The sequence below is a fragment of the Pleurodeles waltl genome, chromosome 8, assembly GCF_031143425.1.
Source record: "Pleurodeles waltl isolate 20211129_DDA chromosome 8, aPleWal1.hap1.20221129, whole genome shotgun sequence".
Lineage (NCBI taxonomy): Eukaryota > Metazoa > Chordata > Amphibia > Caudata > Salamandridae > Pleurodeles > Pleurodeles waltl.
In genome coordinates this window covers 775,273,915-775,346,003 of record NC_090447.1, presented here as the reverse complement: position 1 = coordinate 775,346,003, position 72,089 = coordinate 775,273,915, and positions in this window count along the sequence as shown.

Sequence of the window (72,089 nt, the reverse complement as noted above, 5' to 3'; positions counted from 1 at the left end):
ATCAACTGCCCAGTTGTATGTTTGCTGTTCTGAAGAGCTGAACTAATATATGATTGAAACTTAATCTGCTAAATTGCTTAAGTCAGCTTACCTAATGCTCATTTTCTCCAAGAAAAATTATGTATTATTTTTAGAAAACATGAAGCTGGTAAAACAGTCTTATGGCAAATACTAAAACTCACAGAAAGAAAGACAGCACAGGGAACAGGAGCTCAGGGGTTCTTGGCTCATATGCATAAGACACACAGCACTGGTCAAGAGCATCACAATCTTCCCTAAAAGACTTGGAACAGGAGTGGTACTACATGAACAGTGCAAGTTTCATTTAAAGACATGGAACAGGTGTGGTACTGCAATACCAGCCAGTATAAACTTCCTTCACAGAGATGGAAAAAATGGGGTACTCCTGGGTCAGTACAATCTGCATTCAAAGATGTGGAAAAAGTGTGACACCCAGGACTAGTACAAGGTTCCTTCAAAAATATAGAACACGTGTGGTAGTGCAGGGCTAGCCAGTGTAAGCTTCCTTCAAATAAAAGGAAAAAGTGTGGTCTCGTATAGCCACTGCAAGCCTTTTTTCAAAGGCATGGAACAAATGTAGACCAGGCAGCACCACTTAATCAACCCGTTAGATACAATGAACAAGCAGCATTTATGATTTGGTACAAGTGTAAGGAACAACACAGGTGTATGAGTGCAAGCTTGACTCACACACAAAATGAGATTTGCACACACAAAACAGGTACAGCACCAGGCAGAAGTACATGTGTCTCTCACACCCACAGAAAACATACCAATCTGATTAGAAATAATGAGCCATATTTACATGAAATGATGCATCAAGGCGTTGAGGCACTGATGCATCAAAATAATGTGTGCTTTGGTACGACAGAATCCCACGCCATGGATGCGTCACATTTACCATACAGCTCACCATGGCGTAAGGACCCGGGTTGCATAAAAAAAGACACATCCCCGTGCATCAGCTCATAAGGAGATCTGACACTTCTGCTGCAAAAATGAGGCATGGTGGATTTGGAGCACGTAAAGTAAAGCAAATCGGCCTTGCATCACTCTTAAATGCAGAATGCATTAAAAAACACAAAACTAGACACATCGTGGCAGAAAATATCGCACACTCAACAGAAGTCAGCCGTGGAGCAGGAAGTAGAAAGTGGAAGCAAGCACAACAACCCCAGCACTAGCCAGGATGTCTGGACAGACTCCTGGGGAAGAGGAAATCTAAATTCAGTGAGGAGGAGAATGGCATCGTGTTCACTGAGGTGACAGAGCACCAACATCAGTTATTTGCACTCTCTAAATTGTGACTAGAGAGGAAAGGGGTCATTTGGCAGTCTGTAGTAGAGAAGGTCAACAGTGTGGGATGAGCAAAGAGGGCCATCACGGATGTCAAAAAATGCTGTCATGACTACAAGCCCAAGACGAAGGAGAAAGTGCCCAAAACCCTGAATGCAGAGTGAAAGAGGGTTCCCAGTCCCCCAGGAGGACCTAGATGCCTTGGAGGAGTGGGTGGCAGCTGTCATCCCAGATGAGTTGGTGGCTGGAGTACCAGCACACGACAGTACTGCACATGCGGAACAACCAGAGCCACACTGTAATTATCAACATGGGTAATGTGGGTTAAAACATCACGTTGTGCAGTGCAGCTAGCTAAGTCCCAGCACTCCACTTCGTTGTGTGCAGGTAAAGGGCAAGAATTTTCCTCAGGCCCTGTTAAATGGCACCAAACTGTCAGTCACATTGCCAAGTTACATGTTGCACAACTCACTCCTGCTCTGTCATCTTACCCATTCCATGTATGAAGTGCAGCACCACTCCAGGTCCTCTTTTGGATACTTCCACATGTAGTGGAATGTGCAACATGAATCACCAGAACTACAAGTCCCACAATACACAGTAAAAAACATGGACTGGAAGAACACATCATGCATGGACACCGCCCAACCTCATGGTGACAATGCAGGATACTCTGCACCATGAGGCCACTATGTCTTACTTGGCATCATGCACATATATCTGGAATGTGCAGCCATGGAATGAAATGGGCTTGTCAGAGGAGGTACGGCTCACTTGAGAGGGGGTCAGGTGTGGGTATCTGATGTATCAACACAGGAACTTGACAAGAGCCATGTGAAAATAAACTTGCATGATACTACATAGCATGCAGCTGTCCCGATGTGTGAGTTGAGACCACACAGGTGTCAGCTGGCATGGTAGGGACCACCAGAACTCATACCATGTACTAAATCTGACTTGGTCAGGGTGAATACAAGTGATGCACACCAGAGGGGCTTGTGTGTTGAATCCTAAGATGGTGTGTGGCCATGGTGGGCCCCTGAATGTGCAGTGCACTGTAAGTGCTAGCTGAGTGGACAGTGGATAGTGCACAGCAAGGAGGTCACAATGGATATGTGTCCTGCAAAGTAGCCTAACAATTACACATTCACTGCTGTTCCTGACAGTGTCACAGTTGTGTTGCAGCTGGGAAGGGAGGACAAAGAAGACCCCATTTGGGTACAAGATCCTAAATGTGATGTGGACCTGGATGAAGATGTAGCATGTGGCAGGAGGGAGCCAGAAGGGAAATTGACTCACCATGCCACATATGTCATAGTTGTAGGATGTGAAACAGAGATCTGTCAAAGTACATGGAATAACAGTCTGCCACTACAAAGGGTAGAAGTCAGTGATGTTGGGAGACTGAGGTGGATGTGCACAATTATGTTGCAAATCTGGTAGGTAGATGTCACCAATTCATGCACTACTACCATGTGGGGCACGATGTGACCCATGGCCTTCATTAATAGCCAGTCACGTTAGTCCTTTAGATATGGTCACACCAATTGTTGGTATTGTAGGCACATGGGAGTCTATGTATAATATGGGTTCTCTTACTGTGTAGCATCACGTTGAGTCCCTGGCAACAAATGAGGAGTGGCAGAGGAGGCATGTATATGTACAAGTGAGTGTACCTTAGTCAAAGGATGTGTCAAACTATGTAGATACCCAAATGTGGCAATTATCAACTGTGGTGAGTGTCAGTGTTAGCAACCTACCTAGTGTGACTAGGCCCATCCCTTCAGAGTTGGCACACAGTACCTACTGGCCACAACTATTAAGCCAATTGTGTATGCAATGATTCACATGAGTATACACAAAAAGGAAATCCATGGTATGTACATGTCCTCTCACATTCCTGCAGTATAGCAAGATTTGTTGGTGTGGAGAGGTGTGCAAGAATTGTTTTACCAAATCAACCCCTGACCACATGAACACACAATGCGCATGCACAACAGCATAATAAAGCAGAGTACCATAGTGTACAGTGTGAAAGCGAGATGGCAGCATCATAACTAAGGGCCATGGATATCCCAACTGACGTATTACAATCCAATGATATCCTATGCCAATTGAAACACAGGAGATGGGATATCTGTCATGTTTGACTGAGTTAGCTGTCCGCCATACCCCACATCAGATCCTAATTCATGACCAGACACACATCACCTACACAGGAGACGGGGGATGAATACTGGCCAGAGGGAATTATTGCACTATGGGGATTAGCTGCAATCTCCACAGTAGTGGTAGCAATATGCCCAAACGCATTCAGTACAGTCAGCATGAAAAATAATTATAATCACCATGGTAGATGTGGACCTGACCTCTTATCCTGCTTGCATGAATGGTCGGCCCAGCTAGCACTATGTTGCAATATGTGTTATGACAGAAAAGGCAGCCTTGTCACACAGTGTTAGTGTGACCAATGCAGAGATACTGCCATCTGAAAGGCTATTTCACTGGAACTTGGACACTATACCTCTGTGTAACATACATTATATGCATTAATGTCAATTGGAAGTCAAATAGGAGCAAATCTGGATGTCAATCACATTTTTCATGTCAACATCTAACATAGCACACCAGGAACACTTCTCTATATTATTGCAGAGGTGGTCCTTATACCTCCAAACCAGCAGCATGTCTGGGATGACAACCTTGCTGAGGATGACAACCTGCCAACCCTAGACCAAGGCACCATCCGGCAAATCCTGGCCTCCATTAACACCATCTCTGGTTGTGGGAAGGGTTAACAGTGTTGTGGGGTCTCCTAAGGATCTACCCATCACCCAACAAACACCACCTGCCAGCCCACTGCCAGCCCTGGACTCCAATGACCCATAAGTTGAATTCCAAGATCATATGGTAGGAGTCCAGTGGGAGATATTAGATGTGTTGCGGGTGGGGATGGAGACCATGGTGGGCACCCTAGAGTCAGTCTGCAGATGCCCCAATCCCAATAAGGACACCTCAGTGGCAACAAGAGGATCCTACCCTCCACTCTTTGGCCTCCAACAGTCCCTGGCTGACATCTCTGGTGTAATGAGGCAGAGGCATGAACAATTGCCCTGCCAAAGAGGCAACAGAGAGGTTGCCAACCAGCTGGGAGCTATCCCCAGCATCCTGGAGTCCATGGAGCAGAAGGAGGACACATACATATAAAAAATGGGTGCCTACCACTGTGACATTAGTGCTGTGCTGGGAAACCTGCGGGCCTCACTTTTTAGAAAAGAGAAAGAGCCAGGGGATCCACATCTTCCAGCCCTGATGTTTGTGTGCCCCTAGCGTGTCTGCCACTTACAACACCTCCTTACAGTAAGCACTGCATGCATCAGAGGAGGAAGATGTGGACTTCACAGCTTCCCACAGACTGCCTTGTAGCATTTCTCTGTGCCAAATGGACAATTTCTCCTTTGAACAGTGCTGATGACCATGCCAGTGGACTTTCTAACTGGTACTGTCCTCAGTTTGCTGTCCCACCTGTTGATCTCAGACATTTGTGGACTTGTGATGTGCCCTATCATCCCTATTGGCAATTTGCTCCTTCTCTTCCTCACTGAAAACACTACTCCCCTCCACTTGTCCCATGCAATGTATCCCCCATGGACTCTATCTGGACATCTGATGGCTCGCTCACAATGCTGTGTTTTGCTGCAAAGAATGCCACTTGCCCTTTGCTCCTTGGGTCACGTGTGTATAAATTAACTTACAAGAAGCAGCGTGTAGTATGTCTGTTCATGATTGGATGTAGTAGACCATTCTGGATGTGCTGCCCCTAAAGACACAGGGGGTCATTCTGACCTCGGCGGTAAAAGGCCCTTACCGCCGGTCAGAAGTCCGCCATTCTACCGCCGCGGCCGCGGTAAACCGCCACGGTCATTCTGACCACCAACTGTGAAACCGCCAAAAATCCGACATCCAAGGAAGGCCGCCTCATCAGCGGGCCGCGGAAAACTGGAGATGACCAAACCTCCAGCGTCACGCCAACACAAACACGCCCATGCCATTCTGACCCACGAATCCACGCGGCGGTCTTTCAACCGCGGTATTCCATTGGCGGTACACACCGCCGCGCTCAAAATACACACACAGCTCCAAAACACAGCCACATTGGACATTTTGAAATACGCACACCTGAGACACATACAAACAACACACCCACACATCCAATCAACTATAAAACACACACCCACATCACCCACAAACCCCCACTAGTTGGAAATCGGAGCGAAGGCGAGAGCGAGAGAGATAGAGATAGAGCGAGCGAGCACAGCAATAGAAAACCCCAACACACACAGGAACCCAACTTCATCACCCACACCACATCTACGCACACATCACCACATATCACCACGCACATCACCACAAACACCACCCCACACCTCATCCACACCACCCCATGGCACCCCAAAGACACCCAAGGTTTTCGAACCAAGAACTCCGGGTCATGGTGGAGGAAATCATGAGGGTTGAGCCCCAGCTCTTCGGCACACAGGTGCAGCACACCACCATAGCAAGGAAGGCTGAGCTATGGCAAAGGATCATAGACAGGGTCAACGCTGTGGGACAGCATCCCAGAAATCGGGAAGATATCAGAAAGCGATGGAAAGACCTACGGGGGAAGGTGCGCTCGATGATCTCCAGGCACAACATCGCTGTGCAGAAGACTGGCGGTGGACCCCCACCCACTCCACCCCAATTCACAGCATGGGAGCAAGAGGTGGTAAACATCCTGCATCCTGATGGCCTCGCTGGAGTACACGGAGGAATGGACTCTGGTAAGTCGAATCTCAACTACTTCACCCCCCCCCAACCACCAGCATGCCAACCCCCCCCTCACCCCCAATCTCAACCCCCCAGCACACAACCTCCCTGCCAATGTTTCACCAGCACAACCCACCCTAAACAACACCAACCCCTGAATGCCAACACAAACCATAGACAGCCACCACCAAAGCATGACCATTGCACATACCCATACACCCCCCCCCCCAACCCTCACAACACCTCCCACAAGGGAATGCCAGCACTGGGGGACAAGGGCACTCAAAATGCACGCCATGGCACACACAGAAACAATAACCATACTCCTTTACCCCTGCAGGGCCCGAACGCCAACACACCGCCACGGAGGGTCCAGATTTGTCCAATCCACCCCCAGAACAGGCCCCCAGCGAGGACAGCAGCTCTGTCGACCTAGAACCTGATGACCAGCCCGGACCATCGGGGACCTCTGGACAGTCGGTTCCCCACACACAAACACAGGCCACAGCAGACCCAAACCCCTCTGGGAACACCAGCACAGCTCCCACCCAGCGGGCCCATGCCTCTGTCTCGCGGACGCGTCAATCAGCGGTGTGTCCGCCACTACAGGGCACCCAGGCTGACCCAACACCCCAACAACAACAGGGACCTGGGGGCAGTGGTAGTGGGCACACCGTCCAGGGGACAGAGGCCCGGGGAAACAGGGCAACTGGGAGGGCTGCTGTGCGACAGGGGGGGGAGGACAGGCCCAGGGATCCGACTCTCCAAGAGGCCCTCACCACCATCATGGGAGCATATCATCACTCCCAGGAGACGATGGCGACGGTACTGGCCAGGTTCACCGAGATCCAGGCACAGCAGGAGGAACGGTACATGGGGTTCAGCAATGAACTCCGGAACATCGCTACCGCTATGGGGACCATAGTCCAGGCCCTGAACCGGATAGAAACCACATTGCGGGACCATGTGGCACCGCAAAGGGCCCCTGTCACTAGCCAGGAACAGCCTACCACCTCCGCCGGCGCTAGTGGTCAGGAGGCCCCCACAGAACGACGGGCCACCAGAACCCCACCTCCTGCTGAAGAACAACCACCCCGCAAGAGGAACCTGAGATCTCAAAGGAAGACAGAGTAGGATGCCAAGCCCCCCGCCAGCCTAATATCCCCCCGGATGTCATTCCACTGTCCCACAGTGTCACCCTGTCCAACCTTGAACTGCCCCTGCTCCATCCTTCCACAGGCATATGGACAATGCACCTGTGCGACCGAGAACTGGACTCTGCCATGGACATAACTCCACCCTCACCCATCACCGTTTTAATATCATGTACCAATATATAGCACTAAAAATAAATCACTCATTGCACAGAAATCATTCTGGAGTCAGACTGTATTATTTACAAATGTATAACACATTACTTATCAATAATGTTCTGTTATTTATGTGTGGACAACATACCGATGTCAATAAGCATTAGTCCATGGGCTAACCAAGCAGAAGTCATGCAGTGGGTCATACAGCACTGAAAAGGGAAGTGAAAATCAAACTTCAGTTTAAAAGAACTGGGGGGAAATACACAAAGTAAAGATGCAGGGGGCTTTCAGTAAATGTTAAATGGCGTGGGTGATTCCTACCTGTGTGCTACTGAAAATACTGTTGGATAACTCTGTCCCTGTTGTCTGGGTCGTCCTCTTCGTCTTCCTCCTCTTCACTCTCCGCAGGCTCCACAGCTGCTTCAACACCACCATCTGGACCATCCTCCTGCAGGAAGGGCACCTGACGTCGCAATGCCAGATTGTGAAGCATACAGCAGGCCACGATGATCTGGCACACCTTCTTTGGTGAGTACATCAGGGATCCCCCTGTCATATGCAGGCACCTAGACCTGGCCTTCAGGAGGCCAAAGGTTCTTTCAATGATCCTCCTAGTTCGCCCATGGGCCTCATTGTACCGTTCCTCTGCCCTGGTCTGGGGATTCCTCACTGGGGTCAATAGCCAAGGCAGGTTGGGGTAACCAGAGTCACCAATTAGCCACACACGTTGTCTCTGTAGCTGTTCCATCACATAAGGGATGCTGCTATTTCGCATCACATACGCGTCATGCACTGACCCAGGGAACATGGCATTCACATGGGAGATGTACTGGTCAGCCAAACAGACCACCTGGACGTTCATCGAATGGTAACTTTTCCTGTTTCTGTACACCTGCTCATCGTCTTTTGGGGGTACTAAAGCCACATGGGTCCCATCAATGGCACCAATTATGTTGGGGATATGTCCAAGGGCATAAAAATCACCCTTCACAGTGGCCAAATCAACCTCCTCAGGGAATACAATGTAGCGCCGCATGTGTTTCGTCAGGGCAGACAATACTCTAGACAAGATTTTTGAAAACATAGGCTGAGACATTCCAGATGACATGGCCACTGTTGTCTGGAATGAGCCACTTGCCAAAAAATGGAGGACTGACAGAACCTGCACTAGAGGGGGAATTCCTGTGGGTTGGCGGATGGGGGACATCAGGGCTGGCTCCAGCTGGGCACACAGTTCATGTATAGTGGCTCGGTCAAGTCGGTATCGTAGTATGATGTGGCGTTCTTCCATTGTCGACAGGTCCACCAGCGGTCGGTACACTCGAGGATTCATCCTTCTCCTTGCAAGTCCCAGCGGACGGTGCCTAGGAAGGACAACATGGCGCAGAGAGTCAAGCAAATCACAGGTACGTTCACCACTGCATGCATAGCACACAATTATCTATGTATTGAAAGGCGTGTATGTGTGGCAATGCAAGGCCTAGGCCTGTGTGACGCAGTACAAATTATGCCATGTGGGCCCTTGAAATGGCGGCTGCCTGACCTGTGAAGTGGGACAATGGGATGTGAGGTCAATGCGCTGGCGTGGCACACCGTGGCGGTAGGCGGTCGAAGACCGCTATACGAAGCCGCATTGGCTAACATTGAGGCCTATGGGTTTCAGGAGCCAATGACGAGGAGCGCCGGCGGTCGTGGTACGCACCGCCGCGGGCATGACCGCCATTTTCTATCTGCTTAATCACTCGAGACCTGATCATCCACAGGAGAGGACCTATACTGCAAGTGCTGCTGTGAACTCGGTCTGAAAGAGACAATGGCTGCTGCGACTGGGGAAAGGGCCCCTGCCTTCACGTCTGAGGAGTTGGAGAAACTTGTGGATGGGGTCCTCCCCCAGTATGCGGTACTCTACGGTCCTCCAGACCAACAGGTAAGTACACTGGGTGCACATTGAATGGGCTATGCCTGTGTGGAGTGGGGTGGATGCTAAGTTGGTGGGGTGGGGGGCGAATGAGGAGTGCAAGGTACGACAGATGAGAGCATGTGCCATATGGCAAGGTTGGGGAGGGGGGGCCAATCGCATCTAACATGCAGAAAAATGATGATTTTTCCTTCCCACCCTGTACATGTCAAATAGGTCAGCGCCCATCAGAAAGTGGACATTTGGCGTGCCATCGCCAAGGAAGTCCGGGCCCTGGGGGTCCACGTCAGACGGGGCACCCACTGCCGCAAGAGGTGGGAGGACATCCGCTGCGGGACCAGGAAGACCGCCGAGTCACTGCTAGGAATGGCCTCCCAACCTAGGAGGGGTGCCAGTCGTACCCTGACCCCCCTGATGTCCCGGATCCTGGCGGTGGCCTACCCTGATTTGGATGGGCGCTTCAGGACATCACAGCAGACACAAGGGGGTGAGTATCAGCACATTCTGCTATCTCTCTGCGCAGTGGAGGCGTCTGGGTGGGGGAGGAGGGTTGGGGGTGACATTAGGCCAGGGCGCTTTCTGTAGTGTAGTCCTCTCCTTTAGGCATGGCCCTGTGCTCCCGGCCCCCACCTCTGTAGGGTGACAAGTACAGCTATCGATGGTCCAGCATCACACATGTGCGCCTTTGTCGTCTCTAGACCTGTTGTCCTAGTCCGAAGTACTGAGTAGTGTACCCCGAATGCGCGGCTTAGTGCATGAGGCTCCTGTGTCTGTCCTCTCCGCCAACGGTGTTGACATTGCATGCACTCAACCTGGTCTTCGTTTTTCTCCCCCCACCCTTCTTCTTCGTCTTCTTGTGCATCTGTGCATTAGCATCATCAGGCGGAGGAGATTTGGCATCGGAGCACGAGGGAGCTGCAAGTCACAAGGCCCCGGTGGGACCAGGAACAGACACAGAGGGCACCAGTGATCCGGAGGGCGAGGGGAGCACCACAATGGGGACCGGTGGTGACACCAGCGACAGCGACACGTCCTCGGATGGGAGCTCCCTAGCGGTGGCGGCAACATCCGGCCCCCCGCCTCTACAGGTACAGCCGCCACCCAGCGCACCAGCCCCGCCCTCCCAGCAGCCCCTCAGCCTACGCTCCGTGCCCGCTCGCCCAGGAAGGCGGGCGTCTCCTTCGCCCCAGGCACCTCAGCCCCTGCCCCTGTTACCCCTGCTGCCCTCAGTGAGGAGGTCATTGACCTCCTCAGGACCATCATTGTTGGGCAGACTACCCTTTTGAATGCCATCCAGGGGGTAGAAAGGGAGGTGCATCGGAGCAATGCCTACCTGGAGGGCATTCATTCGGGTCAGGCTGTCCATCAACGATCGTTCAATGCTCTGGCCTCAGCACTGACGGCAGCCATTGTCCCTGTTTCCAGCCTCCCTCTTCTGACTGCCTCCAGCCTGTCTCTGTCTCCTGTTCCTCAGCCTATCCCATCCACACCATCAGACCAGCCTGCACACACCTCAACACCCAAGGGCAGCTCATCCAGGCACAAGCACCACAGAACCCACAAGCATTCACGCAAGCAACACCCAGATGCAGACATTCCAACAGTCACTACCACCTCTGTGTCCCCCTCCTCCTCGTCTCCCTCCTCCCTCCCTGTGACGTCTACACTCACACCTGCATGCACACCACCATCAGCCAGTGCTTCCATCACCAGCACACCCTCCAGTCCAGTCTGCACACGTGCAGTCACCACCCCCACTACCATTTACACGTCCCCTGTGTCTTCTCCCACTGTGTCTGTCACCCCCTCTTCCAAGACACACAAACGCAGGCAGACACCCACCCAACAGCCATCCACCTCACGACAGCCTCCAGCACAAGCACCTGCACCCAAAGACAGCACACCTGACTCTCCTACAACCACATCCTCTTCCTCCACTTCCATCACCACTTCTCCTACCTTTTACCTTGGTCCTAAGAAAGTTTTCCTTGCTAATCTTGACCTCTTTCCCTCCACTGACCCACCCCCTCCATCTGCAAAGAGTCCCAAGAGCACCTCAGCCACCACCAGCCCAGCTTCGATTGTCACTGTGGTGCATGGGTTCTGGAGCCCACCCTTTGCCAGCAGTGACACTTCAATCAGCAGCAAGGGGACAGCCAGCCCCCCACCAGGCAAGAAGACCAGGAAGCTAAAGGGCCGCCGTGAGAGGACTGACACGGCTGCCCCCAAGGAGCAAGGTTCGCCCACTTCACCAGCCACAACATCTAGGGGAGGCAAGGGCCCGAGAGCCCCATCTAAGGAACGTAAGGGCAGCAGGGCGGAGAAGTCAGGCAGCAGGAGCGCGGAGCAGGTGGGCCCCACATGCCACATCCCAGCTGGAAAGGAGGACACCAAAGGGCCCAGGACTCCGTCCCCGAAGGGTCCAGAAGCATCACGGTCGGAGGGCGACTGAGCAGGGAGTCCAGGCCAGGTCTGGCTCCCTTGACCTACTGGACGAGCACCGCTGAACAGGGCCCCGCCGTGGAGGAGAGCACCGCTGAACAGGGCCCCGCCGTGCAGAAGAGCACCGCTGAACAGGGCCCCGCCGTGGAGGAGAGCACCGCTGAACAGGGCCCCGCCGTGCAGAAGAGCACCGCTGAACAGGGCCCCGCCGTGCAGAAGAGCACCGCTGAACAGGGCCCCGCCGTGGAGGAGAGCACCGCTGAACAGGGCCCCGCCATGCAGAAGAGCACCGCTGAACAGGGCCCCGCCGTGCAGAAGAGCACTGCTGAACAGGGCCCCGCCGTGGAGAAGAGCACCGCTGAACAGGGCCCCGCCGTGCAGAAGAGCACCGCTGAACAGGGCCCCGCCGTGCAGAAGAGCACCGCTGAACAGGGCCCCGCCGTCTCAAGCACCGCTCCGCTGGGCCCCGCCGTCTCAAGCACCGCTCCGCTGGGCCCTTCCTGTCAAGTACCGCTGAACAGGGCCCCGCCGTCTCAAGCACCGCTCCGCTGGGCCCTTCATCTCAAGCACCGCTCCGCTGGGCCCCGCCGTCTCAAGCACCGCTCCGCTGGGCCCTTCCTGTCAAGCACCGCTCCGCTGGGCCCTTCCTGTCAAGCACCGCTCCGCTGGGCCCTTCATCTCAAGCACCGCTCCGCTGGGCCCCGCCGTCTCAAGCACCGCTCCGCTGGGCCCCGCCGTCTCAAGCACCGCTCCGCTGGGCCCCCGCCGTCTCAAGCACCGCTCCGCTGGGCCCTTCCTGTCAAGCACCGCTCCGCTGGGCCCTTCATCTCAAGCACCGCTCCGCTGGGCCCCACCGTCTCAAGCACCGCTCCGCTGGGCCCTTCATCTCAAGCACCGCTCCGCTGGGCCCCGCCGTCTCAAGCACCGCTCCGCTGGACCCCGCCGTCTCAAGCACCGCTCCGCTGGGCCCCGCCGTCTCAAGCACCGCTCCGCTGGGCCCTTCATCTCAAGCACCGCTCCACTGGGCCCTTCCTCTCAAGCACCGCTCCGCTGGGCCCCGCCGTCTCAAGCACCGCTCCGCTGGGCCCCGCCGTCTCAAGCACCGCTCCGCTCGGCCCTTCCTGTCAAGCACCGCTCCGCTGGGCCCCGCCGTCTCAAGCACCGCTCCGCTGGGCCCTTCCTGTCAAGCACCGCTCCGCTGGGCCCGCCGTCTCAAGCACCGCTCCGCTGGGCCCTTCCTGTCAAGCACCGCTCCGCTGGGCCCCGCTGTCTCAAGCACCGCTCCGCTGGGCCCCGCCGTCTCAAGCACCGCTCCGCTGGGCCCTTCCTGTCAAGCACCGCTCCGCTGGGCCCCCCGTCTCAAGCACCGCTCCGCTGGGCCCTTCCTGTCAAGCACCGCTCCGCTGGGCCCCGCCGTCTCAAGCACCGCTCCGCTGGGCCCTTCCTGTCAAGCACCGCTCCGCTGGGCCCCGCCGTCTCAAGCACCGCTCCGCTGGGCCCCGCCGTCTCAAGCACCACTGGCACAATGACAGTGCCAGATCTGTCTCGAGCTACTGTTCACGGTTCACTGTGCCCACCATGCCTCCTCCTTGACCGGTGGAGACTGTTATCCACCTGATGGACTGTGGCTTTGCACTCCCCAGGATGGCCGAGTGGGCAAGCCACCCACTGTAGAGACTTGAGAGACTGTGGCTTTGCACTCCCCAGGATGGCCGAGTGGGCAAGCCATCCACTGTAGAGACTTGAGAGTCTGTGGCTTTGCACTCCCCAGGATGGCCGAGTGGGCAAGCCACCCACTGTAGAGACTTGAGAGACTGTGGCTTTGCACTCCCCAGGATGGCACAGTGGGCATGGTGGCCCCTTCGTGGATCTGGTGTCGTGGACTCATGTGGCGGTGGTGCCCCCCCCTTCCCTTCCCCCTGAGGTGCCTGTAGTTTTTTCAGCAGATGCCCCCGCAGTGTTCTCTCCAGAGGACTCAGGTCTCCTGTGTGGGCTTTGCCCTTGTGTTGATACACTTTGGCCCACGGACACTTCGAATATCGTTAGATGTGCAGGACTTATTGCCTCGGTTTATCGTATGCACTGGATATTGAATTGGTATTTTTGAATTGTTGTTGCTATTTGACCGTGACTTATCAGTGGTTTTTATTTCCCATAAATTTCGAGTCACAATTTAATTATGTCCTTGCTTTTTTTACGGGGGTTTGGGTGGTTTCACTGCGACTTGTTGCTCTGCATTGGTGTGTACATGGTTTGGGGGGGTGGGTGTATCGCGTATGTGTGTGCACGTAACCTTTCCTCCTCCCCCTGCAGTACTCACCGTTGTCGTCTGCGCCGGCGTTCGTACTCGTGGTAGATGAGCAGGTAGACGAGAGCAGGTAGGATGTTTAATTCGGGTTCCATGCTGTCCTCCTTCCTCGTGGAGTGCGTAGAGGTGCGCGTTTTCCCGTTCGTAGTCTGTTTCCACCGTGTTTTTATCGGCGGTGCTCCCGCCCCGGAAAAGGTGGCGGATTGGCCAGTCATAATAGTGGGGGCGGTACATTGTCTGCCGCCTGTCTGTTGCCGGTGACCGCCGCGCTGTTTGTCGGTCCCGCCGTGGCGGTCGGAGTGTTAATGTGGCGGCCTGTGTTGGCGGTTCCCGCCAGGGTCAGAATTCCATTTTTTGGACCGCCGGCCTGTTGGCGGGTTGGCCGCCGCTTTATCACCGACCGCCAGGGTTAGAATCACTCCCACAATCTATGTTCGAAATGGAATGGTGTTCAATGGACCAATGGCAAATGCTGCACTGGCCAAGGGCAAAAGTATTTGTGAAACTTATGTGCATCTGAACTAGCAAGTAGTCCCCCAAAGGTACATGCATGATATGCAACAATGAGGAAACAGTCAATGGTAAGGGTGAATAAAGTCACAGCACACGCAGGTCCAACCTCCATGGGTAGCATCCAACAAACATACTGTTATGAAAAGAAAACAGTGCTTAGAGGATTGTGTAAGAGGATGATATCAGTGTGTAAACAAAAATATTCTTGATTAGTGACAATGCTTTGGCATCACCATCCCTCCAATGCATGTTGCATGACACAGTGCAACAGTAAATGAATACCTGTTTCAGTCTGTGTATCTATTCACAGCAAGAGTCCCACTTACTGTGCTCAACTCTGTTTGTAGATCCCTTAAGTGATTCCATGCAAAACTTGACAGATTCCTCTCATAGCTTTGTTGTGTCACCCGAGTTTTGCTTTTTGGAGAGACCAGTTAAATATAAGACGGAAGGGTTATGGGATTTGAAAGCCATGTGAAGGATGCCTGCAGATATTTTCACCACAGAAATTATTGTGGAGTCGTTTGTGAATGGATGTTGAAATCAGAGAACTGAGTGTCTTTCTCACCGGGATCTTGAAAATCCATCTACACCTGCGATGTGTACCAACGGGAAGGATAGTAGTATTGATAAATCTTATGGCATTATATATATAAAATTCTGAAAAGGAACTGCCCTGATGAAGGCGGCCTCATAAATTAGAAGGTCACTGCCGAAACGCGCGTAGGCTTGGTTCCTACTGTTTGTTTAGATGGACTATGAATATATGGCACCAAAATCTTCCTCTCTATGGGATTAAGTAAGATGGAGACACAATCAGGATTTGTACATTTGAATGACATCATTGTGACCATCAATAAGTTTTCAAAAGAAGAAAATTGTAGATATTATTTTGCATTCAGATATATTTATAAAATTTAGAGTAATGTATCTTTTTCTGTTAATTGTCATGGTTTGATTATTTTCACTGTCTTGTCTTTTGTGGCACCTTGTTTTTGTGTATCAATTTTGTTGTATATGTGTTTGTATTTATTTAGCTTTTTTGTATTAGCACTTGTCCTTTTTTCCCGTGTATATATTTGTATTATTGTATAAATTTAGATATTTGTGTTTGTTTATGGATGAACATACATTTATAATAAATATCATTTTTTGAATTTATGTCATCGTTCTTTGTTGAGTTTATTGTTTTGGATAGTATTTAATATTGGTTGTAGCTAATTTTTCCTCTTCTTGTATTCAAGTTCCTTTCATAGGTTTTTCAACTAGCCTCACATGTCTACAAACACTGCTAGCAAATCCTACTGCATGTACTTACACAGCCTAAGCAGATCTGATAACTCCAACACAGTAAATCATGAAGTAGACTTCAAGATTGATATTTACTATAAAGAGAAAAGGTTTCTTAACATGAATTAGCTAAACTACACAAACTAACTTATCTAACCTGTTAGAAATGGGGTCTCTGGTGTGCAGTCAGTTTGCATTCTGTCCAAACAGGGACCCTCTCTCTAGTCAGACCCCCTTGGTAGCTTGGCACAAGCAGTCAGGCTTATCTCAAAGGCAATGTGTAAAGTATTTGTACCAAAACACACAATAATACAGTGAAAACACTACAAAATGGATGCCACACCAGTTTAGAAAAATAGCCAATATTTAGATAAATCAAACAAGACCAAAATGACAAAAATGCAACATACACAGGTAAAGTTATACATTTTTAAAATAATAGAATCTTACTCCATAGAAAACAATGGAAATGTAATTCTTACACAAAGTACCTGTTTTCCGTCAAAAATAAAGCTGCAAGGGTGAGCGTGCATTGGAAAAGTCAGTGATGCGTTGGTTCCTTACTCGCAAGTGAGGGCATGCGTCATTTATTTTCTGGTTGGTAGGTGATGCGCAATTTTTCTCTTCCGCAAGACAGTGATGCGTCAATTTCCAGACGGGCACCTCGGGTCCAGGCAGGTTCATGTTGATTTTGACATCCAGCGTTGTTGTGTGTGAAATCTGGTTGAACGAGGACAAGAATCTGCGCTGCGTGGGGTTTGCGCCGATTTCAGCAGCCGCAAGCGGGTGTTGCGTCATTTCTCCAGCCATGTTGCAGGTGATTCATTGATTTCCCAGCAGCGATGCAGGTGGTGCATCAATTTCAACCGCGATGCAGATCGCGCATCGTTTTAACAGCTGCGTTGCAGGTGATGCATTGAAATTTTCTGCGCACGGCTCTTGTGCGTGGATTTCCACCTTGGTTCTACCAGCTTCACCTTTCAAGGGGTCAGGGACTGGAAAGGGCACCACTTTGCAGGGTAGGAGTCTCAGTAGAGTGTCCAGGTGCTGGCAGAAGATGTCTTTGATGACCCTGAGACTTCAAAATAAAAGGCAAGCTCAGTTCAAGGCCTTAGAGGCACTTCACAATCAGGAATATACCACATAGTCCAGTCTTTGTCCTCTTTCAGGCAGAAGCAGCAACTACAGGCCAACCCAGTCAAGCACAGTCACAGGCACAGGAGCAGTACTCCTGTTCTAGCTCTTCGGCTCTTCTCCTTGGCAGAGGTTCCTCTTGGTCCCAGAAGTAATCTAAAAATCTGGGGTTTTGGGTCCACTACATACACCCCCTTCTGCCTTTGAAGTAGGCAAACTTCAAAGGAAAGTCTTTGTTGTTCACAAGATCCTGCCTTGCCCAGGCCTGGCCCCAGACACACACCAGGAGGTTGGAAACTGCATTGTGTAAGGGCAGGCACTGCCCATTCAGGTGTAAGTGTCAGCTCCTTTCTCCACTCTAGCTCAGATGACCCATCAGGATGTGCAGGATACACCCCAGCTCCCTTTGTGTCACTTTTTAGAGGAGATTCACAAACAGCCCACCAGTCAGTCTGACCCCGACAGGGAATACACAAGCAGGCAGAGTCACAGAATGGCTTAAGCAAGAAAATGCCCACTTTCTAAAAGTGCCATTTTCAAACTGACAATCTAAAAACCAACTTTACCAAAAGATATATTTTTAAATTGTGAGTTTAGAGACCCCAAACTCCAAATTTTTGTCTGCGCTCAATGGGAAACTAAACGTAAAAGATATTTAAACGCAGTCCCCATGTTAACCTATGAGAGAGAGAGATAGGTCTTGCAACAGTGAAAACCTAATTTGCCAGTATTTCACTGTTAGGACATGTAAAACACATCAGTACATGTCCCACCTTTAACATACACTGCACCTTGCCGATAGTGCTACCTAGGGCCAACCTTAGGGGCACCTCACATGTATAAAAATGGACGTTTGGGCCTGGCAAGTGGGTACATTTGCCAGGTCGAATTGGCAGTGTAAAACTGCACACACAGACACTGCAGTGGCAGGTCAGAGCCATGTTTATAGGGCTACTCAAGTGGTTGGCACAATCAGTGCTGCAGGCCCACTAGTAGCATTTGATTTACAGGCCCTAAGCACCTCTAGTACACTTTACTAGGGGCTTACTAGTAAATCAAATATGTCAATCATGGCAAAGCCAATTTCACATGCAATTTACACAGGGAACACTTGTACTTTAGCACCGGTCAGCAGTGGTAAAGTGCCCAGCGTACCAAAACCAGCAGAAACAAAGTCAAGAACACAGTCAAAACATAGGAAGCTGAGGTTAAAAAGACAGGGGAGACTGTGCCAAGGATGCCAGGTCTACCATAACCTCAACTGCACTTAAACTAAATTATGCTTCTTATACAGCACTACCTTATCCTAAAACTATCTAAAACTATCTTATCTTAACTTATCTTACTCTGCACATATAACATGACATGTTAAACATCAAATCCCCACCCTCAATACATATATTCGCACAAAAACCAACATAAACTACACCTATACACAAACTACCTAAACATATAAACATAAACCAAATATTTTTTTTTGTATTTTGCATTTTTATACTTTTTAATTAAAACACATACCCTAAACATCATCCCCCACCCACTAAATAACCTACCCACCCACATGCCCAAGTAAGAACCAACCCCACCTAAAATTGTAAAATTACTATACCTAACCTAACCTATGCCTACACTAACTATACCTAAAATATGCTATAAAACAGTCTAATAAAAACACATCTAAAAACACAGGAAAGGGTAAAGAGGGTCCCTGTGGCCTACATTTGCTCCCCTATGTAGTTCACAGACTGCTGCAGCATTTGCAACAAATGTATTGCCGTGTCCACTTTGTGCTCTAGGTCTGCCACCTGGTGCTTCAGGTCTGACAGGTCCTTCATGTCCAGCTCTTCAAATTGGGAGCTATGACCAGTGCTTTGGGTCAGGGCTGTGGTGGTCATGCGGGCTGACTGGTGGATGTACTGGCTAATGCAAATGAGGCACCTACCTGGTCAGCAGCAACATCTGGGCAGGTTCCGCTCTAATCACGGGTTGCTGGCCCCTGTGGTGTTATTCACTAAGCACCAGCTGCCCTCTCCTCAATTAATCGTTGTGCAATTCTGCCACATTGCGTTTATGCCGGTAACGTTCCACTGTCCAGGTGTCAAGTGGTCTGTTGGAACAGAATGGAAATGTATCAGACAAAGCTCAAGTAGGAATTGTGTCAATCATCATAATGCTTCATCTAGTTTCAAACATTGCATGTGGCATCTCTCAAACCCAAAAAAGCACCTTGAAGTATAATTGACCATCCATCTAAAGAAACATTTATTCCTCCTAATTTAACATGGCCAAAGTACACAGGTGTTGCCATTGTTGGAAATCGGAATTCCATTGTCTGGCCAAATCTAGGTATCTAACTGAAAATTATACTATGCACTCAAATTAAAGAAGTTGAACTCACACAAATCAGTATACACTGCATATGTGTGCTGCCGTGGTGATGGAACCTGCCTGTAACCCTGGAAACTAGAATAGAACTAGAAAACCAAAAGGTTGATTAAAACCAAAGTGCACCATGAAAAGGCACACAGGCCAATTTTTTCTCTAAACTTCCAAGATTCAATGAATTAAATTAAATAATAATCTACATTCTAACATGGATGAATTCATTTTGATGTATTAAATATTTATCATCAAACATATGAATTAAAATGACATACAGATGCTACTTCACATTCAATACACTGGTAATGTACAACTAAACGTAAATGACTGTTGACGTAGCAGTTCTGTTGTTGAGATCCAATGCACCTCAAGTGGCTACACCCTTCATCAGTGGTAGCTAAAAATAAACAAACAAAACAATCATGATCAAATAATATTTTATGGAAATTAATTTTTATGAGCAAGAGGACAGAGCCTAAAAGCTTGTGAAAAATAAAAAAAACTAAATAAAGTCAACCCACTCACTTTCATTGTCCAGGTCAATAGCCCATTCTAAAATAACCCATTGCATTAGTATGGGAAAGCCACATGCTAGAAATTATACGTAACAATTATAACAATGCCCGAGGGCCTCCAATCCATGATGCCAATGAGGTGAAACTTTTAGATCGCATGTAAATGCAACTACTGCCCATCACATGTCTCATAGATTTGTGGGTTATGAAACAATAATATACAGATTGAGCATTGAAAAACTAAACCTAGCACTGGAATCCAGGTCAGTCATTCCCATGTGGTGCATGCTTAAATCCATGTAGTGATAAACGAAAGGAAACTCAACTGAAGCTATACGTGACATTTTTCAAGTGATCGCAGAACCCAACATGCATTGTGTGTGGAGTGTAAACCAACCTTACTGACTGCTAATGTTATGATTCCTAATGCAATATGATGAAACACAGACATGCCATCCAAAGGCAGGGAGTGGTGCACCGCAGGTTAACCATACAGAAACCGTACTGAAACTCTTATTCATGTGTTTGATGTAGATGTACATGCTACCATGCAAGCTTACTCACTTCAAGAGCCCTGCCTCCAAAAATTTCTTGATGTTGAACTCATTTGTTAATATAACATCTGGTCTTAGATAGCCAATCCTTCACCAGCACAGTTGAGATTTCCACATTTATGTGTGTGATGTGAGATGTTACAATGAATCTACTATGTGCATGCAGACGTTGATGTAGAACAGTGGTTCCCGAACTTTAGACTTCTGTGGACCCCCACTTTTACAGTACTGGACCCGGGGGACCCCCCATAAATCTTCATTGGAATCTGGGGATCCTCCCAATGAGTCATTACTGAAATCTGGTCACCTAAACTGTTAATATTGGTAAATTTTCTAAGCAGTCACAGACTCCCTGAGGAGGCTTTGCAGACTCCCAGGGGTCCCTTGACCACAGATTGGGAACCACTGATGTAGACTGTATGGGTTGAACTGTGTTCCCATGCACATCCTATGTGCGTCGTTCACAGTCATCAGATTAAGAGTTCACTCTCCTGTCCTCCACAAACATGTGGCAGTACAAATGGCTAGATGTACAACACACACACATGCAGCGATTGAACAATACTTACATTTGCACACCCTTTGGATTGTGGTAGAATGATTGACAGCCAGTAGACTACAACAGCACTTATTATCATAACATGCCCATACTGTGCCAAATTGCTATCTTTCTTTAGTGTCTGTCTTCCCAATAGACATGCATTTGGCACAAGTTGTTGACATGCACACATTTGTGGATTAACAAGATATTGTCCAGTGGTTTTTGTTACACATTGCTACTTACCTTTGTTTTGAACCAATTACTTTCATGTGTGATGTGAGTGTTTTGATGTTTATAGTGACTATGAAGTACGATTGCTTACACAATGGTAGTGTTTATCCATTTATTGGCATTTTAGGACCCTTTTTTCATGAAGTCCATATATTTGTGTCCATTGATGTGATTCATACACGTGCAAAAAAACCGAACTTTTAGGTCTCTCCGCCGTGTCCCAGCAATTGTAGGGTTGTCTTCTGGAGTTGGTATGCATCTTCCTCATCAGATTGGGCCTTCAGGGTCCTCATTTCCCTCATCCCATGGAACAGTGGTCCACACACATGTGTTGTGCGAAATGCAGCACACAAGTATGATCTTACATACCATAGGGGGGGAGTCAAGCAATCTCCCCACGGGCATGTTGATACACCAAAAGCATGACTTAAGGACTCCAAAAGTCTGCTCCACTTTGGACGGGTCCTACTATGTGCATGGTTGTAGTTCTGCTAGAACTCCTTCGGGAGCTTTGCATATGGGGTCATGATCCATGGCTGTAGGCTATATCCTTGGTCAGCTGAAAAGACAGAAGGTGATTAATAAGTTAATGCTCATGATGGTTGATGAGCCCAACATTCAAGTGCATCCTTTTTGGTGTCCTGAATGACTCATACACATTTCAACCAGTCTAGGACATGCACTGACATTGTTTGGCATATACACACTTTCTTTTTTTTTGGTATGACTGACACTATACTACACATACAAGTATACTGGCCTGTGTGATACAAGTACTATTTGCCATACTTGTGAGTGCCAATGCCATGAATGTGGTGAATCTTGGTATGGAGAATCAGTTAGCCATTGAGGAAATACTTCTCTCACAATTCTCTATTGTGTTTAGCTTGGAACTACTATTGGTATTTCTAACCTACCACGTTTGTTTTTTTCAAAATTTAGCCTGAGCAGATGATGTTGTCCCACTAATTCACACATATTTGGATGTGACAGTGGTAGTCACTGTTGCTCATCAGCTACTGCCATGCAGAGATTAGTGAATGCATATCAATGTGGGACATCATAGTCTACCCATAGCAGTGCACTGTGTCCATTATGTTAACAGGACACAAGGGGAGATATATTTGGATGTCTTGTGAGGTAAACTATCACCACTGCACTGCCTCGCTGATTGAGGGCAGTGTAGGACATATTTTACAACATGATGCAGTGTCCTGGGTTTACAGCCTGCACTGGCAGACAATGGGCAGCATTGCACCAAGACAGGCACATTATTAAAATGGTGAATGTGTGGATGCCTACCCTATGAGATGCATTTTGTGCTTGAGGGTCCCTTGGAGGACTGATAGAGTTGGTCAGTGTGGCACAAAATGGACTGCACACAGGATGGCAAGTGTGTATCTGATGCCTAATGTAAATATCTATGGGACACATGACCTGGAGAGGGCCAAATATTTTAAACATTCTCAGTTGCACAGGTATTGGATACATGACCTGCCACATGACCAAGAATGTTACCTGTGAACACACAGACAAAGGAAATGGAGGCCATTCCTTGAACAAGGTGTTGCAACACAGCATTTTACATAGTTTTGCATTGCTGAGGATTTTACCACCATTTCTAGTCACTACAAGGGCCTCATTTATGATTTGTTGCTGCAGGGCAGCACGGGAAGTCACTTAGCTGGGCTGCCCTGCATCAAAAGGAAAGGGCAGGAATGTTCTGTATTAATGGAATATGGCACATTTGTGTTCTTTCTGCATGCGTAAGATCACAAATCGGTACCTAGCACTGACACAGGCTCCTTGCACCATGGTGCAGGTGTGTCTGTGTTGTTGTCTCAGTTGTTTTAATGCAGTGAGGGACACCTTCCTGCACAGAAAACAATCAATGGAGGCCTTTTCCTCTTTTTGTTTGTTATTCAGAATGCCAATGCACAGGAATTTTTATGCATTTTGTACTCTGTACATCATTTCCCAATGATGTGTCACTTCCCATAAACTTGTAGCTATGGATACGTCTGTTCTGTGCACAATGCATATGTTTGACATTACCTGACACAGGCGGTTATAGTGCAGAAAAAACAACGCAGGATAGGGAAAAGTGACACATTATGCCTAATATGTCAATTTTGTCAATATGTAGCATGAAATGGGGCTCAGATGCATTAAAAAAAATTACGCATCAGCGGCACAAGTCCTTGAAAATATGCCTCAATGTATCTTCTCTCATAGACACAAAACCTAGAAAGTATCTGCTGCAGTAGTCCAAGCCTGTGTGTACACACACGATGTGTAGCATTTGGCAGCAGTATAAGTTCCCCTCACATGCAGCAGAGGTACAATATGGTCAACAGTGCAAGATAAGATATTCTCGCATACACAACAGGTATCACACTGGCAGCAGCATCTAAACGTATTTCAGGCACAGAATACCCAGAGTAAAGTTTAGAGGTGGATGGGCCACTGAGGGATCGAGGCAGATGCTAGATGCTGGTTCAGCTTGAGGTCCTTTTGAGCCCTTACGCCCAAAATGAGCTGAACTTTCTTGTGGCTTCTGGCTGCTACCAATGTACAAACCTAATGCACCAAGAATAAAACACAAAGCATTAAAGTTTTATGCTATACAGGACTGAGAAAGGGATGCCAGTCTAGTGGCTGAATTACACAATGTCAGGCCAGAAATCCATTGATCAATCCTAGCTTGTCCACTTCACTAAATTGTGTGATCCTAGACAATTATTTTATTCTAGTGTGCCTGTTTCTTTTTTCACTATTGCTTATGAGAAAACCTTGAAGGAAGGATGTGTGCTGTACAAAACCATCTCTTGTGTTTAGCTTAATGGACAATAATGTTGCTCAGTGTAAAAAAAGAATATAGGCCACATATAGGGTGCACATGACAACTGACTTGTCTCTTAGCTCACGAATGGTGTCTAAGTGAGAGCATAAATGTTTCTAAGTTCATTTAAAAAAATCACCTTTAATGAATGTCTGTCAAAGCAGTGATGTAATCTATTATACTAAAGTGAAACACTTGTTAAAGACATTTACTTTTCTGAATTTTGAGGACTTTATCATATTTTTAAACAATAGTGTTGAACAATTCCCATGCTAAAGGATTCCATGGCTCAGCTTCTGCCTGAGCTCTTGGAGCCAAGACGGGCTTTTATAGCAAAGACAGACCCTTAACTCGGCTCTCCCCACTAATATGTGGTGTCGTCTGCCTGTACTACAGTACTGTGTATAACAGTTACTAGAGTTCCCCCTTTCAGTATTTCACTGTAGGGAGCAACATCATGTTTTCCAAGATTTTGGCCACAGGTCTCAGATGGATACTTCTGGTTATAATGAGGAACAATTGTGCATAAGTGGCCCCAAGACATTGTTTACACCTCTGCATTTGCTTTGGCATGAAATGAAACAAAAAATGCTCAAATCATTCATTTTCCCAATTCCAGAGCTCTGTCGTAAGTTCTAGGTTCTTTCATCTGCCCTTCATCAGTCAGGCTGAATGCAGTGATTACTGTGTCTAGTTTCTGTGACTTCCCCTGGAGTTAGTCAGCCAGGGTCGAATGACGCACTCTGCATCTACAAAAGTGAGCATGCGCATTGCTCGGCCATTCCATGTGCACTCAATGAGGTTTTTGCCTTTGCAAATGCTTAAATAGATTTTGCTGCTTGGAGTCTGCCTCCTGCAGCTGAGGGAATAGGATACTGATAACAGCAAGCTTCCAGTGCTGTAAGAGTTCCTGATGCCTTAGTATGCAGTGGTGCTGGAACAAGTTTCAGACTGATGATGCGTCTATGAGTGTTACATAACTGTCCTCATAGGGATTCTGGAGAATGCTAGCATCACATTAATGGAATGATCTCTGTTGGGTCGCCACGCCAGAGCGAATGCCCTCCAGGAATGCATTTGTTTGTTGCAAATGCCCTGCCAGCCCGTGGATGGCATTCACTATGGTTCACTCCCCAACAGAGGGGCTGCTGGGAGGGTGGTGCTGGTACGGGGGTGGTAGCTGTACCTGTAGTTGTGGTGGCCACAGAAGTGTCCACCACCACCAGGGAGCTTCCATCGGATGAGGTGTCGCTGTCCAAACTGTCCCCTCCAGTCTCCGCCATGGTGCTCCCCTCGCCCTCTGTCCCACTTTTGCCCTCACCGTCTGTAGATTCGGCCTCATGGGCCATGTGGGATGCAGCTCCCTCCATTGCCGGTGCCTCTGCTCCTCTGCCAGATGATGCTAATGCACACAAGGACAGGGTGACAAAACAAAAAAGGGGGGAAGAGACAGAGGATACACTTGGTCAATGTCAGCAACAACACCACCATTGGCGTACACAACACACAGGGAACAGCCCTATGCACTAGGCCATGCACTACCAGTTACACTGCTAGTCACCAGGCCATGGAGTACAATGCTTAACGCCAATAGCAGCACAGCTGAAACCAATATTTGGGGTAGGAGTGCATCAGACCCTGGCCATCATGGAACCTACCCTGCCATGTTCGTCCAGGCCTAGGGACACCCACAGACCCACATCCCCCACCCAGATAACATCTCAACACGCACCATTTTCTGAAGCTGTACTCACCCCCTTGTGGCTGCTGTGATGCCTTCAAGCACCCATCCAACTCCGGAGAGGCCACTGTCAGGATGTGGAACATTAGGGTGTCAGGGTACGAAGGGTACCCCTTCCTCGTTGGGAGGCCAGCCCCAGCTGGGCCCCCTCTGTCTTCTTTGGCCAGTGGCACAGGTCCTCCCACTGTTTGCGACAGTGGCTGCTCCGCCTGTCAAAGACCCCCAGGGTCCGCACGTCCTTGGCGATGGCACGCCAAATACCCTTTTTCTGATGGGTGCTGACCTGCAGAAAAAGATACATAGAAAAAGGTATTAGTCATACCATCTGTCCTGTTACACTCATGGCCCACCATATCTCTCCCATCCCCTTACACACAGACATTGACCACCATACATGGAGCACTCTGCCCAGGACCCCTCAGCCACTCCCCACTTACACAAGACTTACACACACAGCACACCATGCATTCATGCCCCATGCATTGTGCTCACAGTGTACTCACCTGTTAGCCTGGAGGACCATAAATTAAACAGTACTGGTGTAGGACCACATCCACCAGTCTCTCCAACTCCTCTGAAGTGAAAGGCAGGGGCCCTTTCCCCAGACACTCGAGCCATGGTCGCTTCCAGACACAGATCACAGCAGCACTTGCAGTGTAGGTCCTCTCCTGTTGAAGGTCAGGTAGCAATTGAGTGAACAGATAGAAAATGGCGGTCACATCTGCGGCGGTGCGTACCGTCACCGCCGGCGTACATCACCATTGGCTACTGTAACCCATAGGGCCCAATAATAACCAATGAGGTGTTGCACAGCGGTCGTCGACTGCCTCCCGCAACGGCGCACAGCGTCAGTGGAATTACCTCATTTCCACTTGTCCCTCCACACAGGTCAGGCGGCTGCCATTTCAGGGAGGGCAGGGCATGGCACCTACCTGCATCACAGCAGAGATAGGCACATATACGGAACTACACGTTAACATACTGTTTCTGTCACAACATGTAAGGAATGTTACTCTGAGGATATGTTTGAATATGACCATCTGCTCACCGTTTTTCACCCTAGAGTTTAACCACTGAGGATGAATAGGAGATGGAGACATACCCCCTTGTACAGACACCTGGTAGATCTGGAAACAATGGAGGACAGACGCATTATCCTCACCTACAGACTTGATAGGGCCACAATCCAAGAGCTGTGTTCCCAATTGGAGACAGACCTAATCTCAGCTATCCGGCACCCCACTGGGATCCCCCACTTGTGCAAGTCATATCAGTGCTACATTTCTTGGCAAGTGGTTCCTTCCAAGTGACAGTGGCCATGGCAGCAGGGATGTCACAGCCTATGTTCTCAAATGTGCTGACCAGAGTGTTGTCTGCCCTGATGAAACACATGCGCAGCTACATAGTTTTCCCCCAGGTGTAGGATTTGGCCACAGTGAATGCTGACTTCTATGCACTGGCACATATCCCCAAATCATTGGTGCTATTGATGGTACACATATTGCCTTTGCCCCCCCCAGGGAAATGAACAGGTGTACAGAAATCAAAAGAGCTTTCACTCTATGAATGTGCAGATAGTGTAGTGAATCCTAGTCTGTTTTAATGAGATAACATGAGTTAGCTTAGCCTCTGGCTTGCAGACTCATGCCCCCTTCACCTAGTGACTTTTAACCTACTTAGCTTCCTCTGTCTAAGCCTATTTAATTACTTAACTCTTCTAAGATGGCTGCCTTGTTTATAGTTAGGCCACTTGTTATGCTTTGCATTATCAGTGCCACTGCGCTAAGGCGTCAAAATCAAGCAACAAAGACAAACAAACAGTAGGTGTTCACACTTAGGGATTTTCCCTCTCTATACTTTCGAGGGATTGTTTATATTAATTACCATCCAAAGCATGTCTTTTATCTATTGTTTGGGAACACACCTACGTCAGGGGTCCTGGTAGATCTGTATACATACATCGCACTTTAGACAGATAATCAGAGGGATTTTGACCAGAGGGCATCGCCACCATCGCTGATACCGATGTTGTAAGTCATCTTGACGCTGACCCAGTCTTCGTGTCCCTGCGGAGTCTGAGATAGAGACCTCATTCCAAGGTAACAAGGGTTGGGGGCTCCTCTCATGGACATGACATTGGCAGATTAGGTTTAACAAACCCAGCTCTCCTTTAGGTAAGAGGTTAGGCCTCTCACATTAGGGTATTAGGGCATATTACATCTCGTATGTCTTTCTTATGCATTGCAAGATGGTGGGGGTCTTTGTAATAATGACTCTTGTCTTCACAATTCTGTTTCTTTCATTATTCATTATTCTAATCATTGCAGCCCATGCAACCTATCACAAATTGCAGTTGTGTTAAATAAAAACTATTGAAACTTTACTGCATCTTTGTCATTGCCTTTGTTTGTATGAGACATGATATAACTGTGAAAAAGGGGTAATCTCCGTTTAACCACGACACTCCCTGAGATGTTTTATTCTCGAGTCCATGCGTAAAGGCTGCCATAAAACTTGTTGTAGGATAGGCATAGTTGCCTACAAACAAAAGTAGTGTCATCCTTTAACCAGCTGTCTTGCCTAGAGCAAGAGTCCAAACTACGACATGGCGCCACCAACGATGGTGTTTAGGAACTAACTTACAGATACCCCGACTATCACTGTCTCACAGAAAACAGGTACCCTAAGTACCATTATACAGAGACGTTGGTGGTCTTTGGGAAAATCCTCCTCAGCTGAAAAGGTAACACTTGATTAAGCTGTAGGTTGTTCGAGCTCGAACTCATAAAAGGACTTATTCTCCCTATTTTGGTGTTCCGTTTATTAAACAAAATGGCAGAGGCCATAGACATTCCTGAAAATGCTAGACATGCACTAACACAACATTTATTAACGCATGGCCTTACAGATGAGGGCGGGGATGTTACTCTTATAATAGAAGCTAATGAAGCATACCAAACAGAAACATGTACTGTTGGGTCACATTTCCTGAGGTAGACCAAAGAACGCATACATTTCACACAAATAAAATTGCAAATGTACCTCCACGGTACCGAGCATACCAGTATCATGAAATATCACTCACAAACCAAGAGCACCAGAACTGGTTTGAAGGCGCCCTACCACATGTACTACAAAGAGCGAGGCTAGGTCCCTTAAGTAATGACGGACCAATGTGGCCTATGTTTGCCACATACACACCTCACCCCGGCATACAGAATATGCCCATAGCAGATCTGCAAGATTTATATAATGAATTGGTGACATTATATAGACGATTAGTTCAGTTCGTAATGCGAACATTGAACACAACACCAGCGCGCCCAGGACCGCCAGCACCTGGTGGTTACTAATTGGCTACTGGGATTAATCCACAAACAGTGCATACTATCATGGGTAAAGTACCCGCGGAATGGGAAAAAATACCGTTCTGGATTGCCCAGAAAACTAATCAGCTGGAAGCTGTGTTTCCCCATACGGGACCACAGGAAAAACATAGACTGCTCACTATGTGCATGCCCTTTGGGATGGTTCCCTCTGTGGATGCCTGCGCCACATGGGATATAGTCTTCGCTGCCATATATACTACCACACATGGTACCCTGACACTTGCCAATTTACCAGAAGTGTTAATACAAATACAAAATGAGCATGGGGCTGCATCAGCCTTAGATTTGGGGATGAAATTAATGCGGTTTCCTCAATAATACTCCGTAATATTAAAGGGGAAGTGATAGCACTGGCAATACGCCAGCGTCTCCGGGAAACTCCGCACCAAGAACAAGCGAGACAGCTACCGAAAATGATATCCCATATCTATACTAGTATAGGGCGGGATAGTTTGGGAGCCAAACCAAAGAAATTGGAGTTACAAGGTGCCACCCATAAGGAAGGTACAAAGCAGGCACAAGAGGGCCCTAAGAAGCGCTGGGACAAACAAAATGATTTCAAAGATAGAAGAAATGAGAGAACTGATTCTCCACACCCGGAGAACTCCGAAAGGAGATACAATCTCAGAAATAGGGAGAACATTAAAACTCCAGACAGATATACTGATTCACATCCCTCTCGTTCCATTCAGGAAGCACTGGATAGGTGTAGCGAGAGAGGGGGCCGTCCAGATCGACGTCCTGAATACGTGAAAGAAAAGAAAGACTCGCCGCAGTCTACCATTAAAAAGGAAGAAAAGACTCCTCAGCAAAAGCCACAGTTTAAAAAGAAAACGGTGGCAGCACTGACAGCTAAAAATGGCAGTATACTTGAGAACACTGTTGAGGAACAAGACGTGGGAGGTGACTCTGTTAGACAGCACAGCAGAGGTCACGATATGTCGCCAGAGTCTGAAAGATCATCTGGATGCGACAGCAGCTAGCGATTTCATCGCAGTTGAAGCAGCGGACGCCCGCGTTCTTCCCCCCGACAGGGTTTATGACTTAAAAATTCAGATAGAGGGAGACGTGGAGCGCACCATTAGTGTGATATTTTGGGATGAACTTACTAGTGATATCTTATTGGTCGAAAGAGACTGGCCACCTGAACACGTCCGTAAGCTCCCGCATGGGGAAAATGTAATTTTGCCTTCTTTCTCCGATCTTGTTCCGGAAGCAGAAAAAGAAGTCTATGCTGCTGAATGGGTTTAGCGCAGGCACCTGCGTCATATTGCAATCATGTAGGTTAGGACAAGGAGTCTCCTTGTCATGCCATTCCTGTTAGGTCTACACCCCAACCGCAGCCACAATATCCTGTCAAACATGAAGCAAAAGCTCCAGTGAAGGAAATCATCACCAAACTTGAGTACCAGGGAGTAATTGAGCCCTGTACATCTGCAATGAATAATCCGTTATTCCCCGTTGCAAAGCCAGACCATTCATACAGAATAGTCATACACACACATATGCTATACAAAACTCACATAACACAGCACTAATAAACAATATAGTGCGTAAAAAATATAAAACAACATTAGACATAACTAACGTTTGTTTCTGCCAGAACTTAGCACACGAAAGTCAGGACCTGAGTGCATTCTCATTCGGCTCTTAGAAACGCTTTTGTCGTTTACCTCAAGGCTATAAAAACAGCCCGGGTGATTTTTGGCCCGTGTAACATCAATATTACATGATATTGATCCAGAGGCGTTATCCTACGTGGATGACATATATCTCACAGACGACGACCTCGGCATTCATCTTGCAAGGGTCGATCGGATCATTTTGGGATTTGCAGACCTCGGTTACAAATTCAACTTTAAGAAAAGCAAGATCACCTTTCTCAGTGTATTATTCCTGGGATATGAGCTATCAAACAAAGGAAAGAGCCTGGCCCCACACTTTCCAGAAAAATGTGCTCAACTGCACCCTCCTAACACACTTAAGAAACTACAGTCATTACTAGGTTTCTTTAATTTTGGCAGTACATACATACCAAATTATGCACAACGTATCAAGCCACTTTATGTCTTGGTTCAGCCCAATTTTTCTAGCAGACACTGGACGGTTGAACACACCCGCATCTTTAGGGAAATGCAACAGGACATGCTAGAAGCTATATACTTGCACACATGTGACAATAAAACAAACTTGGTCATCAGAATAATTGCTGGTGCCATTGGACTTACTTATGTCACCTTCAATGAGGGTGACACAGTACCTATAGCATATAAATCACATTTATACTCTAACGCAGAACAGCGTTTTGCACCTACAGAAAAGATTCTGATGGCAGTTCAGATGGGCGTCATAAAAGAGAAGCCACTTGCCCAGGGGAAACGTATTATTGTTGTCTCCCCGGTGCCGGCCTTAGAGGCTGTCACCAAAGCAAGCGTTCCTAACGCTAAAGCATTACATCCACGTTGAATTCAATGGGCAACGTCTCTGACCGCCACTGATGTCAATTACATTTTTGATCCAAAACTTCAGACACAAGCGTTTCTCCAGTACAAACAAGAGTACCCCGCTCCTCTAAATATCTTGCCACTGGACAGATACCATACTGTCATATACACTGACGGTTCAGCACAACCGGCTGTAGGTACTAAACATCGATACTCTGCAGCTTGCGCAGCCGTGAACGGAGTGATGGAAGATGGAGTCTTCCACCCACACAATACCTACACCCAGACCTTAGGGGACTGCACAGCCCAGTTGGCTGAACTTAACCCCTTTAGTGGGGGCGTCGGCCACTGGCCGACGCCCGCACTACCTCCCTGGTGCGGGTCACGACCAGTGACCGACACCGGGGAGGGGGTTTGAAAATCCTCGGGTGTGTTGCACCCGATGATTTTCTTTTTTTTTTTCTATCCCTGTGAGACACGGAAGAACTTCCGTGTCTCCCCCCACCCGCCCCTTTGTGACGTCAGCGCGCCGCGAGGTGCGCCGACGTCACACTGTTGTTTTCCCCATCGGAGCAGGAAGCGGCCGTAGGGCCGCTTCCTGCTCCAATGGGGAAAACGGCCCCAAACGGCGTTCCCCACGTTCGGGAAGGCCTCATTTACTGGCCCCTGAGCTGAGATCGGGGCCAGGAAACGCCACCAGATGCCAGGGATTTCACTTGGGGGGGTCGGCCCCCCTAGGAAAATGGGCCACCCCCCCTGGGGGCCATATTTTTAAAATGTAATGTTGGGGCCCCATGGGGGGGGCGCAATTGCGTGCAATCGCGTCAAACCCAGGTGCTAATTTGTTTTTTTTAAATAAGGACATTGACAGGGGGTCACCCGTAGGCAGGACGACCCCCTGTGGTGGCCATATTTTTCAATTTTGATGTTGGGGCCCCCTGGAGGGGGGCGCGATCGCGCCACCCACAGGGGCTAATTTAAAAAAAAAAAAAACTAAATTGACAGAGGGTCGTCCATAGGCAGGGCGACCCCCTGTGGGGGCAATTTTTTTTTTGTAGTTGGAGGGTTTCCCTGGGGAAACCCCTGGGGAAACCCTACAACTACCACAACAAAAATACACACATATATATATATATAGATAGATAGATAGATAGATAGATAGATAGATAGATAGATAGATATATCAATCCATGTAGATAGATATGTCTATCTACATGGATATTTCTATAGATATATATATATATATATATATATATATATATATATATATATATATATATATATATATATATATATAAATATATATATATATATATGTAGCTCTATATATATATAGATATATATAGATCTATCTATAGATATATCCATGTAGATAGATATATCTCTATAGAGATCTATATAGAGATCTATATATATATATATAGATCACTTTTGTCAGTGCATGTGTGGTTTCCCTGGGGGCTGCAATCGGCCCCCAGGAAAACCAGACCCACATATAAAAGTGATCTATATATATATCTTAAATATATTTATATATATATCTATTTGCCACCAGTTGTCTTGCAGTTGCAGCTTGCGTCTTCAAAGCAGTGCACATACTTCAACTGACGCATTTCAACTGTAGGTTTTAGGCAGCAATAAAGAAGTCAAGTAAGTCTTGTGATTATGTTCCTGCTACAAAAGGATCAGACTTTTTTCTAGTGGCAGTCTTAGTGCCATCATGAAGCGCAGAAGGTTTATGTGACTACTGCAAAGAGCAAATCTGTATTTTAAGTAAATAGCTGAGTACGTTAGTAAAGTCAGCCACTACCTGCGCTATAATACAAATGAAATTTATGTGCGGGGTGAGGGGTGGCTATGGAGAGATGAAGAGCATGTTTTCTGGGTGTTAATGAGGGAACCGGATGAGGAGGACATGGGAGTTGGAGCACCAATAATGATTCTTGGACTGGGCGCAGGAGGTGCTAAAGACTGTGACGAATGGCATGTGACAAGGTGTTTGAGTGTCTTGAAAGAACGTGCTGATTGAGGAAAGAAGCGCAGGTAAGGTGGCCTCTACTGTTGCACGTATCACACACAAACATCAGCAATTTTGTGACTGTCTATGTAGGCTGCTGTTTTAGAGCAACAGTTTTGCCAATAGCAGAGAAGGCATCTTGATGGATGACTGCTGCTGACGTCACTCTGGTTATAGAGGACAGCTCTGACATAGGATCAGAGACTGAGACAGCAGATACTGAGACAGCATCTGAGGGATAGGACAATGGCACAGGCTCTGGGAGTGATTTTTCAGTTGGAGGAGTCCCATTGGATAACTCCTTCCAGTAAATTGTGAGGGAGGTGATGAGGGCAGTCCTGTTGTCCCTTCGCAAGCACAGTCTGTGCAACAGGGCAATAGTGGGTTAGCCCTACCCAGAAAGCAGGTGAATGCGGGGGCAAGAACAGAGAGGGTGCTCTCTTGGACTCTCCCCAATTTAGTTCATCCCCGAATTCTACTGCCCAAATTGTATTGTGGAGACATCAAAATTATCTATCACAAAACAAACTGGTTTTGTAAGGCAGGCACCTGTGTTTTTGGTCCTGGGTTCTGCGGCTATATAGAGAAACATACTAAACCCAAAAATATCTGGAAACTAGACATCCGGGGGAGTCCACAGAGGTGTGACTTGTGTGGATTCCCCAAAGTTTTCTTAACCAGAATACCCTGCAAAGCTGAAATGTTGAATGAAAACTCTATTTTTCTTGCATTTCTGTCACACAAACTACAGGAATATGCTGCGATCCACAAAATTCCTACCACCCAGTGATTCCTCACCTGTGCTGATAAAAACACTACCACACTTGAGTGCCTATACCTAGTGCCTGCGTAAGGAATGGATCACCCCAGGGTCAACAGTTGCCTCATGTATGTACCAACATTGACCGTTGTGTGATTGATTCCTGTCGGGGGCACTAGGCCTACCCACACAAGTGAGGTACAATTTTTCTCGGGAGACTTAGGGAAATGCTGGGTGGAAGGACATTTGTGGCTCCTCTCAGATTCCAGAACTTTCTGTCACCGAAATGTGAGGAAAAGTGTTTTTTTGGCCACATTTTGAGGTTTGCAAAGGATTCTGGGTAACAGAACCTGATCAGAGCCCCACAAGTCACCCCATTTTGGATTCCCCTAGGTGTCTAGTTTTCAAACATATGCTGGTTTGCTAGGTTTCCCTAGGTGCCTGCTGAGCTAGAGGCCAAAATCCACAGCTAGGCACTTTGCAAAAAACAGCTCTGTTTTCTTTGTCAAAATGTGATGTGTCCATGTTGTTTTTTGGGGCATTTCCTGTCACGGGCACTAGGCCTACCCCCACAAGTGAGGTATCATTTTTATTGGGAGACTTGGGGGAATGCTGGGTGGAAGGAAATATGTGGCTCCTCTCAGATTCCAGAACTTTCTGTCACCGAAATGTGAGGAAAAAGTGTTTTTTTGGCCACATTTTGAGGTTTGCAAAGGATTCTGGGTAACAGAACCTGATCAGAGCCTCACAAGTCACCCAATTTTGGATTCCCCTAGGTGTCTAGTTTTAAAAAATGTGCAGGTTTGCTAGGTGTCCCTAGGTGCCTGCTGAGCTAGAGGCCAAAATCCACAGCTAGGCATTTTGCAAAAAACAGCTCTGTTTTCTTTGTCAAAATGTGATGTGTCCATGTTGTGTTTTGGGGCATTTCCTGTCGCAGGCACTAGGCCTACCCCCACAAGTGAAGTATCATTTTTATTGGGAGACTTGGGGGAATGCTGGGTGGAAGGAAATATGTGGCTCCTCTCAGATTCCAGAACTTTCTGTCACCGAAATGTGAGGAAAAAGTGTTTTTTTGGCCACATTTTGAGGTTTGCAAAGGATTCTGGGTAACAGAACCTGATCAGAGCCCCAAAAGTCATCACATCCTGGATTCCCCTAGGTGGTCTCTAAGGGCTGCAGCATATCTTATGCCACCCTGGGGACCCCTCACTCAGCACAGACACACTGCTTGCCAGCTTGTGTGTGCTGGTGAGGACAAAACGAGTAAGTCGACATGGCACTCCCCTCAGGGTGCCATGCCAACCTCATACTGCCTATGCAGTATAGATAAGTCACCCCTCTAGCAGGCCTTACAGCCCTAAGGCAGGGTGCACTATACCATAGGTGAGGGCACCAGTGCATGAGCACTGTGCCCCTACAGTGTCTAAGCCAAACCTCAGACATTGTAAGTGCAGGGTAGCCATAAGAGTATATGGTCTGGGAGTCTGTCAAGCACGAACTCCACAGCACCATAATGGCTACACTGAAAACTGGGAAGTTTGGTATCAAACTTCTCAGCACAATAAATGCACACTGATGCCAGTGTACATTTTATTGTAAAATACACGCCAGAGGGCACCTTAGAGGTGCCCCCTGAAACCTTAACCAACTACTGTGTAGGCTGACTGGTTTTGCCTCGAGACATGTTGCTGGCCACATGGGGAGAGTGCCTTTGTCACTCTGTGGCTAGTAACAAAGCCTGCACTGGGTGGAGATGCTTATCACCTCCCCCTTGCAGGAGCTGCAACACCTGGCGGTGAGCCTCAAAGGCTCACCCCCTTTGTTACAGCACCATAAAGCATTCCAGCTAGTGAAGTTGCCCGCCCCCTCCGGCCACGGCCCCACTTTTGGCGGCAAGGCCGGAGGAGATAATGAGAAAAACAAGGAGGAGTCACTGACCAGTCAGGACAGCCCCTAAGGCAACCTGAAGTGACTCTGACTTTTAGGAATCCTCCATCTTGCAGATGGAGGATCCCCCCAATAGGGATAGGAATGTGACCCCCTCCCCTTGGGAGGAGGCACAAAGAGGGTGTAGCCACCCTCAGGGCTAGTAGCCATTGGCTACTGCCCTCCCTGATCTAAACACACCCCTAAATTCTGTATTTAGGGGCTCCCCTGAACCTAGGAACTCAGATTCCTGCAACCTAAGAAGAAGAGGACTGCTGAGCTGAAAAACCCTGCAGAGAAGACGGAGACACCAACTGCTTTGGCCCAGCTCCACCGGCCTGTCTCCCCCCCTTCTGAAGAAACTGCTCCAGCTACGCTTTCGCCAGGACCAGCGACCTCTGAATCCTCAGAGGACTGCCCTGCTCTAAAAGGACCAAGAAACTCCGGAGAACAGTGGCCCTGTTCACCCAAGACTGCAACTTTGTTTCCAAAGAAGCAACTTAAAGGCAACTGCATTTCCCGCCAGAAGCGTGAGACTTGCAACTCTGCACCCGACGCCCCCGTCTCGACTTGTGGAGAACAAACACTTCAGGGAGGACTCCCCGGCGACTACGAGACCGTTAGTAGCCAGAGTGGCCCCCCCTGAGCCCCCACAGCGACGCCTGCAGAGGGAATCCCGAGGCTCCCCCTGACCCCGACTGCCTCATTCCCAGATCCCGACGCCTGGAAAAGACTCTGCACCCGCAGCCCCCAGGACCTGAAAGATCGGAGCTCCAGTGCAGGAGTGACCCCCAGGAGGCCCTCTCCCTTGCCAAGGTGGTGGCTACCCCGAGGAGCCCCCCCCCCTTGCCTGCCTGCATCGCTGAAGAGACCCCTTGGTCTCCCATTGATTCCAATTGAAAACCCGACGTGTGTTTGCACACTGCACCCGGCCGCCCCCCCTGCTGCTGAGGGTGTACTTTCTGTGCTAACTCGTGTGTCCCCCGGTGCCCTACAAAACCCCCCTGGTCTGCCCTCCGAAGACGCGGGTACTTACCTGCTGGCAGACTGGAACCGGGGCACCCCCTTCCCCATTGAAGCCTATGTGTTTTGGGCACCACTTTGAACTCTGCACCTGACCGGCCCTGAGCTGCTGGTGGGGTAACTTTGGGGTTGCTCTGAACCCCCAACGGTGGGCTACTTTGGACCCAAACTTGAACCCCGTAGGTGGTGTACTTACCTGCAAGAACTAACAATTACTTACCTCCCCTAGGAAATGTGAAAATTACACTGTGTCTAGTTTTAAAATAGCTATATGTTTTTATTTGAAAGGTATATATGTTATTGTGATTATTCAAAGTTCCTAAAGTACTTACCTGCAATACCTTTCATTTGAGATATTACATGTAAAATTTGAACCTGTGGTTCTTAAAATAAACTAAGAAAATATATTTTTCTATACAAAAACCTATTTGCCTGGAATTGTGTCTAAGAGTGTGGTCCTCATTTATTGCCTGTGTGTGTACAACAAATGCTTAACACTACTCCTTTGATAAGCCTATTGCTCGACCACACTACCACAAAATAGAGCATTAGTATTATCTCTTTTTGCCACTATCTTACCTCTAAGGGGAACCCTTGGACTCTGTGCATACTATTCCTTACTTTGAAATAGTGCATACAGAGCCAACTTCCTACACCTACCCACGCAAGTGAGGTACCATTTTGTACCAGGAGACTTGGGGGAACACAGAATAGCACAACAAGTGTTATTGCCCCTTGTCTTTCTCTACATTTTTTCCTTCCAAATGTAAGACAGTGTGTAAAAAAGACATCTATTTGAGAAATGGCCTGTAATTCACATGCTAACATGGGCACCCCGGAATTCAGAGATGGGCAAATAACCACTGCTGCTCAATACCTTATCGTATGCCCAATTTGGAAATACAAATGTTTTCTTGATACCTATTTTTCACTCTTTATATTTCAGCAAATGAATTGCTGTATACCCGGTATAGAATAAAAACCCATTGCAAGGTGCAGCTCATTTATTGGCTCTGGGTACCTAGGGATCTTGATAAACCTACAAGCCAGATATATCCCTGCAACAAGAAGAGTCCAGCACACGTAACAGTATATTGCTTTAAAAAAATCTGACATTGCAGGAAAAAAGTACAGAGTAATATGCTGAGAAAAATGGCTGGTTTTTTTCAGCTCAATTTCAATAATTACTTTTTCAGCTGCCATTTTCTGTAGGAAAACCTTGTAGGATCTACACAAATGACCCCTTGCTGAATTCAGAATTTTGTCTACTGTTTAGAAATGCTTAGCTGTCCGGGATCCAGTATTGGTTTCACACCCATTCCTGTCACTAACCTGAAGGAGGCTGAAAGCGCCAAAAATAGTAAAAATGGGGTATGTCCCAGTAAAATGCCAAAATTGTGTTGAAAAATGTGGTTTTCTGATTCAAGTCTGCCTGTTCCTGAAAGCTGGGAAGATGGTGATTTTAGTACCACAAACCTTTTGTTGATGCCATTTTCAGGGAAAACACCACAAGCCTTCTTCGTCAGCCCTTTTTTCCCATTGTTTTGAAAAAAAACAAATGTTAGGTGTATTTCGGCTAATTTCTTCGTCTCCTCCAGGGGAGCCCAGAAACTCTGGGTACCTTTAGAATCCCTAGGAAGTTGGAAAAAAGGACGCAATTTTGGTGAGGATAGCTTATGTGGACAAAAAGTTATGAAGGCCTAAGCGCGAACTACCCCAAATAGCCAAAAAAGGGCTCAGCACTGAGGGGGAAAAGGCCCAGCAGCTAAGAGGTTAAAGCTCTCATACTAGCGCTCGAACATACAGAACCAGGAAGCCTGACTTTAATAGTCTGTGACTCATATTACTGCGTTCAGCCATACAATGATTATCTCAATCATTGGAAGCTGAACGGGTTTAAAGACTCAAAAGGGAACACCATTAAACACAAAATATTGTGGAGGAGGGTGGCTGATCTTAAGGATAAGCTACCGCATGCCCATTTAGTACATACATTGGGCCACCGACATGTAGGAGTACACGTTACTGGCAATACATTGGCTGATGAAGCGGCCAAAGCAGCAGTAGCTACGGCTTCTGTGGCTGCAGTGACTCGTTCGCAAACGAGATTGGATAGTGAAATACTGACTGCCGTGAAAGCTTCGGCTGCAGGCAAGCCCCTTCCGAAGGGATACCCTACAAGCTATACTTACCATATCAGTGCACAGAATGTTGCCTACGCAACAATTCCTGGGGTTGGAGATCGAGTGATCCCCAGCGAAGACCAGAGATTAGATCTAGTAAAAAGCAGCGAATGAGGGTGTCGCTTCTCCACATGCTGGTATATCGGCCACGATAACACTCTTACAGAAATGCTTCCGGTGGCCTGGTCTATGCAGACAAACAAAAAAGTATGTCCTTTGCTGTGATATTTGCCAGCAGATAAAGGGCTCTAATATCAAACACCCACCCCAGACATCCCTCTTAGTGTCCAACAGGCCACTACAGTGTGTGTACCTGGACCATTGTGGTCCATTACAGCCTGATGGTGCATACAAATACATACTAGTCACTGTAGATTCTTGTTCTAGATTTCTGTGGGTATGGTCACAGCGGTCGGCTGACGCTCGGACTGTTATGAAAGATTTGCTGATCTTTATTGGTACATTTGTGGTTGCAGCATTCCATTTGGACCAGGGCCCTGCATTTGCCTCTAAGGCATTCAGGGACACCATGGGGACGATGGGTGTTGAACTCCATTACTCCTCACCATACCATCCCGAGGGAAATTCGGTCATGGAGAGGCGGAATCATGATCTAAAGCAGTCCTTCACAGCTTGAGTATTAGGTTCAGGCCGCAGGTGATTACATCACCTATATGGGGTCAAGAGAGCACTGAATAATCTGCCAAGACGGTCCTTGGGGGGTCGCACTCCATGTGAGGTTCTCTTTGGGATACCTATGTATGTCCCAGATCTTAATGCTTCTGGTATGGTGGCAGCAGAAACACCATTTGACATAAATGAACATCTCACTGTCCTACAGGAGCTTCAGCAATTTCGTGATGATAAATCATCTGCAAATGCTGCCACCTTAGAAATAAGGGATTTAGCAAAAACTTCGACTGGCTGGATTCCTAAAGTTGGGGATCTGGTTTGTGAGAAGATCGCTGTGAAGAAGGAATTCGGTCCATCATACAGAGCACCTGTACCGGTCTTGGTAATTCACGGTTCCAGGACTGTCATCTTACCACCACTGTCTGGCTCTCGAACGAACAGATTAATTTCCATTGATGACATCAAATTACACCATGTGGCCGATCATTCACAGTAGACCAAGAGGTCCCTTAGGTGGTTCCCGATCCCCTCTCACTACCCAACAGGACATACATCTACATAGTAGGATGAACAACACTACTACGGACCATGAAACAATGTCCAACGCTGTTCCAGATACCTCCTCGACCATGGGGAGGGTCGAAAATGAACTCTTGCTAGTTCCTGTAACTACTTCAGTGACCACTCCCGTCCAAGACTTGGCTATTTTTTACACAAACACATCACAGACTAATGATGCCATCTACCAAGAGCCTCCACGTGAAGTGGACCAAAGTACGGATAGTGCACCGGCTCCTGTGTTTGCAGAGACTGCCTCTGGCTATTTCATTGACATTGATGATTTTTCTTCAGATTCATCAACCACTGTGATTGACAATGTTTCAAAAAGAAGTAAGCTGTATCAATTGCTTAAGAAGACCTTTATGATATACCCATGGAACTATGTATGGTTCTGTTTGACATTTTTTGCATTATTTTGGGGAAATGTTCTACTATAATAATTGGGGACATTACTACCTATACCATGCCACTAGATACAGGCCAGTATTAAACTACACACAGTGGGAACACTGTTCTACACCACCGGTGGGGAGCCTAAAATACTATAGTGATAAATTTACATATTTTTCTGGGCATGACGCATAAAAAGCAGAGTCGTATTATTTTAAAATACCTCCAGCACAAATTAGAAACATTTTGCTAACTGACACAAAATTGATTTATTCAGATCCCTTTGTTTCCCGGCTCGCAGTTGAAGGTTACGAATACTGGAAGAGCACTATTGACTTGAAAAGTGTATGGGAAACACAAGAGTGGCAGATACAGGGTAGGGAAGCTTTATTTCGAGCATGCCTGATTCCTGTGCAAATGATTTTCTTAAATGACACTATTCAGCAGACATCGTGTCTGATGTTGGCAAAAATTAAAGACATGAACACGCCCAGTATCCCCACTCCGGCAAGGTTTAAAGATTGGCAATATTTCCTTAATATCACCAGGGAAAAGCTAGATGCAATGGTCAAGGCTGGTACCTATAATTCTTCACTTTTCAGTCCCGGCGGGTGGTTAATATGGCCCACTGACACTAATGAGTGTCAGATGCATTTTTTGAACTCTTCAGGGTTTTTTTCAATTAACAGGCCAGACCCGCGCTTTGTATCGGGTCAACATACAGGTATAGTTACAACATACAGTGTGGGTAAACTGTGCCAGCAATGGGTACAGACCAACACGTTAGCCGCAGTTAAGAAACACCTGAACACTCTTTCTGAAGATATAGACTTGCAGGATTTTCTGCTGGGTCCTAGAAAACAGCGCTCGAAAAGGTTTCTATATAGTATGTACAATGGAATTTGGAAACTTTCACAGATTAAGGCTGCTGCGCGTTTAAGGCAATTGGATAAGGAAAATTTAGAAAAGGCTTTAGCGGTTGTTGACAACGGCATGAATACTCTGTCCAACAGGATTTATTCACTATCAAATATAGTGTTGTCTTCTATTGATATCACTCAGACAGACTTGTCCCGGTTATGTCATGGGCAAATACAGCTAAGTTCCATCATGCAGCTGGGTTACACTTTACAGACACTGAAAAATGTCCGTATTCCATGGAAGTATATTAACAGGAGTGAATTCTTCACTGCTTTTAATTTTTCCAGAGAACAACAGACAATGGCTGAAAGGGAGGCTAGTTTCACCATGCTTCACATAGAAAAGTTAGATAAATCGCCCTTCACGGTAGCAGAGAGTCCTTCAACTATCTGGCTCTTACATGGCATAATTAATTTACCCAGTTCGACATTTAGTTTTGTTTCTCAAGCCGCCTGAAATATCCTGCAGTGGGAAGTTATGAGCAACTAGGAGATAGCTATATTAAGGAAGAGTGGGAGTTGCCCTGTGAATATAAATGTCTAAATAGCGAAACAGAGGTATTTCTTAGCGGAAGAGAATGTGAGACTGCTGTTAGTCATCCCATGATATGTAAGCAGGTGTCCCTTCACGGTCTTTGCAATGCGGGGGTCTCAAATTTGGCCTGTTTACTGAAGGGTACTCCTGTCCCTTTGATTCACCTGGTATTTCATGTACTTTCCAATGGAAGTTATGTGGTACTGAACGATCAAAGTTGTTGCGGCATGCGACCAGGAATTGCCTACGAAATCTCGGTCTTGAAGGTCGTTACGTGTTGTGGACATGTTTTGTTCCCCGCACACGAGAGATAAAAGTATCTGACATGTGGCCCCAAATAGATACTATTAATGTGAACTATGACAAGCTGGACAGGCTAAAGGCGCTATTGTTTCTAAAACAGGTTGCCTTGACATCCGCAAAGAAGACGTATGCTCTCCAGATTGCAAGATCATCAGCCGAGATGCAATCCCTATTAAATACCAGCTTCTCCAAGCATTTTGTAGAACTGGTATCCAGAATATTCAAGGCTTCAAGCACCTCTGGGATTGTTCATTTCTTTAAGGCTCTCAGGTCTGGTTTCGTGTCCATCTTCTTGACTGTCTTCAGAGTCATCCTGTCAGCCATCCACTTGCTCTTTTCAAGTGTGTTTGATGGCTTTCCAATTATTTTGGCTTTGATTGGCGGACTACTACTGCTATTTCTTCTGATTCGCAGTGGTTGTTTCTTTCCAGCTACGCAGAGCAACGGAGCTGCTCCCACCAACTCCACTGTGCCGTGAATGCATGGTTCGGATCTTCGGTGCACCCTTGCTGGTGGAACTGGAGCATGACTGGTCGTTGTCATTTTGGCCCCTTCTCTGGTGCGTACAACCAGTTTTCAGCTGCATATGGTGCTCTTTGAACATCTGCCTATGGTCTGTCTTGCTGTTGCTCCTACATCTCCTGTGGACCACGAACTACTGATGTCCTCGATGAGGGTTCAAACACGGTCATGCCCCTTGAGACTGAGGTTGCTCCGCGAGGCCACCTATGAGCCTTCCGTTTTGAGATCTACCATGGACGATGGCACTGCAACAAATTACTTTTCACCAGAAAGTACTGATCACTACTGCTCTGTGGATCCGTTTGTCCGCCCAGCACTCAATTTAACATCAGATGATGTTGACTCATTTTTAGGTCCTTGGTTGGTGACTTCGATGACACTCTTCCAGATCATGCATACAGCAAATAATTTGATGATTTGACTTGCCATTTCCGATTTAAAATTATGCATTTAAATTGACTTGCTTTGGCACGCTGTGCTTGTCATAGTTGACATTAACATCTCTGTATGTATTTTTCCTTTTTTAACACATTTTAATGATTTGTTAGCTAGTTTTTATGCTTTTAGCTTTTTTAGTTCAGAGCAATTTTAGCATTTGGGTTCCTGTACCTTCATCATACCTGTTACGGCAATGGGGAAGGTGTAGTGAATACTAGTCTGTTTTAATGGGATAACATGAGTTAGCTTAGCCTCTGGCTTGCAGACTCGTGCACCCATCACCTAGTGACTTTTAACCTACTTAGCTTGCTTTGTCTTAGCCTATTTAATTATTTAACTCTTCTAAGATGGCTGCCTTGTTTATAGTTAGTCCACTTGTTATGCTTTGCATTATCAGGGCCACCGCGCTAAGCTTTTGAGGGATTGTTTATATTAACTGCCGTCCCAAGCATGTCTGTTATCTATTGTATTGGGAACACACCTACGTCAGGGGTCCTGGTAGATCTGTATACATACATCGCACTTTAGACAGATGATCAGAGGGATTCCGACCAGACGGCCTTGCCACCATCGCTGATTCCGATGCTGCAAGTCGTCTTGACGCTGACCCAGTCTTCGTGTACCTGTGGAGTCTGAGATAGAGACCTCATTCCAAGATAACAAGGGTTGGGGGCTCCTCTCATGGACATGGCATTGGCAGATTAGGTTAAACAAACCCAGCTCTCCTTTAGGTAGGAGGTTAGGCCTCTCACATTAGGGTATTAGGGCATATTACATCTTGTATGTCTTTCTTATGCATTGCAAGATGGTGGGGGTCTTTGTAATAATGACTCTCGTCTTCACAATTCTGTTTCTTGCATTATTCATTATCCTAATCATTGCAGCCCAAGCAACCTATCTCAAATTGCAGTTGTGTTAAATAAAAACTATTGAAACTTTTCTGCAAATTTGTCGTTGCCTGTGTTTGTATGAGACATGATATAACTGTGAAAAAAAGGGGTAATCTCCATTTAACCACGACACTGCCTGAGATGTTTTATGCTCAAGTCCATGCGTAAAGGCTGCCACAAATCACCTTTTGCTATTGTGTTTCTGGTGAGGTGCTGCTAGTGAGCCAGAAATGTTGGGACAACAGTTGCGACCTGTTGTAGGATAGGCATAGTCGCCTGCAAACAAAAGTTCTGTCATCCTTTAACCAGCAGTCTTGCCTAGAGCAAGAGTCCAAACTACGACAATAGTATGCCTGGCAAACTAGTACATCTCCCATGTGAATGTAAAGTATCCAGGGTCAGTGCATGATGCCTTTATCCTGAGGAATAGCAGCATCCCATATGTGATGGCTCAACTCCAGGGTGTGGCTAATAGGTGAGCCCATGGTCCCCACAAAGTTTCTGTTGGTATATGGGTGTGGGGTTGGCCCTAAGGGTGAGTGTCTGGCTAACAAGTATCCCTCAATATTTACAGGTGACTGTGGTTACCCCAACCTCTCATGGCTCCTGACCCCAGTGAGGAATCCCCAGACAAAGGCAGAGGAATGTTACAATGAGGTACATGGGCAAACAAGGAGTATCATTGAGTGCACTTTTGGCCTCCTGAAGGCCAGGTTCAGGTGCCTTCATCTGACAGGTGGATCCCTGTGCCACTCACCCAAGAAGGTCTGCCAGATCATCGTTGCATGTTGCACAACCTGGCCTTGAGAAGCCAGGTGCCTTTTCTGCAGAAGGATGAGGCTGGGGATGGGCGTGTGGCAGCGGTGGAGCCTGTGGACAGTGACGAAGAGGAGGCAGAGGAAGAGGATGTTGACAACAGAACAACTATAATACACCAGTACTTCCAGTGACACACAGGTAAGACACTGTAACTTCACCTTCCATTGCTGTTTTGTGAAGTGAATTTTCTCTGGCTGGCTGTTGTTCCCACTACAAAGGCCACTTATTGTACCCTTTAACATGTCTATTTGCAGATATTTGTGCCCTCCTGTGGTTCCTGGTGTATTGACTGCAGCACATTACAGGTCATAACTATGTATACATCACTGTACAGTCTATTTGAAATGTCTACTGACTGTTGAACAACTACTGTACATACTTAAATCATTTGACATACTCCATCCTTTTTTCAAAGGGTGTTTATTTCAGTGCTGCGAAGTAAATGGGGATGTGCAATGGGCTTGAGTGATGGTGGAGGAAGGTCCAGGATAGGGTCCAGTCTATTGGTATCACAGGTGCATTGTCCAAGAGGGTATAGGAAGGGGAGCAATGTCAGTTCAAGGTGGACAGGGTGACAGAGTGGGACACAAGGGTGGCAATCAGGAGAGTATTTTTTACCGCTGGGTTTTGGCAATAGTCCCTGGCTTCTGCGGATGGTTCTCCTTCTGCAGGGGGTGGGGTGCTGGTGGCCTGTTGTTCCTGTGGCAGGGCCTCCTGTCCACTATCTTCAGCAGAAGTGGAAGTCTGTTCATCGGTGTGGCTAGTGTCAGAGGCCCGTTGGTGTGCCACTGCCTCCCACATGGTGTTGGCCATGTCTGCCAGCACCCCTTCTATGGTGACCAGGGTGGTGTGGATGTCCTTCAGGTCCTCCCTGATCCCCAGGTACTGTCTCTCCTGCAGCCACTGGGTCTCCTGCAACTTGGCCAGTCTCTGGCCCATGGTCTCCTGGGAATGATGCTATGCTCCCAGGATGTTGGTGAGTGCCTCGTGGAGAGTCGGTTCCCTGGGCCTGTCCTCCTCCTGTCGCAAAGCAGTCCTCCCGGCTTCCCTGTTGTCCTATGCCTCTGTCCCCTGAACTGTGTGCCCGCTGCCACTGACCCCAGGTCCCTGATCATCCTGTGCTTGTGGGGTTGCCTGGGGTCTCTGTAGTGGTGGACACACTGCTGATTGCCGTGTCCTGGGGACAGTGGTAAGGGCCCGCTGGGTGGGTGCTGTTCTGGTGTTTCCTGAGTGGGGAGGCTCTCTGGTGGCATGAGACTGTGCCTGGGTAACCGACTGTCCAGAAGTCCCTGATGGGCCAGGTTGGTCATCCTGATCCAGGCATGCAGAGGTGCTGTCATCACTGTGGGCCTCTTCTGGGGGGGGCTGGATGTTGCTGGCACCTCCTCTCTGGTGATGTTGTGTGGGGGTCCTGTGGGGTGTAAATGCAGTGTTATTGTTACTGTGTGTGACATCTTGTGCATGGGTATGTGTCCCTCCATGGTTGTTATTACCAAGGCAGCTTTGGCTTGTGTGAGTTGTAATTTGTTTGGATAAGTGATTGTCACTACTGTGCATGCTGTGGTGATGCGTATCCATGCAGGGCTTTGAGTGGTGTCCATGCATTGATGTTGCATGCAGAGCTGGGTACTGGGAGGGGTGGGTTGTGATGGTGGGGTGTATGTGAGGTGGTGGGGTGATGGGGTGGGGGTGGGAGTATGTGATGGCATGAAGGTAGGGGGCTGAAAGTAGTTAAGATTTGACTTACCAGAGTCCAGTCCTCCTGCTACTCGTGCCAGGCCCTCAGGATGCATGATTGCCAAGACTTGCTCCTCCCATGTTGTTATTTGTTGGGGAGGAGGTGGGGGTCCACCGCCATTCCTCTGTACAGCTATCTGGTGTCTTGCAACCACAGAACGCACTTTCCCCCATAGGTCGTTCCACCTCTTCCTGATGTCATCCCTTGTTCTGGGGTGCTGTCCCATGGCGTTGACGCTGTCCACGACTCTCCGCCATAGCTCCATCTTCCTTGCAATGGATGTCTGCTGCACCTGTGAAATAAAATAGCTGTGTCACTACCTGGATGATTTTCCCCCACCATGACCCCTAGCTCCTCCGCAGAGAATCTGGGGTGTCTCTGTTGTGCCATGGATGTAGTGTGTGTGGTGTGTGTGAGGGTGTGTGGGGTGTGTGCTGTTAGGTGCGTGGATGGTGTATGAGTGATGGTGTTCTGTGGCTCTGGTTCTGTGGGTGCTCCTGGCGTGTCTCTCTCTCTGTTGTAAATTGTTTGTAGTGATAAAAGGTTGTGGGTAATGTGGGTGGGTGTTTTTTAGTGGTGGGTGTAGGTGTGGTGCGTGTATGTGTGTCAGGTGTGCGTAGTTTGTATTGACCAATGTGGTGTTGTTTTGTATGTGTGTGTGCATTTTGAGTGAGGCGGTATGTACCGCCAATGGTTTACTGCAGTTTAATGTCCGCCGTGGTGATTCGTGGGTCATAATGCTGTCGGCGTATTTCTGTTAGCGTAACGGTGTGGGTTTTGGTACCACCAATTTATCACTGACCTTTGGTGTGGCGGACTTGTGTGTGTGTCTGTATAGTGGCGGATTTCTATGTGTGGGTCTTAATATGCGTAGCTGTATACCACCGCGGTCGCGGTATGTTGGCGGCAGTCAGCATGGCGATAAGCGGCACTCACCGCCAATGTCATAATGAGGTCCTATACATCTTTGTGTATTCTCTGACATACTTAATTGGATTTTTTCTCATTTTATTTGTTGTCAGGGATAATTATTTGAAGCTTTAGAAACTATAAAAGAAACTTCATGGCATGTACACAGTTTGCCCATGTTATTTATTTAAAAGTGCAGATATTTTCTGTCAAGCCATTGTTCAAAAATTCTCCATTTCATGCGTCATCGAACTTTGAAAATGCAAGTCATTGAACACATGGTGATAACTGTAGAAATGTCTCAAATTGGAATGTATCATGTCAACCGTTGTGCAGTTAACTACCTCATAGAATCTCTTCATGGATTGGAATTACCACAAGGAGTCTTAAATTAGATGTCATTAAAGTATTGAATGTGTTCTACAGGGAGTGCAGAATTATTAGGCAAGTTGTATTTTTGAGGATTAATTTTATTATTGAACAACAACCATGTTCTCAATGAACCCAAAAAACTCATTAATATCAAAGCTGAATATTTTTGGAAGTAGTTTGTAGTTTGTTTTTAGTTTTAGCTATGTTAGGGGGATATCTGTGTGTGCAGGTGACTATCACTGTGCATAATTATTAGGCAACTTAACAAAAAAAAAAATATACCCATTTCAATTATTTATTATTACCAGTGAAACCAATATAACTTCTCAACATTCACAAATATACATTTCTGACATTCAAAAACAAAACAAAAACAAATCAGTGACCAATATAGCCACCTTTCTTTGCAAGGACACTCAAAAGCCTGCCATCCATGGATTCTGTCAGTGTTTTGATCTGTTCACCATCAACATTGCGTGCAGCAGCAACCACAGCCTCCCAGACACTGTTCAGAGAGGTGTACTGTTTTCCCTCCTTGTAAATCTCACATTTGATGATGGACCCCAGGTTCTCAATGGGGTTCAGATCAGGTGAACAAGGAGGCCATGTCATTAGATTTATACCCTTTCTTGCCAGCCACGCTGTGGAGTACTTGGACCCGTGTGATGGAGCATTGTCCTGCATGAAAGTCATGTTTTTCTTGAAGGATGCAGACTTCTTCCTGTACCACTGCTTGAAGAAGGTGTCTTCCAGGAACTGGCAGTAGGACTGGGAGTTGAGCTTGACTCCATCCTCAACCCGAAAAGGCCCCACAAGCTCATCTTTGATGATACCAGCCCAAACCAGTACTCCACCTCCACCTTGCTGGCGTCTGAGTCGGACTGGAGCTCTCTGCCCTTTACCAATCCAGCCACGGGCCCATCCATCTGGCCCATCAAGACTCACTCTCATTTCATCAGTCCATAAAACCTTAGAAAAATCAGTCTTGAGATATTTCTTGGCCCAGTCTTGACGTTTCAGCTTGTGTGTCTTGTTCAGTGGTGGTCGTCTTTCAGCCTTTCTTACCTTGGCCATGTCTCTGAGTATTGCACACCTTGTGCTTTTGGGCACTCCAGTGATGTTGCAGCTCTGAAATATGGCCAAACTGGTGGCAAGTGGCATCGTGGCAGCTGCACGCTTGACTTTTCTCAGTTCATGGGCAGTTATTTTGCGCCTTGGTTTTTCCAAACGCTTCTTGCGACCCTGTTGACTATTTTGAATGAAACGCTTGATTGTTCGATGATCACGCTTCAGAAGCTTTGCAATTTTAAGAGTGCTGCATCCCTCTGCAAGATATCTCACTATTTTGGACTTTTCTGAGCCTGTCAAGTCCTTCTTTTGACCCATTTTGCCAAAGGAAAGGAAGTTGCCTAATAATTATGCACACCTGATATAGGGTGTTGATGTCATTAGACCACACCCCTTCTCATTACAGAGATGCACATCACCTAATATGCTTAATGGGTAGTAGGCTTTCGAGCCTATACAGCTTGGAGTAAGACAACATGCATAAAGAGGATGATGTGGTCAAAATACTCATTTGCCTAATAATTCTGCACTCCCTGTATGTATAGCGAATCGCAGAAGCCTCACAACCGGTAAGACAGTCTGTCACAGCTGTGTTTAGGATTTAGTACCGTACTAATTGCCTTCAAAATTGTGCGCAAAATCTCCACTTAAGGAGTGACAGTAGTATCTATTTTTTTCCCCAAAAAGACAAAGACAAGTATAAAGTGTGTCGTTTCTTCGTTCTAAATGAACTGCAGAAGGAAAGCAGAATATTGAAGAGTTCAACTTCACAAAGTAAATAACCTTCAGAAAACTCTTCATAATATGACCAATCACATGACGTCCCATATAGACAAATATTCTTAAAAGGAACTCCAGGTGACCTTTAACAATTTATGTTGTCCTGACTTCTGTAGCCCCATAGTAAGAGCCTGCCCTTGTTTGGAACGTTCGTGGGCCGAAGGAAATTTTAGGCTGTTGCAGCTGCTCTTGAATACAATAAGGCGACAGGGGACCGCTTTGGTGTTCACAGGTCGCTTCTAGGATGATGACATCATAGAAATGACAGGTATCTGAAAACAAACATCTCCACACCTCTCTCAATTCACCTGATTCACTCCCAGCTTAACTCCGTAAACTAGTGTCAAATTGTTTCTTGGGGGAGGAGAGATGGGGTTGTTGGTGTACGTTCTACTGTGATGGTGAGTGAGAAAAGAGTGCTGAGTATGGAAAACAGCACGTGGCATTTTAAAACCGTGGTGTAGTGCAAACTGATATGTCCGCCATCTAGAATGTGATGAGGGTCCCCTGAGTCCCCCATATCTCAAGGATATTCTTTGGCATTGAGCTGAAAGGGGCCTCTGAAGGGTTGGACAGGGTGTCTCATTATCCCCCTGATTAGTTGGTTAGTTACACAGAATCATTGAATCACTAATGCCAAAGAAGAGCGGTTCTGTTGTTTGCATGACACAAAGCAGATAGTCTAGGCCCAGCTAATCCGCCTTTCTTATAGTACAGACTAGTAGGAGGGCCTGTCTGGCCGTTCGGCAACTCTGGCATTTCTCGAGTGGGCTGCATGGCTAGGGAGATACTTTCCAAGCACAATGGGCTACCATGACCATACAATGTCCCTTGGGCCCATTCTAGTTAATAATTCCTGCACAGTGGGGCTAGTTTGAATATTTTTGTCAGGGCTGATTTCGCTTTACGTCCAGCCCTGTCTAGTAGCCACCACAGTTTTGAGTGTGGTTGGATGTTTTAAATTAAATACAAATAATTTGTTCAGTTTTGTAGAATTAGCACTAAAATGTATGATTAATAAAAACCTCATTATAATTTCAAAACGTTCCCAAAATTAAAAACTAAATTAATTAAAATGATATACTTTTGGTCTCCTGCAACAGAAACTAAAACGTTTTGAGTTCAAGAAGCAGTCGTTAGTCGTAATATTATTAAATTTGCATCAACATTATTTTTTTCCTCAATTAAAATAATTTTGCAAATCTATGTAACACCTGTGGTGAGAGAGAGTTAATAAAACGTCTTCATAAAAGAACCTAATACTTCAAGAAGGAACTTTCGATGCAATCGAAGCTGTCTGTCCTTGAGTAAAGCACGATAAACATAAAGCATGTTATATACTTTCACGCCCATACTGGCACAATCTGCAGACACCTGTCAAATCCAGATAAAATGAGACTACTACACCTCAACTCAACTCAAGATGGGAAAGTTCTTGTTCCAAGATAGCCGTCAAGAATAAAAATGTTCTCAAAGTATATTAATCGGTGGAACTTTTATATTAAGTCAACCCTGCAAATTGCCGTAGATTGAAAAGGAAATTACTGCCATGTGGTCTATTGAAAGAGCATGAAACACGGAAATGTACCTGTAAACACCAAAACCAATCAAGTCAGACCAAGATCGGATCATCGGTGTGCAACCTTTGAGTCAAAACAAAGAGTAATGGTCAATATTAACCTAATTTTTACATTGAGTAAATTTCCTTGACAAAGGGTAACATTCAGACATTTGCACAGCAGAACTGGCAATGCCAATTAGACAAGGAGACCCAGCAGTAGCCAGTCTCAAAACATATCACCTCATTGAGCTTCACTATTACCAGGAGTGGTTAGTGATTTTAAAATCACAGGAACTACCCATGTTGTGCCACAACAGGGGATCATGGACCCAGAGAAGACTAACATTAAGCATAGTTGATGAAAATGCATGCATAAAGTTAAGGTTTCTCATGAGGTATTCCAGAGGAAGGATCCTTAAACTTTAGTGTTCATAAGCAAACAATGTATCTCATCCCTAGATTACAGATTGTCCTGAAATTAAAGGGAAATCACACTTGGGCAGAACTTTGACCAGGGACCTTGCATGCAACAGGATTACACCTGGTCCTTGAGTCAATCACTGTAAATAATACAGCCAATAGCATATGTCAACACAGTCAAACCAATTTCTATAAAGCGAATTCACCTAGTACTGTAAACTGCACCAAAACTAATTATAGTTGCAGCTATTCAGGAGGAACGGTCTGATTAGGAAACTATATCAGCATTTTCAAGACCATATGTGGTTTACAGGACTCTGGAGAATGCTAAAATATGAAGGAATTACTTAACAATTGTCCTAAAGCCCCGTCAAAAGGATGATGTCTGTTTTTATCCTGAATTACAGGGTGGCTGGTAGAGTATTCTAAATAAATTACTGAAGAGGAATAATACTGATGATCATAAATCATAAAAAGGTTTTATAAGGAATCAACTTAACCTATTTCCACCAAAAGGAGGAAAAAAAAGTGGGATAAGGCACATCTATATATCATATTAATGTATAAAGCACACACTTGATATCGCAGACCTAAAGCCTCACTGTCCACATGGTCATATCAGGTACTTTTTCTTGGGACTTTCTGACACCAGAACAGAAAGCTCTCACCTACCAGGAAGGTGGCATGCTTCATCATCGGGCTCCTCCTGTCAACAATCTCTTGGATAGAGGTGCGAGCTACAACCTGGAACAGGGAGTGCCTGAGGTGTATTTTCTAATGTCAGGGTCAGTCGGAGTAGATCTACAAATCCTTCCCTGGACCCTTGCCTAAGGGGTTGCTCCCCACCTCTAAAAAACTAAATTTATCCCTGGCGCCTAGAGGTTTCTGCCCCCGGGGCAGATCGTCCTAATAACAATAGGACGGCCTGGCCCCAGGGGGAGCAGAAATGGCCTAAAATAAATGTACCCCCCCCTTAGGCAAGGGTCGCTCCCCTTGCGTGAAATTGGCTCAAAGAAAAAAATCCACGGTGCCTAGTGGTTTCTGCCCCCTTTGGGGGCAGATTGGCCTAACAAAAATCAGCCGGTTTGCCCCCAAGGGGGGCAGAAATGGTCTAAATACAATTTGCCCCCCAGGGAAGCGACCCTTGCCTAAGGGGTCACTCCCTCCCTCTAAAAAACAAAACCCCCCAAAAAAATGATCCCTGGCGCCTAGAGGTTTCTGCCCCCGGGGGCAGATTGGCCTTATAACAATAGGCCGATCTGCCGGGGGGGGGCAGAAATGGTCTAAATACAATTTGGCCCCCAGGAGAGTGACCCTTGCCTAAGAGGTCGCTCTCCACCTCCAAAAAATAAAACCAAAAAAAAAAACCAAAAAAATGTTCCCTGTCGCCTAGAGGTTTCTGCACCGCAGGGCAGATCGGCCTAATATCAATAGGCCTATCTGTCCCCGGGGGGGCAGAAATGGCCCAAAAAAAATTGCCCCACCAGGGAGTGACCCTTGCCTAAGATGTCGCCCCCCCTTGCGTGAATTCATCTTTAAAAAAAACCTCCCTGGAGTCTAGTGGTCTGGGGCAGATTGGCCTCATAAAAATAGGCCAATCTGCCCCCAAGGGGGGGCAGAAATGGCCTAAATATAAATTGCCCCCTAGGGGAGTGACCCTTGCCTAAGGGGTCGCTCCCCACCTCTAAACAACAACAACACGAAAAGAAAAAAAAAGAAAACATGATCCCAAAGGTTTCTGCCCCCGGGGGCAGATCGGCCTAATAACAGTAGACCGATCTTCCCCTGAGGGGGCAGAAAAGGCCTTGAAAAAATGTGCCCCCTTGGGGAGCAACCCTTGCCCTGATGGCAATTTCATTTTTCAAAACAAATCCCTGATGTCTAGTGGGCATTTCAGAAGCTGGATTGCTTCACGATCCGGCTTCTGAAATGCTCAGAGAGACTTCAAAGGGAAGGAAATTCCTTTTGTTCCCTTTGAAGCCTCTCAGGCCCCATCACATTGGAGGGGTGGGGGGGTCAGGGTGGAAGGGGAAGGGCTTCCCCTTCCATCCCTGCCTTGGGGGGTTGGACTTTTAAGCCCACGGAGGGAGCACTAGCGCTCCCTCCGAGCTCCAGGCCGAGGACATCATGGTTACATCCTTGGCACATGAGCACTGTGCCGGTGGACGTAACCATTAAGTCCCCTGCACAGAAAGGGTTAATGAAATCCTCAAAAGAAGAAAGGTGCTAGTTTACAGAAGCACACATAGAATATCCTATTTTCAAGTAGGAAACACAGGCAGGAACTGGATCTTGAGGCAGTCTCTCTTTTTCTGTTCCCATTCCCCTTGCCCCTAGTGGAAGCAGGGTTAAGATAATTAATTAAGTCTGAGCAGGCATCTGTTGGAGGGAGTTGGGTAAAAGGCATCTGCTCCTGTGGACATTTGATTCAATTGGTAATCTTCTGACAGATTTAGGTGCCTAAAATGCTTATTTCCACCCAAGCAGAATGGCTGAAGGTTTAGATTTGAATGCCTTGCGGCACTATTGGAAGAAGTGTAAAAACAGTTAACCCTTACCCTAGATGAAAATAAAAACTTAAGAGCGGAAATAAAAAGATCCCATGTTGAGACCCAACAGCTCATGGACAAATTAAATAACTTCACTTCTGGAAATTCCGCTGTGACTAGTGGGGTTTCAGGTAAAACCTTCCCTACCTCTACTTCTAAAATATCCACACAAGTCATTCACTCTATCTCTCCTATCATTCCCCTGGCCCCACCTGAACGTTTCAGTGGAGATCTTTACAGGGTGCACATATTTTTAAACTAGTGCTCCTTACACTTCATTTGTCGACCCGTTATTTTTACAGAGGATCAGTCGAAAACATAGCTTGTTTTGTCTTATTTGAGTGGCGATGCAGCTTCATGGCCGATGCCTTTGGTTTAAGAAAATGACCCTATACCGTATGGCTTTAAAGTTTTTAAAACCAAATATTTTTGACCTCAGAACAATTTCCCAAGCCAGAGATAATGAATTGCTAGACTTAAAACATGGTAATAGGGATTTGATCTCCTATCTGGCCCAATTTAACAAATTAATTGTACAGACTGTTTGGCCCGAGAGCAAAAGGGCTGTGTTTTTTTACCCAGGTTATGAGAAGAACTAAAAGATACGCTAGCTCAAATTCCGGATCGGCCTTCTGATGTATCAAAATTAATTGATCTAGTTTTACCGATTGTTCAGCGTCTGTTTGAAAGAAAAACTGAACGCAAGAGAGAAATTCGTCCTATGCCATCACTCTTCGACAGGAGTAAGGTGGAAGGTTTCCAACACCTCAGAGATACACTCTTTGGAAGAGCCAATGCAAATCGGCAGTGTTAGAGGTCTCCTGTCAAAAGAGGAAAAGGACAAGCAATAATCTAAGAATCTATGGCCCTCATTATGACATTGGCGGTAAGTGCCGCTTACCGCCATGCTGACTGCCGCCAACATACCCCGGCGGTATACCGCTACGCGTATTATGACCCACACATAGAAATCCGCCACTATACAGACACACACACAAGTCCGCCAGCCCAAAGGTCAGTGTTAAAATGGCGGTACAAAAACCGACACCGTTACGCCAAGAGAAGTATGCCCACAGCATTATGACCCAAGAATCATCATGGCGGACATTCAACCGCAGTAAACCATTGGCGGTACATACCGCCATGCTCAAAATACACACACTCAAACAAAACAACACAACATTGAACAATTCAAACTACACACAGCTGACCCACATACACACATCACACCCACACACCCAGACCACGATAAAACACACACTCACACTACCCACAACCCTTTATGACAAAAACAAATTGACAACTGAGAGAGAGACATGCCAGGAGCACCCACTGAATCAGAGCCACAGAACACCATCACCCATATACCATCCACGCACCTCACAGCACACACCCCAACACATCACCCCAAACACACTCACACACACCACACACACTACACCCATGGCACCACAAAGACGCCACAGGTTCTCTGAGGAGGAGCTAAGGGTCGTGGTGCAGGAAATCATCCGGGTAGAGCCACAGCTATTCGGATCACAGGTGCAGCAGACGTCCATTGCTAGGAAGATGGAGCTATGGCGGAGAGTCGTTGTTAGACTTTTCATCCTTGGCCTGGTCTCCCTTAACCTTTTGGCTCTGTTCCCCAGATTGTTGATGTGTGCTGGACTATGATTTTACTGTATTTGTTACTCTGGGAACTTTACCACTGCTAGTAATGTGTTTTATATGTCCTGACAGTGAAATATTGCTAAATTAGTTTTCACTGATGCAAGGCCTGTTCGTCTCATAGGTTAACATGGGGGCTACCTTTAAATCTGATTAAAGTGTAGATTCCCTTTGGGGGCAGATGGACATGTGGAGTTTGGGGTCTCTGACCTCACAATTTAAAAATACATCTTTTAGTAAAGTTGATTTTCAGATTGTGTGTTTGAAAATGCCACTTTTAAAAAGTGAGCATGTTCTTGCTTACACCATTTCTGTGACTCTGCCTGTTTCTGGATTCCCTGTCTGGGTTAGTTTGACAGTTGGGCTGGTTGCCCCTCACACTAGACAGTGACACAAAGGGAGCTGGGGTTTAGCCTGCATCCTGATGAGCCATCTGTGCTAGGAAGGAGGGGAGGAGTTGTCACTCACACCTAAAAAGGGCCATGCCTGCCCTCACACAATGCAGCCTCCAAACCCCTGGTGAGTGTCTGGGGCCTGGCCTAGGCAAGGCAGGATTTCCCATTCAAAAGAGGCTTTACTTTGATGTAGGCCTACTTCAAAGGAGAAATTGGGTATATGAAGGGCACCCAAAACCACAGACTTTAAAAACACTTCTGGAAACAAGAGGAACCTCTGCCTGGAGACGAGCTGAGAAAGAAGAGCTGCCCTGCCTGTGACTGTGCTTTGTGGAGCTATCCTGCAGTTGCTGCTTCTGCCAGAGTAAGAGGGCAAAGACTGGACTTTGTGTGCCTTCCATCTTGAAAAGAAATCTCCAAGGGCTTGATTTAGAGCTTGCCTCCTCTTGTTTGAAGTCTCAGCAACAGCAAAGACTTCTCCCTGCCAGCACCTGGAGTTTCTGGAGAGACTCCGACTCTGCCCTTTAGTGCCCATCCAGTTCCTGGGAACCTGAAAGGAGAAGCTGGCAGCCTAAAGAAAAGGAAATTCACGTACAGAGCGCTGTGCGGGGAAAAGATCGACGCGACTCCGATCGCCGGAAACGCGACCGAAGAATCGACGCACAGAGCAGGAGAAATGACGTGCCGCATCGCTGTTGGAGGCTGGGAGATGACAACCCACGCTGCGTGGTTTTCGGATCATCCTGCAGCTGGATTTCCAATGCAAGTACCGCTGGGCATGTAAAAACAACGCAAGGCTTGCCCGGACCTGAGAGTGCTGACCGGATCGATGCATCGCTTTCCTGCCGAGAGAAGAAATGACACCCCCAGAGCCGACGAAAGGGGAAACGACGCAAGGTCTCGCTCGTGATTGAAATCAATGCATCGCAAGCCCTTTTTGATGCACACCTGCATGTGTGTGGTTATTTTTGACGCACCCAAGGTACTTTTTCACGCTAACAGTGTTAGTGTGTGTTTAACTCCTTCTGTGCCACAGACGTAGTGGTTACGTACTGCGGCACAGTGCTCCTGTGCCGAGGACGTAACCACTACGTCCTCGGCCCGGAGGGAGCGCTATCACTCCCTCTGTGGGGTTACCCCCACCCCCCCCAAGGCAGGGATGGAAGGGGAAGCCCTTCCCCTTCCACCCCCTACCCCCCGTAATGACGCCAGCGTGCGATCGGTGCGCTGACATCATTACACAGTGCTGGTCGCACTGGAAGCCATTTGCTTCCAGATTGCGAACGGAGAAACAGGTGAGTTTCTTCTCAAGAGGGTGGATGGTTGTAAAATACGAGGCACCATGGGAAAGAAAAACCCTTTTGCTTTGCGATCGGGCAGCAGGAATGCCCACTAGACGCCAGGGATTTTTTTTTGTGTGTGTTATGGAAATATTTTAATGTTTGGGAGCGGCCCCTTGGGCAAGGGTCACTCCCATTTGGGGGGCATGTTTGTGTGGCCATTTCTGCCCCCCTTGGGGGCAGATCGGCCTAATATTTTTTGGCTGATCTGCCCCCGATGGGGGCAGAATCCACTAGACGCCAGGGATTTTTTTTCGTCCTTATTTCTGCTGTTTTGTGTTTGGGAGCGGCCTTTGGGCAAGGGTCGCTCCCATTTGGGGGCCATGTTTGTTGTGGCCTTTTGGGGCAGATAGGCCTAATATTTTTAGGCTGAACTGCCCCCAAGGGGGGCAGAATCCACTAGACACCAGGGATTTTTTTTTTCTTCTTTATTTATTTATTTAATTGGGCAAGGGTCACTCCCATGTGGGGGACATGTTTGTTGTGGCCATTTCTGCCCCCCTTGGGGCCCCAGGCAGAAGCAATTAAGACACCAGGGATAGTGTGTGTGTGTGTTAGTGGAGGGGGGGTAACCCCTTAGGCAAGGGTCGTCCCCCCTTTGGGGGCACGTGTACCAAAGCCATTTTTGCCCCCCTTGGGGACAGATCGGCCTATTATTTTTAGGCTGATCTGCCCCGAAGGGGGGCAGAAACCACTAGAACGCCAGGGATTTTTTTGATATGTTTATTTATGTGGGGGGGCATTGAACTGTTGGCCATTTCTGCCCCCCTTGGGGGCAGATGGGCCTATTTTTTTTAGGCCCAGGTGCAGAAGCCTCTTAGACACCAGGGATAGTGTGTGTGTGTTAGTGGAGGGGGGTGGCCCCTTGGGCAAGGGTCGCCCCCCTTTGGGGGCACATGTACCAAGGCCATTTCTGCCCCCCTTGGGGACAGATCAGCCTATTATTTTTAGGCTGATCTTCCCCCAAGGGGGACAGAAACACTAGAACGCCAGGGATTTTTAAAATATGTTTATTTATGTGGGGGGTGTCCCCTTGGGCAAGGGGCGCCCCCCCAAAGGGGGCATTGAACTGTTGGCCATTTCTGCCCCCCTTGGGGGCAGATGGGCCTATTTTATTTAGGCCCATCTGCCCCCAAGGGGGGCAGAAGCCACTTAGACACCATGGATAGTGTGTGTTAGTGGATGGGGGGATGGCCCTTTGGGAAAGGGTCGCCCCCTTTTGGGGGCACATGTACCAAGGCCATTATTGCCCCCCTTGGGGGCCGATGGGCCTATTTTCTTTTAGGCCCATTGTCCCCAAGGGGGCAGAAGCCACGTAGGCACCAGGGATAGTGTGTGTGTGTTTTTTTGTTTTGTTTGGTGGTGGCCCCTTGGGCAAGGGTCGCACCCCGTGGGGACACACTACTAAAGGTATTTTCTGCCCTTCTTGGGGCAGATAGGCCTATTTTTTAGTAGGCTCATCTGCCCCTATGGCAGAATCCACTTAGGCACCAATTTCTAAATGCTTGATGGTGGGATGTTTGTCAACCTGCGAAGTATTTGCATTTGTGATCATTTTTTTCCTCCTTTTTGTTCTAGTTCAAAGCTTTTGCTTTCTTTGCAGTGGCTCCTTGTGGTTTTGGCGGTGGTTGACCTGCAGTTTGCATAGTTGCATGTTTTAGGTAAGTAAAAACAATTTACTCCAAAGGAGTATTGTTGCCATGCATGAATGACATGTTTGTAGGAAGCCACACTCAGTGCAGATAAAGGGCCTGTTTTAGAGGAGGACACTGATGTGCCATTAGTGCAGCAACCTGGGGCTGAAAGGTTTCCCGTTAGAAGACCTGAACTCTGGGTTGCCCCAAACATGGAGCAGACAGTGTTGCCTGCCATTACTGGTTGTTTTCCAGGGGTGTAGAGTCAATCCAGATTACTTTTTGCCTGTCAATTTCTTTGAGTTATTTGTGGAAGATGTGTTTTTGGAAGAGATTGTTGAGCAGACTCATTTGTATGTGGAGCAGTATTTGAGGGGCAATGCTGCAAGACTTAGGCCACACTCTAGAGCTACCCAGTGGATTCCCACAAATTTGGAGGAGATGAAAAGGTTTTTTGGGTTGGACTCTTTTGATGGGGTTAATAAGGAAGCCGTCACTGGCTTCTTATTGGTCTCCTAATCCCTTGATGGCAACAGCTATATTTCCTGCAACCATGAGTCGTAATCGGTATTTGCTTCTTTTTAGGATGCTGCATTTTATTGACAATGCATTAGCCTTGCCACGAGATCACCCTGATTCTGACCGTCTTTTTAAGATTAGGCCTGTCCTTGATCATTTTGTAGATCGGTTTTCAGCTGTTTCAATAGCTGTGGACGAGTCTTTGGTCCTCTTCAAGGGTCGTTTGGTTTTTAGGCAGTACATTTCTAGCAAGAGGGCACAATATGGAATTAAATTGTATATGCTGTCTGAAAGTAGTACAGGATATGTGTATAATTTCTGTGTCTACACTGGTAGCGATTCCAGTATTGACCCCCCCTGGTTGTCCTCCCACTTTTGGAGTTACTGAGAAAATTGTGTGGGAACTTGGTAGACCACTGTTCAACAAAGGTCACCATTTGTATGTAGATAACTTTTACAATGGAGTGCAGTTGTTCAAGGAATTGTTTAGAGTGGACACTGTTGCTTGTGGCACAATTCGTTGTAACCGGAAAGGCTATCCAAGGGAGCTTGTTGGTAAAAAACTTAAGAGGGGACAGTGCAGTGCCTTGCAGAATGATGAACTGCTAGCTTTGACATTTTCAGACAGGAGGGATGTCTACATGCTAAGTACCATCCATGATGAAAGTACTTCCCCGTGACTGTTTGGGGCCAGGTTGCTGAAGTGCGCAAACCTGGGTGCATTTTAGATTATAACAAGCCCATGGGAGGTGTAGATAGAGTTGATCAAAGGTTGGAACCTCATACTGCTATTCGTAAGTCTTACGTTTGGTATAAGAAGTTAGCAATTCACCTCTTCCACTTAGCAACTTATAATGCTTGTATTGTGTTTAAGGATAGGTCTCCAGAGTGAAAGATGACATTTGTGAAATTTCAGGAGTCATTGATGGAGAGCCTCTTTGTGGTGGAACAGGCCAGAGTTCCTAGAGAAGCAGTGGTGGAGGATGTGGCTAGATTGAAAGATTGCCACTTTGCTGAGCACATTCCTCCCACACCCAAAAAAGACTTTCCAGCCAAGAAATGTAGAGTGTGTTTTTGAAGAGGTATCCGGAGGGAGACTCGAATGTACTGCCCAGATTGTCCTTCAAAGTCTGGGCTGTGTGTGGGTGTTTGTTTTAAGAATTACCACACCCAGAAGAATTACTGGGAACAACCATGAGTGTAAACTGCCTGTTTTGTATTTTCATGTGTTCAGTTTCATGGTTGGCATTTCTGTCATGTACTTAGTTAGAGCTTTTGTGCTTGCAGTTTTGTAATTATTTCTAATTTGATAGTGGTTTCTTTGTTTAAAAAAAACAAAGTGATGCTATTGTGTGTGGAGTGGCGCTTGGCTGGGGGTGTACATAGTGTACATATTGACTTGCTGTTGGCTACTGCAACACACTGCCAGCCAAACACCAGTCCACACACTCCCATCAGCTGGTGTGATTGTTGTATCAGGCATGTGGGCGTATGTAAGTGATGGGCCCTTGAGTGGCGCTGTCTGTCGATGCGAGTGTTGTAATGGGCTGGGCCCATGGCTGGTGGCGTGGATGGTCTTGTGCGTGTCATGTATGAAAGGTGTGTGAATGGACTCTAAAACGGTTGGTGCCTTGCCGTGGCTTTACAGCTCACGAGCTGTGAGTCATTGGTTCAGTTTTTTGGCCTTTCAGTTATTAACAGTGCTTTTCATTTTTGTGAAATCTCTTGTTAATAAAATTTGATCCACTGAACCATCACTCACCCTCATGCCAAATCCAACCAGTATGTGTGATAAAAATGACAACACCTGATCCACTGTAATCAAGCAACGCAGCACACCTGTGACACGCTAGGTGCCTCGGGTGGGACCCCGATGATGAAGCATGCCACCAACTTAGCTGGTGGGTGAGGGGTCTTTTTAATATAACCTAAGTGCATTTCTTTTCACAATTTTTGTGTTTGGAACATCACATAAGTATGTGGACACACCATAATGATCTATTGCAAAACTATCAGTGTTGGGGGCGGGGGGCACCTATGGTTTTGATCCGGGGTGCGGCCTTCATCTAGGGAATCCTACCAAACCCAGACATGTTTTAAAAATAGACACCCCAAGGAGTCCAAGCAGGTGTGGCTTGCCTGGATCCCCCATCATTTTCTTACCCAGACTCCTCGGCAAACCTCAAAATTTGCATAAAAAATCATATTTTCCTCACTTTTCATTGTAGGATCACCGCTGCCGCACAAATTTCCTACCACCCAGCATTCCCCTCAGTCCCCCAAGTAAAATGATACCTCACTTGCATGGGACCCCAAAGCAGAGTCAGCCTAAAAGATGTATAAAAGAAAAATATATGCTTATCAACTCGCTGTGCTACGCCCCTCAATCTCTACAAGTTTTTGGCCTTTTTCTGTTGCAGGCACCTAGCCCACCCCCACAAGTGAGGTACCATTTTTATCAGGAGACTTGGGGGGACGCTGTGTGGAAGGAAATTTGTGGCTCCTCTCAGTTTCCAGAACTTTCTGTCACCGAAATGAGAGGAAAAAGTGTTTTTTTCTGGCAAATTTTGAGGTTTGCAAAGGATTCTGGGTAACAGACCTTGGTCAGAGCCCCACAAGTCAGCACATCTTGGATTCCCCTAGGTGTCTAGTTTTCAAAACTGCGCAGGGCTCCCTAGGTGCCGGCTGAGCTAGAGGCCAAAATCCACAGGTAGGCACTTTGTAAAAAACACCTCTGTTTTCTGTGAAAAATTGTGATGTGTCCACGTTGTGTTTTGGGCCATTTCCTTTCGTAGGCACTAGGCCTACCCACACAAGTGAGGTACCATTTTTATCGGGAGACTTGGGGGAACGCTGGGTGGAAGGAAGTTTGTGGCTCCTCTCAGATTCCAGAACCTTCTGTCACCGAAATGTGAGGAAAAAGTGTTTTTTTTGCCAAATTTTGAGGTTTGCAAAGGATTCTGGGTAACAGAACCTGGTCAGAGCGCCACAAGGCAATCCTGCTTAAATTCCCCTAGGTGTCTAGTCTTAGAAAATGCGCTGGTTTGCTAGGTTTCCCCAGGTGCCGGCTTAGCTGGAGGCCAAAATCCACAGATAGGCACTTTGTAAAAAACACCTCTGTTTTCTGTGAAAAAATGTGCTGTGTCCACGTTGTGTTTTGGACCATTTCCTTTCGTGGGCGCTAGGCCTACTCACACAAGTGAGGTACCATTTTTATCGGGAGACTAGTGGATTGCTGGGTGGAAGGAAATTTGTGGCTCCTCTCTGATTCCAGAACTTTCTGTCACCGAAATGTGAGGAAAAAGTTTTTTTTTTGCCAAATTTTGAGGTTTGCAAAGGATTCTGGGTAACAGAACCTGGTCAGAGCCCCACAAGTAACTCCAGCTTGGATTCCCCTATGTGTCTACTTTTCGTAAATGCACTGGTTTGCTAGGTTTCCCCAGGTGCCGGCTTGGCTAGAGGCCAAAATCTACAGGTAGGCACTTTGTAAAAAACACCTCTGTTTTCTGTGAAATAATGTGATGTGTCCACATTGTGTTTTGGACCATTTCCTTTCGTGGGTGCTAGGCCTACCCACACAAGTGAGGTACCATTTTTATCGGGAGACTAGTGGAATGCTGGGTGGAAGGAAATTTGTGGCTCCTCTCAGATTCCAGAACTTTCTGTCACCGAAATGTGAGCAAAAAGGTTTTTTTTTCTTCCAAATTTTGAGGTTTGCAAAGGATTCTGGGTAACAGAACCTGGTCAGAGCCCCACAAATCACCCCAGCTTAAATTCCCCTAGGTGTCTAGTTTTCAAAAATGTGCTGGTTTGCTAGGTTTCCCCAGGTGCCGGCTTGGCTAGAGGCCAAAATCTACAGGTACGCACTTTGTAAAAAACACCTCTGTTTTCTGTGAAAAAATGTGATGTGTCCACGTTGTGTTTTGGACCATTTCCTTTCGTGGGCGCTAGGCCTACCCGCACAAGTGAGGTACATTTTTATCGGGAGACTAGTGGAATGCTGGGTGGAAGGAAATTTGTGGCTCCTCTCTGATTCCAGAACTTTCTGACACCGAAATGTGAGCAAAAAGTGGTTTTTTTTGCCAAATTTTGAGGTTTGGAAAGGATTCTGGGTAACAGAACCTGGTCAGAGCCCCACAAGGCACCCCATCTTGGATTCCCCTAGGTGTCTAGTTTTAAAAAATGCGCTGGTTTGCTAGATTTCCCAAGGTGCCGGCTGAGCTAGAGGCCAAAATCCACAGGTAGGCACTTTGTAAAAAACACCTCTGTTTCCTGTGAAAAAATGTGGTGTCCACATTGTGTTTTGGACCGTTTCCTTTTATGGGCGCTAGGCCTACCCACACAAGTGAGCTGCCATTTTTATCGGGAGACTTGGGGGAACGCTGGGTGGAAGGAAATTTGTGGCTCCTCTCGGATTCCAGAACTTTCTGTCACCGAAATGTGAGGAAAAAGTGTTTTTTTTGCCATATTTTGAAGTTTGCAAAGGATTCTGGGTAACAGAACCTGGTCAGAGCCCCACAAGTAACTCCAGGTTGGATTCCCCTATGTGTCTAGTTTTCGAAAATGCACTGGTTTGCTAAGTTTCCCCAGGTGCCGGCTTAGCTAGAGGCCAAAATCTACAGGTAGGCACTTTGTAAAAAACACCTCTGTTTTCTGTGAAATAATGTGATGTGTCCACATTGTGTTTTGGACCATTTCCTTTTGCGGGCGCTAGGCCTACCCACACAAGTGAGGTACCATTTTTATCGGGAGACTAGTGGAATGCTGGGTGGAAGGAAATTTGTGGCTCCTCTCAGATTCCAGAACTTTCTGTCACCGAAATGTGAGCAAAAAGGGTTTTTTTTCTCCAAATTTTGAGGTTTGCAAAGGATTCTGGGTAACAGAACCTGGTCAGAGCCCCACAAATCACCCCAGCTTAAATTCCCCTAGGTGTCTAGTTTTAAAAAATGTGCTGGTTTGCTAGGTTTCCCCAGGTGCCGGCTTAGCTAGAGGCCAAAATCCACAGGTAGGCACTTTGTAAAAAACACCTCTGTTTTCTGTGAAAAAATGTGGTGTCCAGATTGTGTTTTGGACCGTTTCCTTTTATGGGCGCTAGGCCTACCCACACAAGTGAGCTGCCATTTTTATCGGGAGACTTGGGGGAACGCTGGTTGGAAGGAAATTTGTGGCTCCTCTAAGATTCCAGAACTTTCTGTCACCGAAATGTGAGGAAAAAGTGTTTTTTTGCCAAATTTTGAGGTTTGCAAAGGAGTCTGGGTAACAGAACCTGGTCAGAGCCCCACAAGTCACCCCATCTTGGATTCCCCTAAGTGTATAGTTTCTAAAAACACGCTGGTTTGCTAGGTTTCCCCAGGTGCCGGCTGAGCTAGAGGCCAAAATCCACAGGTAGGCACTTTTTGTGAAAAACACCTCTGTTTTCTGTGAAAAAATGTGATATGTCCACGTTGTGTTTTGGGCATTTCCTTTTGTGGGCTCTAGGCCTACCCACACAAGTGAGGTACCATTATTATCGGGAGACTTGGGGGAACGCTGGGTGGAAGGAAATTTGTGGATCCTCTCAGGTTCCAGAACTTTCTGTCACCGAAATGTGAGGGAAAAGTATTTTTTTGCCAAAATTTGAGGTTTGCAAAGGATTCTGGGTAACAGAACCTGGTCAGAACCCCACAAGTCACCCCATCTTGGATTCCCCTAGGTGTCTAGTTTTCATAAATTCACTTGTTTGCTAGGTTTCCACAGGTGCCTGCTGAGCTAGAGGCCAAAATCCACAGGTAGGCACTTTGTAAAAAACACCTCAGTTTTCTGTGGAAAAAATGTGATGTGTCCACGTTGTATTTTGGGCCAATTCCTTTTGTGGGCGCTAGGCCTACCCATACAAGTGAGGTGCCATTTTTATCGGGAGACTTGGGGAAATGCTGGGTGGAAGGAAATTTGTGGCTCCTCTCAGATTCCAGAACTTTCTGTCACCGAAATTTGAGGAAAAAGTGTTTTTTTGCCAAATTTTGAGGTTTGCAAACGATTCTGGGTAATAGAACCTGGTCAGAACCCCACAAGTCTTCCCATTTTGGATTCCCCTAGGTGTCTAGGTTTCAAAAATGTGCTGGTTTGCCAGGTTTCCCCAGGTGCTGGCTGAGCTAAAGGCTAAAATCCATAGGTAGGCACTTTGTAAAAAGCACCTCTGTTTTCTGTGGAAAAATGTGATGTGTCCACGTTGTGTTTTGGGCTATTTCCTTTCATGGGCGCTAGGCCTACCCACACAAGTGAGGTACCATTTTTATCGGGAGACGTGGGGGAACACAGAATAGCCAAAAAAGTGTTATTGCCCCTTGTCTTTCTCTACATTTTTTCCTTCCAAATGTAAGGCAGTGTGTAAAAAAGATGTCTATTTGAGAAATGCCCTGTAAATCACATGCTGGTATATGCACCCCGGAATTCAGAGATGTGCAAATAACCACTGCTTCTCAACACCTTATCTTGTGGCCATTTTGGAAATACAAAGGTTTTCTTGATACCTATTTTTCACTTTTTATATTTCAGCAAATGAATTGCTCTATACCCGGTATAGAATAAAAACCCATTGCAAGGTGCAGCTCATTTATTGGCTCTGGGTACCTACGGTTCTTGATGAACCTACAAGTCCTATATATCCCCGCAACCAGAAGAGTCCAGCTGACGTAACGGTATATTGCTTTCAAAAATCTGACATCGCAGGAAAAAGTTACAGAATAAAACATGGAGAAAAATGGCTTTTTTTTTACCTCAATTTCACTATTTGTTTTATTTCAGCTGTTATTTTCTGTAGGAAACCCTTGTAGGATCTACACAAATTACCCCTTGCTGAATTCTGAATTTTGTCTACTTTTCAGAAATGTTTAGCTCTCTGGGATCCAGCATTGGTTTCTCACCCATTTTGGTCACTAAATGGAAGGAGGCTGAAAGCACAAAAAATAGTAAAAATGGGGTATGTCCCAGTAAAATGTCAAAATTGTATTGAAAAATTGGGTTTTCCAATTCAAGTCTGCATGTTCCTGAAAGCCTGGAAGATGGTGATCTTGCCACCGCAAACCCTTTGTTGATGCCATTTTCTGGCCCTTTTTTCCAATTTGTTTTTAAAAAAAACAAAATGTTCACTGTATTTTGGCTAATTTCTTGGTCTCCTTCAGGGGAACCCACAATGTCTGGGTACCTCTAGAATCCCTAGGATGTTGGAAAAAAAGGACACAAATTTGGTGTGGGTAGCTTATGTGGACAAAAAGTTATGAGGGCCTAAGCACGAACTGCCCCAAATAGCCTCGGCACAGGAGGGGAAAAGGCCTGGCAGCGAAGGGGTTAAAACTACTTAAAGACTCTTTTTGCATTTTCTTTATGATAACTTGACTTGTGTAATGTGGATTTTGTTGCTTTGGTCTTGTTTTTGTTTAGATAAATATTTCCTATTTTTATAAGCCTGTGTTGTGTCATTGTGTAGTGTATTCATGAAGTGCCTGTGTGTGTGGGTACAAATACTTTACACCTAGCACTCAGAAGTTAATCCTACTGCTCTGCCAAGCTACCAATGGCGGTGAACAGGGGTTAGCTGAGGGTGATTCTCTTTTACCCTGACTAGAGTGAGGGTCATTGCTTGAACAGGGGTAACCTGACTTTCAACCAAAGACCCCATTTCTAACAGTCATGGACAGGGTCAGTGTGGTGGGACAGCACCCCAGAACAAGGGATGACATCAGGAAGAGGTGGATCGACCTATGGGAGAAGGTGCATTGTGTGGTAGCAAGACACCAGACAGCTGTACAGAGGACTGGCGTTGGACCCCCACCTCCTCCACCACAACTAACAACATGGGAGCAGCAAGTCTTGGCGATCATGCATCCAGTGGGCCTGGCAGGAGCAGCAGGAGCACTGGACTCTGGTAAGTCAAAACTTTACTATTTCCCCCAAACCTGCATGCCATCACAAACTCCTATCCCTACCTCCACCCCCATCACTCCATCACCCCACATATACCCCACCATCACAACCCACCCATCCCAATACCAGTCCCTGCATGCAACACCACAATGCATGGACCCCCATCACAGACCTGCATGGACTCCAATCACCACTGCATGCACACTAGTGACAATCACTTAGCCAACCAAATCACAACTCACACAAGCCAAAGCTGCCTTGGTAATAACATCCATATAGAGAAACATACCCATGTACAAGATGTCACACGCAGAAACAATAACACTGCATTTACATCCCCACAGGACCCCCACACAACGTCACCGGAGGGGAGGTGCCTGCAACATCCAGTCCCCCCCCAGAAGAGGCCCACAGTGATGACAGCAGTTCTGCACGCCTGGATCAGGATGACCAACCTGGCTCATCAGGGACCTCTAAATAGTCGCTGACCTAGCCACAGTCCTAAACCACCACAGAGCCTCCCCCCTCAGAAAACACCAGCACAGCACCCACCCATCGGGCCCATACCTCTGTCCCCTGGACATGTCAATCAGCAGTGTGTCCACCACTACAGGGACCCCAGGCAACCCCACAAACACAGGACGATCAGAGACCTGGGGTCATTGGCAGTGGGCACACAGTTCAGGGGACAGAGGCACAGGACAACAGGGAAGCTGGGAGTACTGCTGTGCGACAGGGGGAGGACAGGCCAAGGGAACCGACTCTCCACGAGGCACTCACCAACATCCTGGGAGCATACCACCATTCCCAGGAGACCATGGGCCAGATACTGGCCAAGTTGCAGGAGACGAAGCGGCTGCAGGAGGGACAGTGCCTTGGGATCAGGGAGGACCTGAGGGACATCCACACCTCCCTATTTACCATTGCAGCGGTGCTGGCAGACATGGCCAACACTATGAGGGAGGCAGTGGCCACCAACAGGTTCCTGATACTATCCACACCGATGAACAGCCCTCCACCTCCGCCAACGCTAGTAGACAGGATGCCCCGCCACAGGAACAACAGACCACCAGCAACCCTCCCCATGCAGAAGGAGAACCACCACGCAAAAAGTTCCTGCGATCCACACAGAAGCCAGAGAACATTGCCAAGGCCCACGCCAGGAAATGAGACTCCCCTGAATGTCACCCTTGTGTCCTACTCTGTCACCCTGGCCACCTTGAACTGCCATTGCCCCACTCCCTATGCCCCTTTGGACAATGCATCTGTGATACCAATAGACTGGACTCTCTTCTGGACATTCCTCCACCATCAACGCAGCCCATTGCAATAACCCCTACACTTATTATCACAGAAATAAACACCCTTGGAACTAATACAAGTGTGGAGTCGGTCAATTGATTGAAAAATGTATTAGTTTAACAAGCTGTAAACATTGCAATTCAAATGTACAGTTATAAAGGTATGACCTGTAGTGGGCAGCAGTAAACACACAGGAGCCAGAGTGGGGCCCAGATATCTGAAAATAGAGATGCCAAAGGGTACTGTAAGTGAGCATAGATTTTGGAAAATCAGTATGCCATGTACAATGTCCAACACAAAACTGCAATGGAAGGTGAAGTTACAGTGTCTTACCTGTGTGTCACTGGAAGTACTGTTGAATTATAGTAGTTCTGTTGTCCACATCCTCTTCCTCAGTCTCCTCTTCGTCACTGTCCACAGGCTCCACCGCAGCCACACGCCCATCCCCAGACTCGTCCTCCTGCAGAAAAGGCACCTGGCGTCTCAAGGCCAGTTTGTGCAAAATGCAACATGCAACATGCAATGATGATCTACCACACCATCTTGGGTGAGTAGTACTGGGATCCACCTGTCAGATGGAGGCACCGGAATCTGGCCTTCAGGAGGCCAAAGGTGCGCTCAATGATCCTCTTTATTTGCCTATGTGCCTCATTGTAACGTTCCTCTGTTTGCCCTTGTCCTGGGATTCCTCACTGGGGTCAGTAGCCATGAGAGGTTGGGATAACCAGAGTCACCTGTAAATATCAAGTGATACCTGGTAGCCAGACACTCACCCTTGGGGCCAACCCCACACCCATATACCAACAGACAATGGGTGGGGACCATGGGCTCAACTATTAGCCATACCCTGTGCCTCTGGAGTTGAGCCATCTCACATGGGATGCTGCTATTCCTCAAGATAAAGGCATCATGCACAGAGCCAGAATACTTTGCATTGACATGTGAGATGTACTGGTCCACCAGGCACACTATCTGCACATTCAGAGAGTGAAAGCTCTTTCGATTTCTGAACACCTGTTCATTTCTCTGGGGTGGGACAAAGGTAATATGTGGACCATCAATAGCACCAATGATGTTGGGGATATGTCCCATTGCATAGAAGTCAGCCTTTACTGTGGCCAAATCCTCCACCTGGGGGAATACGATGTAGCTGCGCATGTGTTTCATCAGGGCAGACAACACTCTGGTCAGCATGTTTGAGAACATAGGCTGTGACATCCCTGATGCCATGGCCACTGTCGCTTGGAAGGAACCACTTACCAAGAAATGGAGCACTGACAGGACCTGCACTAGAGGGAGGATACCTGTGGGGTGGCGGACAGCTGAAATCAGGTCTGGCTCCAATTGGGCACACAGCTCTTGGATTGTGGTCCTATCAAGTCTGTAGGTTAGGTTAATGTCCTGTCCTCCATTGTCGCCAGGTCCACCAGGGGTCTGTACAAGGGGGTGTGTCTCCATCTCCTACTCCTCCTCAGCGCTTGAACTCTAGGGTGAAAAAAGATGAGCAGATGGTCATATTCAAACATATACTCAGATTAATATCTCTTGCTTTTTTTACAGAAACAGTATGTGAACGTGTAGGTAAGTTGATGTGCCTATGTCTGCTGTGATGCAGTTAGGTGTCATGGCCTTACGCCCCCCTGAAATGGCGGCCGTCTGACCTGTGAGGAGGGACAAGTGGAAATTAGGTAATTCTGCTGACGTTGTGCGCCGTGGTGGGCGGCGGTCGATGACCGCCGTGCAACACATCATTGGTTATCATTGGGGCCTATGGGTTCCAGGAGCCAATGGTGATGTACACCGGCAGTGACGGTATGCACCTCTGCGTACGTGACCGCCATTTTCTATCTGTTCACTCACTTGCTACCTGACCTTCAACAGGAGAGGACCTACACTGCAAGTGCTACTGTGACCTATGTCTGGAAGTGACCATGGCTCGAGTGTCTGGGGAGAGGGCCCCTGCCTTCACTTCCGAGGAGTTGGAGAGACTAGTGGATGGGGTCCTACCCCAGTACCCTTTACTTTATGGTCCTCCAGACAAATAGGTGAGTACACTGTGAGCACGATGCGTGGGGCATGAATGCATGAAGTGCTGTGTGTGTAAGCCTCGTGTGGGTGGGGCTGAGGGGTCCTGGGCAGAGTGCTGCATGTTCGGTGGGCAATGTCTGTGCGTAAGGCGATGGGAGGAATATGGTGGGCCATGAGTATAACAGTCCGCACGGTATGAATAATACCTTTTCTTCTGTATCTTTTTCTGCAGGTCAGCGCCCATCAGAAAAAGGGTATTTGTCATGCCACCGCCAAGGAGGTGCGGACCCTGGGGGTCTTTGAC